The sequence below is a fragment of the Hordeum vulgare genome, chromosome 7H (genome assembly GCF_904849725.1).
Source record: "Hordeum vulgare subsp. vulgare chromosome 7H, MorexV3_pseudomolecules_assembly, whole genome shotgun sequence".
NCBI lineage: Eukaryota > Viridiplantae > Streptophyta > Magnoliopsida > Poales > Poaceae > Hordeum > Hordeum vulgare.
In genome coordinates this window covers 182989751-183061839 of record NC_058524.1, presented here as the reverse complement: position 1 = coordinate 183061839, position 72089 = coordinate 182989751, and the positions used below count along the sequence as shown (strand labels likewise).

The 72089-nt window shown below is 42.5% G+C and overlaps 3 protein-coding genes and 3 pseudogenes across 9 annotated transcripts; 1 reads left to right on the top strand and 5 right to left on the bottom strand.

Annotated features, from left to right (window-relative positions):
* Positions 1-5622: 5622 nt before the first annotated feature.
* Positions 5623-6477, bottom strand: LOC123408583 (annotated as a pseudogene).
* An 896-nt stretch (positions 6478-7373) lies between these two features.
* LOC123408582 lies at positions 7374-9078 on the bottom strand (annotated as a pseudogene).
* A 332-nt stretch (positions 9079-9410) lies between these two features.
* On the top strand, positions 9411-10788 carry LOC123408246. 6 transcript variants are annotated; one of them, XR_006612717.1, is made up of 3 exons: positions 9416-9725; positions 9823-10082; positions 10514-10788. XR_006612717.1 is itself a non-coding variant. In XM_045101398.1 (2 exons), the coding sequence occupies exons 1-2, from the start codon at positions 9443-9445 to the stop codon at positions 10567-10569; spliced, it is 339 nt and encodes a 112-aa protein (XP_044957333.1). In that variant the 5' UTR covers positions 9411-9442; the 3' UTR covers positions 10570-10788. The 6 variants fall into 6 exon arrangements, 1 of the variants encoding a protein (XP_044957333.1); XR_006612718.1 differs by having other exon boundaries at positions 9418-9713; XR_006612721.1 differs by having other exon boundaries at positions 9418-9725; positions 9823-10067; positions 10517-10788.
* A 21190-nt stretch (positions 10789-31978) lies between these two features.
* On the bottom strand, positions 31979-32680 carry LOC123408581 (annotated as a pseudogene).
* Positions 32681-46417: 13737 nt separating this feature from the next.
* Positions 46418-51812, bottom strand: LOC123409774 (squamosa promoter-binding-like protein 15). Its single transcript, XM_045102643.1, has 11 exons — positions 51549-51812; positions 50689-51449; positions 50101-50294; positions 49159-50012; positions 48972-49046; positions 48766-48873; positions 48562-48679; positions 48326-48461; positions 48095-48239; positions 47376-47996; positions 46418-47290 (listed from the first exon to the last, which is right to left on the bottom strand). Exons 2-11 carry the CDS (start codon positions 51396-51398, stop codon positions 46859-46861), a joined length of 3393 nt encoding a protein of 1130 aa, XP_044958578.1. The 5' UTR covers positions 51399-51449; positions 51549-51812; the 3' UTR covers positions 46418-46858.
* Positions 51813-51852: 40 nt separating this feature from the next.
* On the bottom strand, positions 51853-55814 carry LOC123409775. Of its 2 annotated transcripts, none has more exons than XM_045102644.1 (2): positions 55093-55814; positions 51853-52342 (listed from the first exon to the last, which is right to left on the bottom strand). In XM_045102644.1, exons 1-2 carry the CDS (start codon positions 55116-55118, stop codon positions 51853-51855), a joined length of 516 nt encoding a protein of 171 aa, XP_044958579.1. In that variant the 5' UTR covers positions 55119-55814. The 2 variants fall into 2 exon arrangements, with proteins under 2 accessions (XP_044958579.1, XP_044958580.1); XM_045102645.1 differs by having other exon boundaries at positions 55122-55814.
* Between the last annotated feature and the right edge of the window lie 16275 nt (positions 55815-72089).

Below are 72089 nucleotides of genomic sequence, written 5' to 3'. Positions count from 1 at the left end.
TAGGAAGAGGAATTTTGAAACCTCCAATGGTGACTTTAGTATTTGGCTCAATGGCACTAATATTATTAACCAAAGGTTGCTTCTACACAAAATGCACGGCATGTTGTTTTCCATTGACATGAAAAGTGACCTTGCTTTTGTTGCAATCAATAACAACACCTGCAGTACTTAAAAAGGGTCTATCAAGGATGCTCGACATGTTGTCGTCCTCGGGCATATCAAGAATAACAAAGTTTGTCAAGATAGTAACAACCGCAACCATCATAGGAACATCCTCGTAAATTCCAATAGGTAAAGCGGTGTATTTATCAGCCATTTGTAAAGATGTCTCAGTAGGTGTAAGCTTATTCAAATCAAGTATCTTATAAAGAGAGAAAGTCATAACACTAACACTAGCTCCTAAATCACATAAAGTAGTTTTAACATAATTTATTTTAATGGAGCAAGGTATTGTGGGTATACGCGGATCTCCCAACTTCTTAGGCACTCCACCATAAAAAGAATAATTAGCAAGCATAGTAGCAATTTCAGTTTACGATATTTTTCTTTTGTTGGCAATTATATCTTTCATATACTTAGCACATGGAGGCATTTCCAAAATATCAATCAACCGAGTGCGCAGAAAGACAGGCATAATCATTTCAACAAAGCGCTCAAAGTCTTCCTCGTCCTTAATCTTATAAGACTTACGAGGGAAAGTCACGGGTTTTTGAACCCATGGTTCTCTTTTTCCCATGCTCTAAACGGGACGATAGCTTGCTCGAGCATATGAATCGGGTTGGCCCATTTTCTTATACTCTCTTACCGCTCACTGAGATCGTTCGGATCATTATGGCGTCGCTCACCCATTTGGTCCATTTTCTTTATTTATATTTCATTTTATTTAGTTCTTCTTTATGGTTTTCTTCAGTATTCTATTTTCTTTATTTGTGCATCTCTTTTATTTTCATATTCTCACATGGTTCTTGTCAATTTTCTTTGTTTCTTCATGGTTTTGTTCGTCTTTTATAGAATTTCCCTTTATTTCTAGTTTTTCACAGTGTTTTTTTATCATTTTTATTTGTAATTTATTGTTTCTTTGTTTCTTTTTTTTCTCGATTGTGTTTTTGTGGGTTTGCTTTTTTTTTCTTGGTTTCTCTTCTCCACATGGAATTTTATGGTTTTCCTCTCGTTTTCGTGTTCTTCATTTCCATGGTGATTCTCTTGTTTATTACTAAAGTTTCTTCGGTTGTCACCGCTTTTTCTTTGATATTTTTATTTCTTTCTTGTTTCCATTGGATTTTTTGTTCTTGCAGTTTTTCTATTTGTATACAAAATTATCATATATACCTAATACATTTTCTAATGAAATTTTGAATGCATGGTTAACATTATCTTATACAACATTTTTTAGATGCTTAGTTAACATTATTAAAATAAAAGATCAATATTTGTATACATGGTCAACGTTTTTTCTATATATATTAAAATACTTAAATGCTTCCTTAGTAATTCATTCAAATACAACTTTAACATTTTATAATACATGGTCAGCATTTTTTCTATACATGTTCAAAAACATTCAAATGCTAGATTGATAAAATTCATGATCAAACATTATTTATACAATTTTTTCAAAAGATTGATTAAAAATACTGAATTAACATTTTTTAATTCATGGTCATCATTTTTTATACAAATTTTAACATTTTCAAATACAATATTAAGATTTTCTAAATACATGATCAACATGTTCTCTACAAACTTTTAGCATATTTCAAATGCTTGGTTAACATTTTTTAAATACTTTTTATACATTTTTATTAAATGCTTGATTAACATTTTTATTTACATGATGATATTTTTCCATCATTTTTTCAATATACGGTCAAAAAAATCTATACACAATTAGTATTTTTCAAATGTTTGATTAACATTTTTCAAATACATATTCAACATTTTTGTCAAATGATTGCTTAACATTTTAATATACATTACTTGATTAAATTGCTTTCATCATTTTTAATGTGACAATTGGTTTTATGTCCCTAGTTGGGTGACACTCGGCAGATTTACCCCTAATTTTTTAAAACACTCGTTTCCGCTCAAACCACCTGGCTCATCTTATGCTTTTGCCTTTAACCATCAATTTGAAAACTTGGTAAAAAATTCATACTAACTCCAAAAAATGCAAATAAGATATTTAAATGTTTAGAAAAGCATCACCTATATGTGCGTGTCATTTGCCTTCATGATAAAAGTGTTGGAAAGTCTCCATCTCAGTTTGAGATCATATGATTTCATTATAAACAATATAATCTAAAGAAAAAAATGAAAAATGTTTCTAAAAACTTTAGAAAAGTTGGTGGTAAACATTAATCAATGTTTTGAGAGCTTACCAAGTTTCATAAGGGAATGAAATTCGTGGAAGTTGTGGCAAAAAACAAAATTGATGCTCCAAAACAAAAGCATTTTAGAGTGCCAATTTTAGTTCTTTGCCATGAGTTGCACAAATGTCATTCCCTGATGAAACTTGACAAGCACCACAAAAAATTGTTTACCACAAAAATACTTTTAATTTCTTTTAATTTTGTTTCACTTGCTTCTGATTTTGTTGCTCGTGATGGGATCTTATGAGCTCAAACTAAGATGGGACTTTCCAACACTTCATTCATGAATGCAAATGACATGCACATACAGATGATGTTTTTCTAGACATTTTGATATTTTATTTGCATTTTTCAGAGTTAGTATGAGGTTTTCAAAGTAATAGTTAAATGGTCAAAGGGAAAAGGCATAATACGAGTAAAGTGGTTTGGGCGGGAACGAGTGTTTTTAGAAATTACGGTAAACCTCTCGAGTGTGACCCAAGTGGCATAAAACCAATTTTACCTTTTTTAATACATGGTCATCGTTTTGTATACATATTAAAAAATCAAATGCTAGGTTAACATTTTTTAAACACTTGTTCAGCCATTTCTCAATTGTTCTATTGGTATTTTTAAATACATGATCTATTTCATACACAATTTTATTTTTATATACATTTTCTGTATATGTGGTAACCATTTTCTCTATTCACATTTAATATTTTTCATTTGCTTGATCAACATTGTTCAAATGTTTTACGTAGAATGATTTTTGTAATATATTTATTTACAATATTTGGAAGTATAAGCAAAAGTAAAAAATAAAATAGAAAACAAAAACGAAAAATGTGATGAACTAAAACAGGCACTTGTTCCCGCAGCACGTGGACCGCCCCAATTAGCATGCTATTCAGCGATGGTACTGAACAAAGACATAGGACAAAATCATCAATTAAAGAGTATTCCTTCGAAGATCACTTCCATCTTTCGAGGTTACGACAAGTGTCATACTACATTTATGCCACTTGTCGCACCCTTTGAGTTTCCCTTTTTTCGTAGATTCGCATTTTAAAATGTTTTATCTTTTAAACCGTATGTTCAAATCTCGAATCATTTTCACCGATAGATTTAACGCACTGAGATATTCAAAACTAGATACTATGTTGATAGGTTTTGGCTAACTTTTTTCAAAAAAAAAGAACGAAAACAACGAGACGAAAAAAATTGTGCCTCTCGCAAAAGAAAAAAATGTTTTTTCGTTTCTAAGAGGCACATACATGCCTCTCGCGGAAGCAAATTTGTGACTCTTGCGTAGTCAAACCGTGCCTCTAACGAAAAAAAACTCTTTTTTTATTTGGAGAGGCACGGTCCTGCCTCTCGTGAAAGCAAATTTGTGCCTATCGCGGAAGCAAAACAGTGCCTCCCAAGAAAGAAAAAAACGTATTTTTTTTGTTTTCGAGAGGCAATGTCGTGCCTTCCACGAAAACAAATCCGTGCTTCTCGCGAAAACAAAACTATGCCTTCTCACAAAAAAAAATTAAAAATGTGTTTCTTTCGTTTTCAAGAGGTACGGCCATGCCTCTCGTGGAATCAAATCCGCGTCTCTCTTGCAAGAAAAAACGTGTTTTTTCGGAAAAGGAAAACAAAATGCGTTTTCTCATGCAATTTTTATTTTGAAAAAAAAATTGTCCAAAAGATAAGAAAGACCGGTGAAAAACCAGAACATCAAAAAACGAACAAAAAACTCACCTAAAAAGTTGTAAACGCGCGCAGAAAATATATAAAAATGATTGAAATGCTCAGAACATGATACATGGAGACGACTAAAAACGCGCCAAATAACGACGCATGAAAGTGATAATTGAGAGGCTTTCAAGAAAACGTTCGCCAACTAGTTGATCTCGACGTTACACCTTGTTAGGAGACTCATGATATCCAGTTACCGAAGGAACCTGACAGGGTGCATTGGAAGCTTACGAAAAGCGGAATTTTTACAGTCAAATCGATGTATCTCAATCTTATTGACACTATTAGTATCCCCAAGTTCAGGAATATTTGGAAAATCAAGGTACCCTTAAGGATCAAGGTCTTCATGTGGTTTGTGTACAAGAAGGTGATTCTAACTAAGGATAACTTGGCTAAACAAAATTGGGGGGGGGGGGTTAGTACTTGGCGTAGTTTCTGTGATAACGAGGAGAACATTTCACACCTCATTCTCCAATGCCCACTTGCGAGAGTTCTTTGGCACATGGTTCGTATAGCTTTTAATATTATACCTCCGGACAGTATTAACATGTTATTTGGAACGTGGCTAGATGGAGTTGATACGATTATTGCTAGACACATTCGTGTTGGAGTTTGTGCACTTTTGTGGGCTATATGGAACTGTAGGAATAATATGGTTTTTCACAGACATATGAACATACATTTTTTGCAGGTACTACACAGAGCTTCGGCATTGATCCGTATATGGTCATTACTCACTCCTATGGAAACCAGGGAGCCTTTGGTTACTGGGTCTACCCAATGGGAGACGGTAGCGCGGGATATCTTCAACCGGTTTGGATGGCATTCCAGTAATAGAACAGATGAGTAGACATCTAGGTCTATTTTGCCGGTTGTGGCACTTTTTATTTACCTTTGCTTTTACTTTGATTTGTCGGAGACTATGTTGAACCACACTTTGTTTGTTTGTTTATTAATACTAGTAAAAGGGCCCATGCGTTGCAAAGGTGTAAAAAATATGCCTAGACAGTTGGAAAAAACTACCACTAAAACAACATTGCAATCAGTCAAACAGCCATATAAAAATAAAGTCTTCAAATAATTTTGGTTTAATATAATTTTTCAGTTTCTAAATCCAATATCATTATCAGAAAACAAACTAATAAGTAAACATGGATATGCTCTTCCTTGATTTTCCACATGGCAAGTTGAAACACTTTTTGTTGTCAAAATCGAAGTACAGTATCAAAAGTATTGGGATAAGATTTCCAATCAAAGTTGACGAATGATTTTGGTTTAAATAGTCAACAAAACAATGTTATTAGATCTGATTGATGCATGTCTAAGGCTCAATGTTTCCACATTCCATGGTAATTAAAGTAGAATAATTAGAATTTCTATGACAGTTATGAGTACATCAAGGACTAAATGAAACATGTACAGGCCGACCATCATTTTCTTAAGTATTTCCCTTTGCTATTATTTCAAGCTGCATAGGATTACATTCAACATAACTTAGTATGTATTTCTACCAAGTTAATCTGGAGAATATATGGTGGTGGTATTAAAACCATTATTTCAAGTCAAGAGAAGTACTTGGTGTTGCACTCAAAGCTGAGATCGCAGGCCCGTAGTAGCCTTGAGTAGGAATGCAGCAAGTGCCCTTGCCAGCCCAGAAGAGATGAATCTCAAGAAAGTTCTTCGTGACGGGAACAATGTACTGCTTCCTAACAGCAGTGTGAGACTTCCTGCCTGCGGGCAAAATTATGTCAAAGCTCTGTTCTTTACGCACACCCTATGCCAACAAAACCAAGAATCAAAGAATATTGAGCAGGTTATAATCTAACGGTATTGGTTATCACTTATAAGGGGGGCAGGAGCCTACCTGAACATATATATCGAAAACCCTTCTCCCTGTTGCTCTTCCAAGTCTGACCATTTGGGAAGTCAAATTCTGCAAATTGTAGTGTAACTGCATAGTTTCCATTTTCAAGTCCAATACCAAAGTATCTTAAGGATGATGGTGACATCCTTGCATTTCGAAGCAGATCTGTATCAGATGTATTCAGAAACTGGTGTGAACTGTAGATTATATAATTGACATCCGGTGCATCCATGAACCTTCCAACATTGCTAACACCCCATGTTTGTGCTCCTGTAACATAAAATGACATAGCTCCAAGACTTGCATCATCAGATTCGTACACAGAATTATCTGAGCCTGATATGGACAGCCTACTACCAGAGTCCACAACAAATGAAGAAGCCGCGGGAAGATTAAATTGTTTAATACTGGTATTAGTTTAGTAGAGCTGCAGTAGCAGGTCTATAGTTCATCAAAGTAGGCATATGCTTAAATTTTTAAAAGGTAGTAGTCTTACAATGTGGCGAACCAACAGAACATGGTGTATTACGCTGAAGGCACCCCCGCCCCTTAGGCAAGAGACTGAAAACATAACAGTGACATTTTGAACCCAAAATGAAAGCCGAGAGAACCTACTAAATATACTTAAGATGTTGAGGAGATATTGAAATATGGACGAACCTTTTGCTGGAACTATGAACCACGAAATTATTTGTCACCAGATTCAGATTCCTAAGTAGAAGGAACAATAGGCAAAAACTCAGAAGGCATTGATCGTACTTCATACCATATTCAGGACTTCTTTGCGATATCTTAAATAAGAAAAGTTAATTTATGCATAAATTTTGAGCTAGTCTGTAAGATTAATGTCTCACTTCACTCACTATAGGAGCCATAGGCATCTTAAACAATTTTATAAATACTTGTAAGATAAATGCACCAAAACAGTGTTTCAGGTATATCAAAGATGGTTCTCGCTTATTTCATATGTACACTATAAGCCTAGCAAGTAAGCTCAGGGGCCTAACTTAGACCAAACGTGCCCTTAGTTGGGCTATACTTGATTGAGCAAAAAAGGAAAGTTTCAGGACTTGGAACTTACAATTGTGAATCTTTAGCCCAAGAAGGAACAGTTCCTGAGAGCTGGTTGTAAGAAAAATCTTTACTAAGTAAAAAAACATGAAAGCACCATCAGAGATTAAATAAACACCTTTGTTGAGTACTCTGAGAAATTCACTTTCTTATTCTTTACCTAATATTATGTCCTACTCAGCCCCGCGACCTGCAAATCGCGAGAGATTGGTGTCTATCATACATCGACGTCTAAATCTGGCAGACTCGATCGACATTGCCCACACTCCACTTTCCTCAACGTGTTAGCCGAAAACAGAAGAAGAGCGGCACAACGACTGAACTGAACTACGTACCACCGAAGAACAACTGAGTCTTCTCACCGGAGCCAATTGTTGTTTTACAGGCCACCACCAACTTGTTTGAACGATGTCGCTTCGTGTTCGAGAAAAAGAAAAGCGATGTTGCATCCTATCCGACTTCCGCGTGCTAGCACTTGGAACGAACCATGAACGAACGAGTTTCAAAGACATTTATATATGGCGCTGACAAAATCAGGCCCCCCACCCCCAGCCCGTGTCGTTGTTCTTGGTAGGGTACGAGGCGATCCTGTAGATGTCACAGACGCCCTCGGACCTCCCGGTGCCCCTCTTGATCCTGAAGTAGCCTTGCTCGCCACAGCCCCCGCCCCACGAGTTCTTCATGATGATGTAGTCCTCGCCATCCGACGGCCGTTAGCGCGTGGTCTAGCTGAGCGCCACACGTTCCTTCAAACACCCCCTGCAGCCAAGCAGATAACACAATTACCAGGGTGGTGAATGACAGTGTATCATTCTGCATAGTTTGATATAGTATGATAGTATCATGGATTAGATAAGATGAGACCTGTTCGTTTCTTTTACCCCTTTGTAGAACTGGAAGTCCCTGCTCCCCGCGGCGATGCCCACGCTGACGGGCTGGTGCGCCAGCGCCTTGAGCAGGCTCAGCTCACTGTTCTCCGGCACGTCCTCGTAGCCGCTTATGGTGACGACCTTGGAGTGGGGCTAACCATGCAGGGCACGAGATCAAAGCAATCAAAGGCAGTTCATGTCCAATGTCCAGAGCAACAAGATGCCTCTGCAAACTGAATATCATCAGCTTGTTGTGCCACCAACCTGCTTCTCCTTGCAGTCGCCCTCCTCCATGAGGTAGGGGTAGTCGCCGTCGGTGTGGATCCCCTGGTTCCCCACCATGTAGGCGTAGGCGAAGTCCATGAGGCCGCCTCCACAGCCGTGGTCGAAGGTGTTGTCGCAGTCCATCAGCTCCTGCTCTGATAGCGACTCCAGCCTGCCCGTCATGATCTGGTTTATCCCCTCCACCGCCGCCACCGTCGAGAAGGCCCAGCAGCTTCCTGCAACACAATTTCAGAACTCAGATAGATACATGGCGCGCAATGCGCTGACTGAAATCCTGAGATGGATCATGGATTGTTCAGAGATTGCCTTGTCTCCTTACCGCATTTCCCCTGGTTCTTGACCGGCGTCACCGCCCCCTTCTGACGGGCGCCCAGCCGCCAGTAAGCCTGGCGAGCGGGCAGGAGAAGATCTTCCACTGGCTGCGCCAGGGGGTGCCGACGTCACAGAGCGTGAAGACGGCGCGGGCGCCGGCGGCCAGGATGGGGCTCCGTGGCTTGGAGGGGAGCGAGAGGGGGTGCTTCATCCACTTGCCAGATCCCTCAGACGGGGAGTAGGAGAGCGCGGCGAGCTCGGTGAGGACGAGCACTACGCCGCCGGGCCCGCGAGGACGGTGCCGTGGCGCGCCCAAGCGGATCCGTGCGGGGGCAGCACGCGGTAGGTGCCCGCCAGCGGGTTGCAGACGGCGAGCGCCTTGGGCGGGTGGGCTGCGCTGGCTGTGGGCGACGACGTTGAGGAGGAGGAGGGAGGGAGGGGTGCGGGGGGTGGGCCGGTCTCGATCGAGAGGTAGAGGAGGGAGCCGAAGGAGGCGACGGGGGAGAAGGCCTAGTGGGGGAGGAAGGAGGTGAAGGGGAGGCGGAGCCAGCAGCGGCGGTCGGGGTCGAAGGCGTGGAGGCATCCCCACTAGGCGCGTTGTGCAGCGCGTTGGACGGCAGGCGGTGGATCGGCGCTGTCGCCTCGTCGTCGTCTTTTTATCCAGATCCACTTATATAGGGCCTGCGGGTTGAATATCCAGAAGCAGAGGGACTTTTATGCAAAAATGCCGGCGACGTACGGCAGAAGCGATACGCGCTTTATTATTAGGGGAGATAAAGGGACCGTATGCATCGTGCTGATGCAGAGGCCGGAGGTAATCCTTCTTTTTAAAAAAAACTAGATGATCTCGACATAACGCTCCCCGTAAAAAATATAATACCATATATTATAGCGGCTAAGCAAGCCCGGCTGGCGTCAATTCTCAGTTCATACGGTGATTCTTTCCCATGCTGACACATCTGTTTTCTGGAGGAGACCGGCCTTCTCGCATCGGTCGCCTCTGGATAGGGTTTGTCGCTGCCGGGCCGGGCCTCTGGTCGCCGTCGCAGCCACTGCGGCCACCGGCCGTGCACCCTCGCGTCACTACCCACGCCCTTCTTCCACCTCTGCTTGGGCAAGGGGATCATCTGTGCGCACTCCTCTTGCCGTTCGTGCAGCCCGCATCGTCGTCGGCATGGCGCCCCACAAGGTCGTCGGACTCCAAACGGTGCCGCAAGTGTGAGTCCATGGGTAGGTGTCCTCATCGTTGAGCGTTTGTTGTTTCTTAGTTTGACATGCTCTGAGCTCCGGTCTGGAAATGACATGGAATCATAATATGTACCGCCAGCCTCCCCCGTGCCAAGGCTGCTCTCCAAGCCTTGCATCTCCAACCAGGTCAGCCTGGTGTACGCGTTTGTGGGCACCTCGCCACCATCACATGTATGCACACTACACCTCGGAAGGCATGGATGGCAGCTCATTTCGAACTTTTTCACTCAATCCGTTCCAAGCTCTGGATATAGGTTCAGATGTGGTTTCAGAACAGGTGAACAATACCTGGCGAAGTGATTGTGTTTCAGATTTAAAAAAAAGGTGATTGGGTTTGAGGTATTGCTCTAATTTATACATGTCTCTCGTCCAGTTCATACACATGTCCTTCTTACTCTTCTTACTCGTCCAGTGATTGGGTTTGAGAAATTGGATCTTTTGCCCCACTTTACTTCCCAATTTGATAATTTGCCCTCCCCCTGAGACTGCCGGATGGGGCCGGGGCCACTGGTCATTGAGATAACACTGGGCAAATCATCTAACCCCTTGTGAAGTGGGGCAAATCATCCAACCCCCCCCCCCCCCCCTACGCGATTCGTATGACACAGTTGTTGCAGTATTTGCTATGAATTTTCATGAAAAAGTTTCTTTTCTGCTGCTTTTTTAAGTCTACAACAATGAAAAAAGATTCAGTAATTTATCCAACACTATTTCTTTTTCTTTGTAATATGATCCACTTTTTACTGATTTCTTTGAATATTTATTTTCAGTAGCAATTGTGGAGCTGGCGGCCCATATGAAGTGCTTCATGGACACTTTGGTGTAGATTTCAATTTGGGAATATGTATAATATTATGTGTACTCAACTAGACTGCTATTCAACAATTATTTCTTTTTCTTTGCAATATGATTCACTTTTTACTGATCTCTCTAAACATTTATGTTCAGTAGCAATTGTGGAGCTAGCAGTTCAGATTAAGTGCTTCATGAAGACGTTGTTCTAGTTTTCAGTTTGGGAATGTGTATAAATATCCTGTGTACCGAAGTGAACTACTTTTGATGTGCTTTATTTTTCCACTTTTATAAACTATGAAGCCATCTAAATTATATCATGATACAGACATACAGGTTCAGATGTAGTTTCAGGACAAGTGAACAATACTTGACCAGTTCCATGGATGACAGATAGTTCGATAAGGCCACAACACCGACGATGTGGTCGACGAGCTCAACTACTACAACCTCGACTACTAGAAGGTTCAGCAGGGACTACAACCAGATGATTTTGGTACCACATTTAGATCCTGGGGCATGAATACGCTAATTTGTATGCAAACAACATACACAGATTGGTCTGAAACAAATATCACTGTTGCACACTTAAACAAATGAATATTGCCCTCTTTGCCTTATCATCTACAGTCAAGATATATCTCCAAAATAAATAAGTTAAAAATATTAGTACGAATGAGTTCCAAAATAAATGAATTACAAATACTGCTCTCTTTGCTTTAACTGTTAAATTTGGGATCATCTAGTGAGACATAATAGCAGTCAATTGTCACATCTTATGGAAATCTGAACATTTCTGCAAGTTTGAAACAACATCGAGGTTTCTCTCTGCATATTAAATGGAGATAGAACTGATACTCTATGTTTCCATCCTAAATTTTATACAACATTTATAAGGAAGAATGCATCACATTACCTCTTAATCCTTTTATCAATACTATATAATTTACTCCACTTTGAGCCAAGTAGCATTAGTTATAAAACACTTCTTTTGAAAGTATGGTGTCTCGTATTTACTAGAATTTTATCTATTTTGGGTCAGCCTAATAATAATTTTAGAAATTCCTAATAAATCCTAGAGGCCCATGCAGCCCATTTGTGCAAGGCAAGAGGTGGAAAAGTTTAATTCCACATTGCTAATTTAGTGGAAGTTGGACCTCTTTATAAGGAAGGATGTTTCCATACATGTATGAGCTTGAGAACAAGAGAAACATACTCGCGCGCTCCTGCTCCGCCGCCCGCCTCGTCACGACGCGTCGTGCCACGGGTTGGAGGAATGAGCCAAGCCGAACTAAATTTTCGTAGCGCACGACTGGTATACGAAAGGTTACTCGGAAGACAAACGTTTTTGCTATAGTGGAAATTGAACACGAACGTTGCACCTTTCGTTGTTGTCTGTTTATTTCATCTCCCTCGTTCTCTTCAGCTCCCGTCGCTGGTCTCTCGTCTCCTTCTCTTGCGCCTATAAAAGGGAGGTCGCTCTTCTCGAGAGATACGCATCAGAACTTCCTCTCATCACTGGTTCCATTCTCTGTGTTGCTGATACGTTCTTCCCCATCCCGGCTTGCGGCGTGGACCGTAGGTTGGGACAGTAGGCCTCCGAAACTCCGTCTCTTCGAGTCCTATACGGGAGAAGGGCGATAAGGTTTTTGGGGAGCGCTCGGTGCGACTACTGGTTTTCATCACGGACACCGACGACCACTTCCCGGACGACGACTTCTTCCCCGACGTCGACCACCTCTTCGGTAACATGGCCAACGGTAACGCCAACACCAACCCTATTGTTGCTGCTGCAACTCACTACGTGCTCATGTTCCTTTCGTTTGAGTTCCTGCTACAATTTCTTGTTCTAGTTTCTCTTCTAGATATGATATGTTTATGCTCATCTTTTTAGATGCCTTCTTGCATAGATAGAACGACTCTATATATGTTCTCTTCTAGATCATATGTGCACATGCCTTTTGTTGTCTCATCTTTATATTACCTACTTTGTTTCATCTCTATTATGATAGTCATGTTTTATCTACCTTTTCTTTTAATAAAATCCTATGGTAAATTTAAATTGCTCATATTTCCAACAATCCAAAAACCTTATGATAGGCAATTTACCCCGAGTGGTTTTACTACTTCCATGAGACATCCTATGTTTGAGGGTATCCACTATAAGAGGTGGCGCATGAGAGCCGTTCTATAGTTTCAAACCATGAGCTGCTATGACGCCACTCTTGGCAAACCTGAAGGAGATTATGATGCTCAACAGGAACAAGCTTTTCAGAAAATGGATGCCCTGTTTAAGGCTGCTCTCTTGAGTGTTCTTGGTGAGAACATAGCTGATGCTTATGCGTCAATTGATAATAGAAAATATATGTGGGATGCACTCAAGGCCAAGTTTGGGGTCTCGGATGCTGGCACTTAGTTGTACATCCTGGAACAATTCTTTGACTACAGGATGACTGAAGAGCGCTCCATGGTTGAGCAAGCTCGCGAGATACAGTCATTTGCTAGAGAACTTTAGCACTTCAATTGTATGCTACCGGACAAGTTTGTTGCCGGAGGGATCATCACTAATGAAAGGATCGATATGGTTGACTAGAGGGGGATGAATAGGCAACTACCATTTTTTAGCTTGTCTTAACAAATTAACGTTAGCAACAAAAAGTTCTCTATATGAACGACTAGGTGAGCAAACTATATGATGCTAACTTCAACGATAACAAGTGCAAGCAACGAATACACCATAACAACAAGTATAAAGTAAAGGTAAGAGATAACCGCAAGTGGAACCGGTGGAGACGAGGATGCGTTACCCAAGTTCGTTCCCTTTGACAGGAAGTATGTCTCTGTTGGAGCAGTGTGGAGGCCCAATGCTCCCTAAGAAGCCACTAGGGCCACTGTATTCTCCTCACGCCCTCACACAATGCGAGGTGTCGTGATTCCACTATTGGTGCCCTTGAAGGCGGCGACCGAACCTTTACAGACAAGGTTGGGGCTATCTTCACCCAAAGCTTGGAGGCTCCCAACTAGACCACGAAGCTTCACCACAATGGCATGGCTCCGAGGTGACCTCAACCGTCTAGGGTGCTCAAACACCCAAGAATAACAAGATCTGCAAGGGATTAGTGGGGGAATCAAATATCTCTCGGTGGAAGTGTAGATCAAGGCCCTCTCAAGCAATCCCTAGAAAATCAACAAGTTTGATTGGATAGGGAGAGAGATCGGGCAAGAATAAGCTTATGGAGCAACAATGGAGCTTGGAGAGGTTAAATGTAAGCTCCTCGAAGAAGAAGATACCTTTATATAGTGGGGGGCTCAGATCCAACCGTTACCCACCCGCCACAGCAATAGACAAGCGGTACTACCGCTCCTAAGAGCGGTACTACCGCTCTGCATCTCACCAACCACGGTAGTACTAAATTACTACCGTGCCTACTACTGCGGGGGGAAAAGTATGCGAAAAAGTCCGTCGGAGCGGTAGTAAAAAATTACTACCGCACTGAGGGCGGTAGTACCGCTCTTGGAGCGGTAGTAAAAAATTACTACCGCTCTGAGAGCGGTACTACCGCTGTGCCAGCGGTACTACTGCTGGCCTTTTTGCATAGACAATAAAGATGGGTATGGAGTTCCATTGTAGACAAAATAAAGGTGGTGCACTAAGTGTGTACGTGATGATTCCACCCAAACCTTTCCGACGCGGACCCCCTCTTAATAGTATGACTTTCCTACGACTCAAAACCACCAAAGAGAAACGTAGAAAGCAACTGTCTTCGAGACATTCCGAGGGGCATCGAATCGTCTTATGCCAAGATATGAATTATCTGAAATGCTCAATACACATGATTAGTCCGCACAGGTATTGTCATCAATCACTAAAACCACTTAAGAGAAATATGCCCTAACAACTCAGCTTCCTCCATCGTGGAGGAACTTTGCTACCTTACTGAAGCATAAGAGGCACGAGTTTTCCGTTTCGGATCTCACTGGTACTCTTGATGTGGAAGAAAAGGCGAGAGCAAAAGACACACATGCTCGAGGTATTGAGGGAGGATCTAGTGCCAATCTGGTATAGAAGAAAAACTTCCAGCGCCACAATTTCAAGAACAAGGGCAAGTTTGATGGTAAGGGAAAGTTTGATGGGAAGAATAAGGCTTCGCAGCACACCAACTTCAAGAAGAAGACTCACAGGAAGAAATGTGTTTGTCATGTCTACGGAGATGCTGATCATTGGGCACCCAGCTACCCTAACTGTTTTGACCAGCGTCAACATGGGAAAGGCGGCAAGACCGCTAATGTTGTCATTGGTGACAATGATGTTAAGGATGTTGGGTATGGTATATTTCCCACTATTCTTTCACTATGTCATTTCCCTGATTGGTTGATTGAAACGGGTGCTAATGTGCATGTATGCGGTGATATTTCCATGTTTTCGTCTTATCAGACCACAGGGACTTCCACCGTGCTAATGGGCAATGGTTCAAGTGCTTCTATTTGTGGTGTTGGCACGGTCGATCTGAAGTTTACTTCAGGAAAGATCGTGCGGCTGAAGAACGTGCATTATGTCCCCTCCGGCAATAAAAATCTTGTTAGCGGATCTCTTCTGTGTAGAGATGCCTACAAGCTTGTCTTTGAGTCAAATAAATTTGTAATATCCAAGTATGGAACTTTTGTTGGTAAAGGCTATGAGTCCGGAGGCCTATTCCGTTTATCCTTGGCAGATGTTTGCAATAAAGTTGTCAATCATGTTTGCAACTATAGTGAATCAAATGTGTGGCATTCGCGTCTCTATCATGTTAACTTTGGTTGCATGTCACGACTAGCCAAATTGAACTTAATCCCTACTTTCACCACTGTCAAGGGATCTAAGTGTCAAGTTTGTGTGCAAGCCAAACAACCTCGTAAGTCTCACACGAATGCCAAAACGAGAAACCTTGCACCACTAGAGCTCATACATTCAGATCTATGTGAAATGAATGGCATTTTGACAAAAGGTGGAAAGAAATATTTCATGACGTTAATTGATGACTCCACTAGATACTGCCAAGTGTATCTTCTGAAATCTAAGGATGAGGCTTTTGAACTATTTCAAGATCTATAAAGCTGAAGCGGAAAACCAACTTGATCGAAATATCAAAAGGCTTAGGTCCGATAGTGGTGGAGAGTATTTCTCAAATGAATTTGACTCTTTCTATGCGAAACATGGTATAATCCATGAGAGGACGCCTCCCTATTCACCTCAGTCAAATGGGGTAGTCGAAAGAAAGAACCGTACTCTAACTGATTTGGTTAAAGCCATGTTAGACACATCGGGTCTCTCCAAGGCATGATGGGGGAGGTGATATTGACTGCATGTCATGTCCTAAAACGAGTTCCCACAAAGAACAAAAAGATAACTCCATTCGAGGAATGGGAGAAGAAAAGGTTAAAACTCTCTTATCTACGAATCTAGGGTTGTTTGGTGAAAGTCAATGTGCCAATTCCGAAGAAGCGCAAGCTAGGACCAAAAACGGTGGATTGTGTTTTCCTGGGATATACTTTTCATAGCATTGGATATAGATTCTTGGTTGTAAAATCTGAGGTATCTCACATGCATGTCGGTACAATCATGGAGTTGAATGATGAGACTTCTTTTGAAGATATCTTTCCCATAAAGGATATGGCTACCTCATCTAATCAGGAGATGCCTAATTCATCGAATCATGAATTAGTTACAATTACTGAACCTACCATTTCGATGGAACACTTTGAAAATTCTATGGAGGAGAACAATGAAGTTCCTACCAGGAGCAAGACACAGAGGACTGCAAAGTATTTTGGTGATGATTTTGTTGTGTATCTCAAAGATGACACTCCGAGTTCTATTTCAGAGGCCTATGCATCTGAAGATGCTCACTACTAGAAAGAAGCGGTCCATAGTGAGATGGAATCCATCTTGGCAAATGAAACTTGAGAGATCACTAATCGTCCTTATGGGTGCAAACATATAGGATGCAAATGGGTATTCAAGAAGAAGCTTAGCCCTAATGGTACTATCGAGAAGTACAAGGCACAGCTCGTGGCTAAGGGTTATACCCAACAAGAAGGTGAAGACTTCTTTGATACTTACTCACCTATGGCTCGACTGACCACTATTCGAGTACTACTTTCACTAGGCATCACAGATGGTCTTCTCGTTCATCAAATGGATGTTAAGACTGCTTTCCTAAATGGAGAGTTGGATGAGGAAATTTACATGGAACAACCAGATGGGTTTGTACTATATGGTCGGGAAGGAAAAGTGTGCAAGTTGTTGAAGTCCTTATATGGACTTAAGTAAGCACCCAAGCAATGGCATGAGAAGTTTGAAAGAACTTTAACAGCTACGGGCTTTGTTGTAAATGAAGCTAATAAATGTGTGTACTATCGCCATGGTTGGTGAAAGGACGTGGATATCGCCTAGAGGGAGGGTGAATAGGCGCTTTAAAATAATTACGATTTAGGCTTGAACAAATGCAGAATAAAACTAACGTTTAATTTGTCAAGCACAAAACCTACAACAACTAGGCTCACCTATGTGCACCAACAACTTATGCTAAGCAAGATAAACAACTAAGTGATAGCAAGATATATGACAATAAACAATATGGCTATCACAAAGTAAAGTGCATAAGTAAAGGGTCCGGGTAAGAGATAACCGAGGCACGCGGAGACGATGATGTATCCCGAAGTTCACACCCTTGCGGATGCTAATCTCCGTTGGAGCGGTTTGGGGGCACAATGCTCCCCAAGATGCCACTAAGACCACCGTAATCTCCTCACGCTCTCGCACAATGCAAGATGTCGTGATTCCACTAAGGGACCCTTGAGGGCGGTCACCGAACCCGTACAAATGGCAAACCTTGGGGGCGGTCACCGATACCCGTACAAATTGCTCGGGGCAATCTCCACAACCTAATTGGAGACCCCGACGCTTCCCCGGAGCTTTACACCACAATAATTGAGCTTCGAGACACCACCAAGCTTCTAGGACGCCAAAGCATCCACGAAGAACAATATGTAGGGTACTAAGTACCAAAGGTAATAAGCTTCTCAAACTTCACTTCCACGTATCACCATGGAGAACTCAAACCGATGCAACTAATGCAATGGCAAGGGCACATGGAGTGCCCAAGTCCTTCTCTCCCAAATCCCACCAAAGCAACTAATGCTAGGGAAGAAAATGAGAGGAAGAACGAAGAAGAACATGAAGAACTCCAAGATCCAGACCCATGGGGTTCCCCTCACTTAGAGGAGAAAGTGATTGGTGGAAATGTGGATCTAGATCTCCTCTCTCTTTTCCCTCAAGAACTAGCAAGAATCATTGGAGGGATTGAGAGTTAGCAAGCTCGAAGAAGGTCAACAATGGGGGAAGAACACGAGCTAAAGAGATAAGGTTCAATGGGGAAGAAGACCCCCTTTTATAGATGGGGAAAAATCCAACCGTTAAGCCTCACAGCCCGCACACAGCGGTACTACCGCTCATGGAGCGGTACTACCGCTCGGTAGGTTCACGAACCATGCTGAGGCCAAAGAGTATGCAGAAAACAGTACATCGGAGCGGTACTACTGCTCTTGGGGCAGTACTACCTCTCCGGGGGCAGTACTACCTCTCCGGGGGCGGTACTACCGCTACAAGAGCGGTACTACCCGTGGCACGAGGAGAGGTACTACTGCTGGATACTGAAACTGCTGTAACTTTCGCATACGGACTCCGAATTCAACGAAACCAAGTTTGTTGGAAAGCTAACGATATGGGCTAACACAATCTTGAAAGAAATATCAATAAGAAGCAAGTGAGAAAAGTATCATAAGAAAATGGTGAGAACCCTTCTTCGAGTAAGACCGGTAAAAACTCCCAACATCGAAAACATCATAGAAGATGCATATGGACTCCGTTTTCGATGAACTCGAGCTTGTAATGAAGATGAAAATAAGCTCTAAAACTCACAAAGAGAAACACCAAACAAGAACCAAGAAGTATGATGCAAGGATGCAAATGGTTTGAGCTCTCAACGAACGATACGATCAAGCTACTCACTTGAGAGCCCCCTTTGACAGTACGACAATCTATCCTAAAACAGAAAACCTATCAAGGGCAAACCTATACCTTGCACCTCGTCCTCTTGAGCTAGATGATGATGATCTTGGCTTCCTCAAGATGGACCACCTTTCTTGATTGCGTTGGCTTGATGAAGACTAGTTGATTGCTCCCCCATACACGCTATGGGTGAGTCGCTCTTCAGCATATCTTCACAAGTCCATTGCCACCACAATGGACGGCAAGCATCAAGCATGATATATTCGTGCTGATCCACTTGAACTTGCACACCGCAATCTTGATGACGATCACCACTTGACGTCATCCTTCATGGGTTGTATGAGATCTTCCTTTTGACGCAAGCCCATGGAAGCACACCTAACACCCACATAGAACTATCACAAAGATCATGGGTTAGTACACAAACACGTAATGGACAATGCTTACCATACCATGGGATCACTTGATCCCTCTCGGTACATCTTGTACGCTTTGTGTGTTGATCATCTTGATTTACTCTTTGTCTGAGATCTTGATTAACCTTGTGTCTCTATGACCATTCTTTGGATAATACCTTGAATACCATCTTGGTCATCACATAAACTCCTTGAACCCAACAGATGGACTTCAAGAAGTGCATATGGAAAAATCTTATAAATATAACTTAAGGCAACCATTAGTCCATAGGAATTGTCACCAATTACCAAAACCACATATGGAGATATATTCTCTATCAATCTTCCCCATTTTGGTAATTGATGACAACCACTTCAAGAGAGTTTATATAAGGAAATAAGCATAACCAAGCGCACACATACAAAGCAATAATGCATGCGTGCAAGATGTAAATGCTTACGCAATAAAAGCAAAACCCTCTAAACATATCCAAAGTAAACTCTCTAAACTTCTCCCCCATTGGCATCGATTGCCAGAATGGACGAAAAGTTTAGAAAGCCAATATAGTAGGTGGTCCTCCAAAAAGTGTGTACTTCTCAGCAAATGAGTGCAAAGAAATACACAAATACAATGATAAGTAGTTGGAGGAAAACAAACTATATTGAGGACCCCAAAGATTGCAAATAAAAGGATCGTATGGCACAAAGACATACAATAAAATAGAGGCAAGCAATCAAAAGATACCAGATGGAACAAACAATTATATGGTCCTTCGAACCACATGAGTAAAAGATATTATGATAAAGGCAACAGAGTGTTTTATCAAAACTAGAGAAGCTCCCCATGATTTGTGCACTAATACGAGATTTTTGTATTTGATACAAGTGCACAAAATAGGATCGTTGCTCCCCCAAAATTAATAAAACACACAACGAGTGCAAGAAGATAGATGAGACAATAAGCATATCACTTTCACAAAACAAATGGTTGAGCAACATGTAAAAGAAGCAACTTAAGAATAGGCTCAACCAAAATAATGTGTGTGAGTCATGGCAAAGCACTTGAGAAGACTAAGATAAGGATGAGCATTACTCATCAACATAGTCTTGATAAAATGAGACACAAAGTGCAAGACATATCATTCCCACACACACATACTAGAAAATGGTTTCACAAGCTTACTAATAAACAAAATAAGAACGAACGCTTGTGACAACCCATGGTGAAGATAGGAAATAAGAACCTTGTCAAGAAGAGGGATACCGATCAAAATGGCAAAACCCTCATCAAGAAAATCATGAGGAAAAATAATCTTCACAACCAAAGAGTGCATCAAGATGTAGGAAAATAAGATACGCACTCAAGACAAATCCTTTCACGAAGCCACCAAAAACTGAAAAAGGAGATGCAACGGTGGACGTAAAATATAAGAGGATATTAATTAGAGATGTAACTTCTCTCATGTGTAAAAGATTCTAAGTAGAAGACAGTCATGATGATATATATCCACAAAGAAGGATGTACAACCAAAAATGGTTACAAGAAGGAACAAACTAGATATCCAAAAGGAAGTCATAAATATATCAATAAGATCTTTGCTTGGAAGCATATCACATGGCCTAATATTTTCTTATTGTACAATATGAATTTCCAACATACGAACATCAAAGACATCCCAACTAGTAATAAGACATCATCGTTTGGATGCTTTGAGAAAGGAAACAAGTACTACAAGAACGAATCAAGAGATTCATGCCATGATGCAACCTGGAAAAGAAAAGACAGGTTTGGGCCTTTGCAAGAAAAGAATGCATGAAGTAGATACTTGTTACCGAGACAACATTGGATTGATGTAGTAGATAGTTGTTCATTGATCATCCTAACTTGGATCGAATAATCACATGGTCTCAACACCTTCCTTATAGGTGAGTTGAGCATCCAATGCATCTCCAATTGTTCCTGGAACAACAAAGACAAGCAAAATGGTGCCCAAGCTCATTGGGACCAAAGGGTTAGAAAACCAACAATACATAGGACAAACTCCACATACATATGTGCACATAGATATGAATTTGAATTTCATGCATACTTTAGCCAATTTATGACAAGGTGGAGTTTCTCCTATATATTGGGTCAAAGAAAGAAAGCAAGCAAAAGAAGTTGTATATAGTAGATATGCATGCTCAAGACTCTCAAGAATCAACTCAACACAAAGTTGATAAGTCACCAAAAGACAAGGTATCAAGTGATAATAAGATCCCAAACAAAAAACTATCACTTGAAGGATATCAATTAAAAGATACCTCAAGGAATGAGATATCCATTGACACATGCCAAATAAAAGGAAACAAGATACCAATTGAAGGAAAACAAACACGAGGTATCTAATTTCCAAAAGAGAGCTAGGTTCCAACAAACCAAACCCTCGACAAATTTTCATGATGGCACAAAGCATCATAAAGAGCAAGACTTGCCTCCCATCAACACACACTTGATGGGGATCAAAAGATTTTATGATGGGTGAATAAAGAGAGTGTTCTAAAGAAAATAGGATAGCTCCCCCAAGGGACGTGCATTATATAGAATTTGCATTTAAATAAAAAATGCACAAGATGGGATCATCACTTTCTCTATGTCTATAAAAACACTAGACATGTTAAAATAGATCCACAAGAGGCAAGGAAGACAAACGAAACACAAAATCCAATGTAAAGACGGTTAGCAATTCCTACCACATGATGGGAATATCAATTGTCAAGGACAAGAAGTATTTTGGAAGTGATACTCATTGGTAGATCGCAAATATATCCAAGATCATCTTTACCCATAAAACGAAAGCAAATGACACTTGTAGAGCTAACATGCCACCTAGGAACAAGATGATTTACAATATCAACACTAAGTGGCAACACCTCAAATGTACACATTTTCTAGGTTTGTAATATGCACATAGCATATTACTCCCCCATAATGTGATAAACCAACAATATTAACAAGTGGCAAATTAAAACCAACAAGAGATAATTAATGGACCATATAGAATTTGAATTTCTCATGAGTAAGACATACCACGTAGAAACTAGATAATCTTGAAATATCAATACTAAGTGGTATTCCCCATGTATATACATTTATAGGATTGTGAGGTGTGCAAATCACATCACTCCCCCACAATGGGATAATCCATTAATCTCTCACAAGAGCCAACAAAGATACAAACAAGATGCAAAAAGGCTCAATACAAGACTCACATGTACATGATATGCAAACCAACATACACATACTCGATTACTCAAGATAAGCAAGTTGGAAGCACAACATATACAAATGCATGCAAGGTACAAAACCACAACATGCAAAGGGGCAAGCAACTAACAATGTAAATAGTTTAAGTACAAGTTACCGTAAGGAGGCACATTGGATATAAGATAGAAACTCGATAATCCAAATGACTTGGCTTGAGAAAATATGAATGATGAAGACCCTTTAATTCTTCATTATGTATCAAAGTCTCTAATGTCCTCCACAAACACCTATTGATCAAGTTTGAGCTTGTTGGTCCCCAACCACGTTGGGTCCTAAGAGGTTAGTCACAATAGGCTTGGCAACCCAAATGGTACTTTTCTTGACACCACTTTGAGTACCAACAAACTTGACAAACACATTGCCAACCTTATCCTTCCCAAGTGAATAGATATCATCAATAATGATTGGGTCGGATAAATTACCTCTCGTGCAAGAAGAAGCGAAGTGACCCTTCTGATGACATAAGTAGCAACATCTACTCTTTAATTTCTTCCCTATTGATTTCTCAACATGAGGAGTGTTGGCTTGGGTCTTCTTGGGAAGGGGCCTTTCTTCAACTTGTAGTTGAGTATGTGAGTGCACTTGTGTCCTCTTCCCTTGTTGCTTGTGACTTTGGGGCTTCTTCTTTAGTGGGCAAGATCTAACATGGTGCCCTTCAATTTTGCACTTGAAGCAAATAATCTTGGCCGAATTCTTGACTTGTTCTTGGCCCTTCTTCTTGAAGCTTTTGTACTTATTCTTCTTGTTGGAGTTGAATCCAAGTCCATATTTGTCATTTGGGGATTTTTGCCCACACAAGACATTGTCGAGTGTGGACATTCCTTCACGACTCTTTTCCAAGTCTTTCTTCAAGGAAGTGACTTGGGTCTTGAGCTCTTTGATTTCCTCTACATGGTTAGTATCAACACAAGTACTAGAGGAAGTATAAGCTTCATTGTTAAAGCAACAAGGCATGGAAAGTAATTCATCACAAGATGTAGCAACATTGTGAGTAGATGAATTACAAGGACTAGCACATGGCAACATAGCTTTTTGACTAGAAGTAGTGCTAATGTCCACATGAGGTTCACTCGATGTTACCTTGGTAGTAATAGCCTCATGAGCTAATTTTAGCACATTATGGGATACTAGAAGATCATCATGAGAGCTTGTGAGCATTACATGACTTTATTCCAATTTCCCATAATTGCTAGATAGCAACTCGAGTTGAGCCCTTAGCTCAACATTCTCCTTTAAAATGGATGCTTCACAAGAAGTAGAATTAGTAGCACAAGCATCATTATTAAAAAATAAGAGGAGAAGGCAACTTGGCAAGCTCTTTAGCATATGAAGCTTCAAGTTGAGCATGAGACTCGGTGAGTTCGATGAGCAAACTCTTAATAGCCTTTGAGCCATTTTCGAGGTGCTCATAGTCCTCAACGAGTTTAGCATGTGCAACTTCAAGCTTATCGTTTTTAGTTCTAAAATCATTAGCCACCTCGAGAACTCTATCATGGGATTCCTTTAATCTAGATAATTCTATAGCAAAGGTTTCCTCAAGAGATTCCTTGGTGGTTTGTTCATTTTCAAGAGCTTGAGATAGCTCCGCGATCTCGTTAGCATATTCACGCTCATGACCTTCCATTGTCTCAATGGTGGCCTCATGCTCCTCGAGATGAGCTTCCAACTCATCAATGTATTTATTGCCCTCAGTGGCAATAGACATGATTTCCAAGAAGTTAGAACAAGCAAGTTTATTCTTATAAAGAGATTTAAAAATCATTTCACCCTTAATTTTTAAGGATGCAATATTATCACTCTCTTCATCATTATTCTCATCCCCATTATCATCAACATCATCATCATGAGATATATTGGGATTCAAAGTAGGAGATACCTTTGAAGACTTAGCCATAAGGCAAAAGTGAGTCACAATAGATGATGATGTAGGATCCCTTGAAGCATCATTCAAGGCCACATCTTGTTCCATGGAGTGATGAATTTTCTCTACATTGTTAGCACAACAACTCGAGGAAATATATACATTTTTATCATGGCAACAAGATATAGGAAGCATATCATCATGAGATTTAGTCAAGCAGTTTTTACATGATATGCAAGGACTATCAACACAAGCATGTAAAACATTTAGAGTGCTCGAAGTGTTAATGCCCAAAGATGAAGCATTGCAATAATATAGTAATGAAGGATCATCAACAATAAACCCACTATCATCGTTGCAATGATCACCACTACTCACCATATCATTACCTTGTGGCAGTCCACATGTAGGTGAAGTAGATGAACTTGAGAAGACCACACGACCGGAGGTGGAGGGAGAACAATCATTCCCACAAATCTTGGACATACCATATTTATCTTGAAGCTTTGTCCACAACTCATGAGCATCCCGGAATGGCATGAGTTGAAATATAACTACATTGCTCAAAGCATCAAAAAGCACATTAGAAGCTTGAGCATTGAGATAAGAGTTTTTCTCATCCTCTAAAGATATATTTTGAGAATCCTTGGGAGGAGAAAAACCCATATCTACAATTCTCTCTAAATTTGGGTCCAAGACCCGAAAGTGATTAAGCATGCGAATTACCCAAACATCAAAATTTGTGCCATCGAAACTAAGAGTGTCAGTGAATCCTAAACCCCTAGTCGACATCCTTACTCTCTAGGTGGTTAAACCTAATAAAGAGAGACCTAGCTCTGATACCAATTGAAAGGACGTGGATGTCGCCTAGAGGGGGGTGAATAGGCGCTTTAAAATAATTACGATTTAGGCTTGAACAAATGCGGAATAAAACTAACGTTTAATTTGTCAAGCACAAAACCTACAACAACTAGGCTCACCTATGTGCACCAACAACTTATGCTAAGCAAGATAAACAACTAAGTGATAGCAAGATATATGACAATAAACAATATGGGTATCACAAAGTAAAGTGCATAAGTAAAGGGTTCGGGTAAGAGATAACCGAGGCACGCGGAGACGATGATGTATCCCGAAGTTCACACCCTTGCGGATGCTAATCTCCATTGGAGCAGTGTGGAGGCACAATGCTCCCCAAGATGCCACTAAGGCCATCGTAATCTCCCCAAGATGCCACTAACTCCCAACATCGAAAACATCATAGAAGATGCATATGGACTCCGTTTTCGATGAACTCGAGCTTGTCATGAAGATGAACATAAGCTCTAAAACTCACAAAGAGAAACACCAAACAAGAACCAAGAAGTATGATGCAAGGATGCAAATGGTTTGAGCTCTCAACGAACGATACGATCAAGCTACTCACTTGAGAGACCCCCTTGACAGTACGACAATCTATCCTAAAACAGAAACCTATCAAGGGCAAACCTATACCTTGCACCTCGTCCTCTTGAGCTAGATGACGATGATCTTGGCTTCCTCAAGATGGGCCACCTTTCTTGATTGCGTTGGCTTGATGAAGACTAGTTGATTGGTCCCCCATACACAATATGGGTGAGCCGCTCTTCAACATATCTTCACAAGTCCATTGCCACCACAATGGACGGCAAGCATCAAGCATGATATATTCGTGCTGATCCACTTGAACTTGCACACCGCAATCTTGATGACGATCACCACTTGGCGTCATCCTTCATGGGTTGTATGAGATCTTCCTTTTGACGCAAGCCCATGGAAGCACACCTAACCCCCACATAGAACTCTCACAAAGATCATGGGTTAGTACACAAACACGTAATGGACAATGCTTACCATACCATGGGATCACTTGATCCCTCTCGGTACATCTTGTACGCTTTGTATGTTGATCATCTTGATTTACTCTTTGTCTGAGATCTTGATCAACCTTGTGTCTCTATGACCATTCTTTGGATAATACCTTGAATACCATCTTGGTCATCACATAAACTCCTTGAACCCAACAGATGGACTTCGAGAAGTGCCTATGGACAAATCCTATAAATATAACTTAAGGCAACCATTCGTCCATAGGAATTATCACCAATTACCAAAACCACATATGGAGATATATGCCCTAACAGTTGGGGTGGGGGAGTTATCATTTGTTTTTATGTTGATGACATACTGATTTTTGGAACAAGTCTGAATGTTATTAAGGAGGTCAAGGATTTCCTATCTCACTGTTTTGAGATGAAGAATTTAGGAGTGGCTGATGTCATTCTGAACATCAAGTTGTTGAGAGACGATGATGGTGGGATTACATTGCTTCAATATCACTATGTGGAAAATATCTTGAGTCGCTTTGGATATAGTGACTACAAGCCCTCTCCAACACCATATGATGTCAGCGTGCTACTTCAAAAGAATTGCTAGAGATCAATTGAAATACTCTTATATTATTGGTTCGCTTATGTACTTAGCGAGTGCTACAAGACCCAACATCTCTTTTGTTGTTAGCAAACTGAGTCGGATTGTCTCAAAACTAGGAGATGTGCATTGGAAAGCTCTAGAGAGAGTTTTGTGTTATTTGAAAGGCACTGGAAATTATGGAATTCACTATACTCGACACCCAAAGGTGGTTGAAGGGTATAGTGATTCAAACTGGATCTCTGATGCTGATGAGATAAAGGCCACGAGCGGATATGTATTCACTCATGGAGGTGGCGCTGTTTCTTGGAAGTCTTGCAAGAAAACAATCTTAACAAGGTCAACAATGGAAGCAGAACTCACAGTACTAGATATAGCTATGGTCAAAGCAGATTGGCTTTGTCGGCTCTTGAATGACTTGCCCGTTGTTGAGAAACATGTACCATGTATCCTTATGAACTGCGATAATCAAATTGTGATCACGAAAGTGAGCAGATCAAAGGATAACATGAAGTCATCAAGACACATTCAGAGAAGGTTAAAATCTGTCAGGAAAATAAGAAACTCCAGAGTTATTGCATTGGATTATATCCGAACATCTAAAAATCTGGCAGATCCTTTTACTAAGGGTCTATCACGTAATGTAATAGATAATGCATCGAAGGAGATGGATATGAGACCCACAATATGAGTTGTTCATAGTGGTAACCTATTCTTTGTGATCGGAGATCCCGTGAATTAGATGTGGAAGATAAGTTGTTGCTCAACTAAGAGAAAAGTATCATTATCATTGATAATACCACTCCATGAAGATGCAATACTTTCCTAAACTGCATGGCAGGTTGATATACATCTTAATATGTTCTAAGTGGCTTATTGAAGCAGGGATGTTGTCCCGCAGAACATCTTTTGAAGAACATACCTATATGAGTCTGATTGTTAACTTCGCAATCTATGAGAGTAGGGTGCTCTCTAGTAAACTCATGAAAGGTCTAAGAGTATGAAGCATAAGCTCCACCCACGGGGAAGTCCCACGGTAGCCTAGTATCGGTCAAGGCTCTGTATGAAGCTAGATTCGTAGAAAACTTGCAGTACAAGGCCTAGTCCACTGTTCAAGTTGCTTACTAGTGTAGCATAGAGTTCTAGGTGGAAGTTCAACTTAACAGTCTCCACTATAGTATCGGTATATAAAACAGTGTTTTGAAACCAAAGGCAAATCTTGTGTGCCTCTCGGATCTGGTGGGGGATTGCTGGAATTTTATCTATTTTGGGCCAGCCCAATAATAATTTCAGAAATTCCTAATAAATCCTAGAGGCCCACGCAGACCATTCGTGCAAGGCAAGAGGTGGAAAAGTTTTGTCCCACGTTGCTAGTTTAGTGGGAGTTGGACCTCCTTATAAGGGAGGATGTTTCCACACATATATAAGCTTGAGAACAAGAGAGACTTACACGCGCGCTCCTCCTCCGCCGCCCGCCTCGTGACGACGCGTCGCGGGTTACGGGAATGAGACAAACTAAATTTTTACCGCGCACAACTGGTATACGAAAGGTTACTCGGAAGCCGAACGTTTTTGCTGTAGTGGAAATTGAACACGAAGGCTACACCTTTTGGCCGATGTCTGTTCGTTTCATCTCCCTCGTTCTCTTCGGCTCCCATCGCTGGCCTATTGTCTCCTTCTCTTGTGCCTATAAAAGGGAGGTCGCTCCTCTCCAGAGATACGCATCAGAACTTCCTCTCGCCACCGGCTTCATTCTCTGTGTTGCTGCTATGTCCTTCCCCATCCCGGCTTGCGGTGTGCACCGTAGGTTGGGACAGTAGGCCTCCAAAACTCCGTCTCTTCGAGTCTTGTACGGGAGAAGGACGATAAGGTTTTTGGAGAGCGCTCAGTGCGACTACTGGCTTTCATCACGGACACCGACGACCACTTCCCAGACGACGACTTCTTCCCCGACGTCGACCACCTTTTCGGTAACATGGCCAATGACAACGCCGACACCAACCCTACTGCCGCTGTTGCATCTCGGTACGTGCTCATGTTCCTTTCGTTTGAGTTCCTGTCGTAATTTCTTGTTATAGTTTCTCTTCTAGATATGATCCGTTTATGCTCATCTTTTGAGATGTCTTCTTCCATAGATAGAACGGTTTTATATATGTTCTCTTCTAGACCAAATGTGACATGTCTTTTGCTGTCTCATCTTTATATTACCTGCTTTGTTTCATCTCTATTATGATAGTCATGTTTTATGTACCTTTTCTGTTAATAAAATCATATGGTAAATTGCTCATATTTCGAACAGTATTTATTCTAGATACCAACAATAGTTACTTAAATCTGAAATATTCGTCTCTCCGGTGCAGGTGATGACATTTTCAGTTCATGTTCTCTCTATTTACCTTGTGTGTATGCCGTTTCCCCATTGCTTCTTCAATATACAAGATGGAGCACAGGAACAAGTAAAAATATGAAGGTTTGAGATGTACTGAAATAATCAATTGTTCCTCCCAATGTTCAATTCTATTCGGTCTAAGTGAAATTCAGAGAACACAAGAATTTTTGTCATGTTTTAGGGTGATTTATTGTAGTTGCCTAGACCAGGTGAATATAAGTGATTCACTCTGATAGTTTATACCACATCGTTGTGTTAGTTACTTAGTTTACACCACATGGACATTAGTAATTCACTCTCTTAATTCATGCCTAGCTACAACAAATTACTTGGTACGTGACTTTGTGTATTCTCATCTTATGTCCTCATCTTTCGTTTGATATTTTTTCTAACAGATACAAGGAGGAACATCAAAGATGAAACAAAGTGAGAAGGCACAAGTAACAGACTGACAGTCTTTCCTTTTAGGCGTCGTCCTTCTTTTCTTAGTCACCTGTTGGTATCATTTTAGTTATTTCTTTATGTATTAAACTCAAATAGAATTTCTAGAATATTTTTTACACTATTTACATTGTATTGGATATATGGAGAGAAAGTTCATGTGCTCAAGAACTATTGATATTCTTTGCCGAACATGTTCTTAGTAGTACAAATGCCCGTGCATTGCACCGGGCTAGAAAAAAGTGCAAAACCTAATTGTTTCGCCATTATGCGCATTAATTTTAATAAATATCAATTATAATGTTAAATGTAAGACATTTATTTTTGGACGGAAGAAGTTTCTTTTAAAGTTTTAAAATATAGACGGAAGAAGTTTCTTTTAAAGTTTTAAAATATAATGTAATGCTTACATAAAAATTGTTTTAGAAACTGAAACAATGTTACTGGAAGTTTAATACAACAATGTTTGACCTTTGAATTGCTAAGCTTAAAAAAGTGCTGCTCTAGAGAGGAAACCACGTCTATAGAAAGCCATTAAACAGTATCAGTAGGGGAAAAACTATTTCTACCCCAAGTTAAGCGCTATTAAACAAATGCACCATATTCTTGATTTAAAACAGTTGTAATATTCATCTAGTTCCTTTTCAGTTTCATAGATTAAAAAAATCCCAGGCCTGAAAGTAAGTTTTTTCTAGTTCAACACAACTTAAAATAATGGTCATGCAGTTAAAACATTAAAGCATTCTTACCAGTAATTGTTTGCAGGTTTCAGGAGGCAATTGATGGTTCTCAACTGGAGTTATGATGACATGAAGATCAACAATCGTTGCCCCCTGTAAATTAGCAATCCATGATTATAAGCCAAATCCCCAGAGAGCAGTGAGATGAAATATCACCAAGTAAAAAGTTTCAAGAGCTCGAACGTACTAAGAGAGGCACAGTAGTATCTGCTCCTTGTGAGTCCTTGAATGTGGCGTACGTAAGTTGTGACCAATCAGTTTCACTGATGAAAACACGAACAAATATTTAAGAAACACTCTTTTGCTCCAATGAAAACAGACGCTGCAATAAGTAATTAACACACGCAGCGCCTATGAACGTGGCCTGGGAAGCTACGATGTAGATCAATGATACTTAAAAATAGAGAGAATCATCAATCCGTTGAATATGTGCTACCTAATCGATTTAGCCTGTTTCATATCAATTAATTGATGTTGCTGGACGATATGGAGAATTAAGCATAGTCGATCTGAACAGAATCAATCAGATGCGAGTTAATCTAGCGAGCTTCATATCAGTTGATGACTGTTGCATGACATCCGTACTGGGAGCCAAATCTAATAAATCTGGACAGGGTCGATCTAGCGTACCGTACATTGAGATCGTGTGTCTAAGCACTAGTATACAAAGCTTACCCACAAATTTTTGGACGTGTGCATCATGAAAATAAATTTGGGCCACCGTGGTGCAGGCTCGCAAGAAAGGCCCGCGTGCAATCAGGCGCTTTATTTAGGAGATCTATGCGAGGTGAATCAGGCACTGCTGCAAAAGCGCAGGGAACCCATGATCAATTGCTTGCCATCACGTGTATCCCGACCTCTCCATCTCCTTCTATCGAACACCAGCACTACTCCTTGAACCCGCGTCCTCCTCATCCTCTACCCTCTACACTCCAATCTTAGAACCTGAGCACCCATGGCCCTCCCGTCCTTCGCACTTGTGCATCGCACTCTAAGCACTGGGCTTGAGATGGACTCAATAACCTGGAAAAGGAGCGATTTTTGCAGCTGTAGAACATGGCGAATGAGGACCAGATTGAAGGGAGGTAGGAAAAGAGGGGAGATGAATGGATTACCTGGTGGTCAAGGCCTCATTCGTACTCGCCGGAGTGGATGCGCCACCCGTGTTGCGCCACCCTTGGCCTGGTTGGTTTCACCAGAACGACCGACAGCATTGCCGCCTTCCTCTTCTCCTTCCTGTAGATGAACAACACCTGCACGATGAAAACAAGAACATGATGAGTCTGAATATTCAAGGACTCCAAGCCGCCACACTGGATCCCTCCGTCTCCCGCGCCCGTCCACCGTCGCCCCGCTCCTGTGAGTTCGTGGCTAGGCCACCGCACTGCCCATCATTTCTCCCTTCTCTCCCTCACCTTCCTATCTCTTTTTGCCCAGAAGTCATAGATGCCATGCGGATCTGCCCGAAAAGCCGCGCTCCAGCCTTCCTTGTCATCACCGGCAACCCATGCCTCGCGCCGACCTGCCCAGCCCCTAGTGCGTACGAATTCATCCCCTGCAAACTCCAGCCGCCGTCGCAGCTCCGCCCCCAGCCGTTGAGTTGACCCGATTAGAGGCAGAGTCGATCTAGGGAAGACCGGCGGGTTAGCGGAAAGGAGAGGTCGTGGGAAGGGTGAGAGGATGCGTCGAGGCGAGGCCGTGGGGAGGGGGAGAGGATGCGCCGGGGTGAGGCCGTGGGGAGTGGAAGAGGATGCGTCGGGAGAGACCCACCTCGACACCGGTGACCCCCGTCGGTGAGGATCTCCTCCATCGTCACTCCCAGCTAACGAGGGCGGGGCCGTAGGAGACGGCGGGGTTCATGAACGCGCCGGAGAAGGCGCCGCCGACCAGGATGTTGGCGTCGTCGATGAAGCCGATGGCGATGGGCGTGATGGTGACCAGGCTGCCCTTCTTCGGGTCCACGGCGGTGGCGTACACCGTGTACACCAGCCCGAAGGTCATGACGATCTCGAGGACCACCGCCTTCTACACGCCGATGCCGGTCATCCCGAAGGTGCCGGTGGGGAGCCCGCCGATGGAGAAGCGGCGAGAAGGCCCCTTCGACGGGAATGGATAAGCCAAGGAGGGGGGTTATGTAAATCCGAAACATTTTTAACCTAGAACGAAACAAAATTATTGGCCAACGGCTAGGAAAATTGATCCAGATTTCCAAGGACACAGAGAGAGAGAGAAGCGTAGGTCTTTGCATACAGAAAAAATAAATCATACAAAGGTCACATGTAGCTCATAATCTTTGCCTGGATGCGGCCCAAATCGAACTGTACGAGGCTACAATGCTCGCTTGTTTCCTCGGATTATCCCGAATGAATCTGCAGATACCAAATGCTGATGCAAGTAAAACCGCTGGTACGTGCTCTGCTCACCTGGTATGAACGACATGGTCTTGAAGCCACCCTGCTGCTTCCTCCTCTTCCGGTTCCCATCTTCGTCCCTGCCCACCGGTGCGGTCGCCATGGCACTACGGCAGGCGGAGACGGCTGAGAAGAAGTCCTAGCCGGTGAACGCTCTAGAGCTATAGCAGGCAGATGCGGGTGTGCGACAGTGGCCTTGCCTCGAGGTCCTCCTCCTTTGGCCGCAGACTCTGCAAGGAAGGTGGTGGCGGCGGCGGCAGTGCGCTCGTGCATGCGTGAGGAAGAGGAAGTGGATCTGGCGTGATGTGTTTGTTTAATGGACTGCGGGTTGAATTCCGAAAACTACAGGGGAGTTTCTACAAAAACGAAACGTTTTTGTGTTTGTATCACTTTAAAACGTACCGCGGGTTGATTACCGGAAAATCGAGAGATATTTTTGCAAAAATGCGCGACGGACGACAGAAGCACTGGACGCTTTATTATTAGGGGAGATTAGAAGAGGGAGGAGAGGAACTATGCTTAAATGTTGATTAGGCATCATGAATCCTATTTAAATTGATGCCTTGAAATGTCGTTCGTCTTTCTTCTTCAGCTTTTCTTTTACTCTCGTTTTTAATTCTCCACAAAAGTGTATCTACCCTTATATACTCCTAGACCGGTATTTTTGAATAAATTAGGATTTTTAGATCGGTTCGCAACTATGCTTAATACTTCTTAGAATGCCAATTTTGAACTTGTATTACTAATTTTCATGTATCAAATTTTCGAAACCATAGCATGACTTATCTTATTTTTAATAGACTGCTTAGATCTAAATAATACACGATTTGTATATGAAGGTCGTAAGACAAAAGAATATGTTCCCTTTTCCCTATATTTTCTACTATAAGCAGAATCCTTTTGCATTACGTGCATAATATGAAAATATGACACTTGAGAAAGAAGATCATAACTTCTTGATTCAGTGGAAGTTATCAGCATGCCAAGAGATTAAATAGTGACTACATGTACACGACTTGGGAGTTACTAATATTCTTCTTCAATGCATAACTGCCTATTCCTTTGTGCATCTTTATCATCCAATGTTTAGCCAATGTATATCTCCCATTTGCTTAAATATGCGCGCGCGCGCGCGCGCACACACACATATATATATATGTATATATATATATGTATATATATATATATATATGTATATATATATATATATGTATATATATATATATATATATATATATGTGTGTGTGTGTATCCGTCGCTTTAGTACGTATGTGTTTTCTTTCAAGACATCTTTCAGTCAGCTTCAGTAGGTTTAGTTTTGTAATGACATATTTAGTTCTTTTTTCTTTCTTTATTTCAAGACAATAAATTTCATGGCATTTTCGATTTGCTAGCATGATCTTTTGTTGCTTTATTGAACATTCTAGACATAGAAAGGATATACTTGACTTATATATTTTATTCTCCAAAGACATTTTCTTCATCTCTTGACATCCACAACACATTGTAGATGGTTCAAATATTTATCATTCCATATATGTTTTCTATAAGTTATATCTTCGTTTGCGTTAATTTGTAACACAATCAGTGAACTTAGTGTTGTCATTGCTTCCTGACAATAAACCCTGCCATGTTAATTTACGCGTACCCTTTATCTTTTTTCAGAGTGACATGGATGAAGTGAGGCATGAAAGTAAAAGCAAACCGCCCTGAAAATCCATAACCCATGATTCACTTCACTAGACGTTTACTATTTTCAACTGTATACCATATAATCTTTCAATGCAACTTCTATTGTCTAGCAATGCAATGTAATCCCAAAAATCAATGTTTATACTTCTTCATCTCCATGTATATCTGTTCATCACATCTTTCAACCGGAAATAACAAATGAATGGTCAACAAATAATTCAGTAATGAGCACTTAAATAGGCGTGCTGCCGTGCTTCTGCCCTGCTAATTCCCAAAAACGACGTGGAAGAGAGAACATGGGCTGAAGGCCCACGTAGGTGCTAGCGAGAATGCATTAGGCGTCCTATATTGGTTTATCTGTATGTGGCCCCTTAAGCGCTAAAAAGGAAAAAAAATGTATTCGTCGCATTCTGTGGCAAAGTGTTGACCTCTAGCACACCAATCGATCATTCGAGGGCCGGCCCATAACAAATGCTTCCTGCAGAGAAAATACCTCAAGAAACGAAGAGACCGAGGAACCAAACCTCAAACCTCCCACTCGTGGAGGTGCGTTCCTAGCCACTCGGGCTTAACAACGCTAGTGTCTTATACGTGCAAGAGGTCGACTATCATCTCTTTTTTTTTTAGCATTTTTTCGCTTTCATTTTTAGGTTTCTTTCGTTCTTTTATTTTTGTTTTAGGCAAATTGCAATTTCAAAAAAAGTTAAATATATTCAATACATTGTTCATCTTTTTAAAAAATGTTTGGTTTTTTCAGGTTACAAAAAATATTTCGTTCTTCCAACAAATATACAAATTGTGTTTGTGTTATCAAAATTTGTCCCGTGTTTCAAAATTTGTTTGTGATTTTCAAAAAATATTCGTGTTTTCAAATTTGTTCAAGTTTTCTAAAAAGTTTTGGCGTTTCATATTTGTTCCCATTTTTTCAAATTGTTCTTGATTTTCAAAAAATGTTCACGTTTTGAAATTTGTTCACATTTTCAAAAAAATTGAAATTTCACATTTGCTCCCATTTTCAAACATGTTTTCCAAAACATTGTTCGCATTTTCAGAAATGTTCATGCTTTCAACTTTTGTTCAAAAAATTCAAAAAATGTTCCTATTTTTATTTTATTTTACGTATTCAAAAAAATGTTTGGATTTTCGAAATTTGTTCGCGTTGTTTGACAAATGCTTGAACTTTGAAACATTACTTACCTTTTAGAAAATTGTTTGTAATTTCCAAGATTTGTTTGAATCAAATTGAAAAGTGTTAGAGTTCTAGCAAGGTTGTTAGTTCTTAGATATTAGGGCTGCAAATCGGTCGCTTGGAATCATCAGCACGCATGGCAATCAACAAGACATCGTTACTATGAGGTCTGCACTTCAATTCCTGTGGAGCTCGCTTCGTTTTTCCTTATTTTTGCCTGTTGCGCTACAGTACCGATGGTGTCTGCCATGGGCAGCCCAATCGGTCCGTCCTCCTTTTGCCGCAAATTATGACATATAGGAGCTCAAAAAAGGGAGGGGAACTCCTGTTCCGCGCCTTAAGCGCCTGAACAGCTACCTGGCGCCCGCGCGATCCACCTGATGGGCCGGCCCAGGAACCAGCATCAAAGGGACCTATAATAGGTCGAAACCAACATAAAAACCTAGGCTATTGCCAGGATTCAAACTCAGGTCTTTAGGTACAAAAGAAGTAAAACTAACCATTACACCAACTAGAGTATTGGGATCGCTAGTAGCGATAACCTTATAAGAACAATGGGGTAGTGCTATTTCGTCTCCTCTATCACTTACTCCCTCCGTCTCGACGTATAGGTCATCTTAGGTTGCGCACCGTGACCAAGATGAAGAGGAAAACAAGAAAATTAATGTAATTTTACTAATTAATACCATTGCATGCGATGAACTGAGCATTGCATGTCGTGCTAATTAATTTCAAGTCACTAAAAACATACACGCCCCATGTCTCTTATTCGATGATTTCTTTATTCATGTCAAAAATAAAAAAACAAGATGAAAGTTAATGCACCGTGCCTAAGTGTTTTGTGACTATTTGGTTTTCGTAATATGACTTATAAACCGAAACGGAGGGAGTAGATTTTTTACGTATTTGAATAAAAAATGTAAATTTGAAAATATTCATAATTTTTGAAGAAAAAATCACAAACTTGAAAAAAGTTCATCAATTTCCAAAAAAAACATCAAATTTGAGAAAAGTTCATGAATTTTTAAAAACTTTCATCAAATTTGAAAAAAAGTTCATCAAACTTGAAAATTGTTCATCCAATTTGAAAAAGTTCAGCGGATTTCAAAAAAATCATTGATTTTAAAAAAAGTTCATCGAATCTGAAAAAAGTTCATCCATTTGAAAAAAGTTCAGCGAATTTCAAAAAAAAGTTCATCGATTTTTGAAAAATGTTCATCAAATCTGAAAAAAGTTCATCAATTTGAAAAAAGTTCAGTAGATTTTTAAAAAAGTTCATCAACTTTTCAAAAAAATAAAAGTTCATTGGATTTGAAAAACGTTCACTGAATTTTGAAAAAGTTCATCAAGATTGAAAACAGTTCACCATTTCGAAAAAAGTTCCCACATTTAAAGGAAAAAATCATCAACCTTGCAAAAAGTTCATCATTTTTTAAAGTTCATTGGATTTGAAAATGTTCATCAAATTTGAAAACAAAGTTTATGAAATTTTTAAAAAGTTCACTGAATTAAGAAAAAGTTCGTCAATTTTTAAAAACAGAAAAAAAAAGTAAAATGAAAAAACAAGAAAACAGAAGAAATGATGATAAGGGAAAAAATGACGTATCTAAGCACATCACTTGTCCATGGCGTGGTTACCACTCTTGGCAGTGGACCACGAGCTCCTTGGCGGGGGCATGCAGCGCTCAATAGGAAATGCCGCTCCTATCTACTGCTCTGTGCTACACATTGTCGCTTGTTCCTCCAGGAGCTCCTTGGTACGAACCCTACTACTTTCTAATTTTTGAATGGACACGCGAAAGTAAATGGGCCGAGCCCAGTTAGCATGGCTGCACGCGCCGGTTAGCTGAATACCAAATAAACCGGCGCCTGCAGTGCTGAATAGGAAATCCTACTCCTATCTGCTGCTCTCTGCTACACGTTGTCGCTTGTTCACACACAGATGGACGAACTGGAGATCGAAATGGGCCGCTCCAATTACAAGAGAATGCCCAAGCTACAGTGTCCAGTTTTGGGACCCTTCTATAAGGTTCTCGGCCAGTTTTGGGTAGCTTCTGGAAGGATCTTAGACTAGTATTTACAGGATTTTCCTACTTTATATGTTTTTTGTTTCATTTTTTAGTGTACTTCATTTTATTTTTCTCTGATTATTTTTTCTCTTTTTCTTTTTCTGTTTTTCTGTTATTTATTTTACTTTCTATTTATTTTTATTTACTATCTTGTTCTTCAAAATTTCAAGAAAAAACAAAACTTCGAAAATTTGCACTCAAAAAATTTATTTTTTTAGAATGAGACTATTTTGTTCAAGAAATCTACCATTCTTTTGGAAAATCTTCCTCTTTTCAAAAAATGTTCCTTTTTCAAATGGGAATTTTTTTTAGAGAAATTGTGCAGGTTTTTGAATACTAGAAAAAAATTGAAACAACGTTTCGAAAATTTGTGAGCAATTTTTGAAGAATGAACATTTTTTAAACTTATGTAGACTTTTTGAAAAGGGAAACATTTTTCACAAAACGAAGAACATTTTCTAAAATTCCTGAACATATTCAAATCAAGAACATTTTTAGATTGATGAACAAAATATGAACGAGTTTTCAATTTGTGAACAAATTTTTTAAAAAAGAAAAGCATTTTTTCACTAATTTACGAAAATATTTATTCATCAATTCTTAAATCCTAGTTATTTTTTTAGACACGAACATTTAAATATAAATGGTGAACAAAATTTTAAACAAAGTTATATTTTTTTAAATTCAAAACAAAATTTAGGCAATGTCAAACAAAAATAAAAAGATGAAAAAATAAAAAAGGAAAAAGGAAACAATAACATTTTGTGAAAAAAGAACATTTTTTTATAAATCCTGAACATTTTCCAAAAATAACAACATTTTTTGAAGTTATAATTTTTGTGAATATCCAGAATATTTTTTGAATATATGAACATATTTGAAAAATGTTTTTTTTCGAAATTTGTAACATTTTTTAAAAGATAGAACGTTTTTCTGAAAATACCGGACATTTTCTTTAAAAATTGGACATTTTGTGAAAATACTGAACATATTTTAAAATTATGAATGTTTTTGAAAAACAACAACTATTTAAAATTAGAACATTAAAAAAAACAAAAACATTTTTTGAAAATCCAAAACATTTTTTGAAACAAAAACTGAAAACAAAAAATAAAAATAAGAAACAGTTTAGAAAACTTGTAGAAGGTTTCCAAAACCAGCAAAAATGACTGAAGATGTTCCGCTTGAATGAGCCGGCCCAGTTAGAAAGATCGCTCGATCTCCGTGTACGAAGCCTCAACTCCGTGCCGTGGAATGCGGCAAATAGAAAATTCCATATAGGACCTCCCCTAAAAAGAATTTATCACAACCCACAAAGATAGTAAAGGCTGACGTGATTACTCGGGTGGGACATTATAGACAGCCCACAAAAAATATATCACTACTCCCTCCGTCAGAGTTTATAAGGCATGCACGTGTACCTAGATCATCAATTTAACTTATATACAATATATTGGTTAACATAAAAATTATATCATTGAAAAATAGAACATCTAAAGTTTATAATGATATATTTTTTGTAATATATGTCTTTCATTAAGTTGGTCAAATTGACGATCTAGATACACGAGTCGGACCTATAAACTGAAATAGAGGGAGTACTGCCCCTAGTGTGTAGAGCTCAAACGTAATTTTAGATCAGTAATTTGACTAGACAAATTAGTTGTATATGAATCCCGATGATATATTTGGTGACATGTTACACATATTTGATTAGTGAAATCAACTACTCAGACCCACAGTAAGCCCTGGCAGCGGGACAGAGGGAGTATAAAAAAAACTTGTGTATGTGACAAGTGGCAAAACGTATGTGTGCATTAGAGCAACTCTAGCAGATCCCGTATAATCGTCGAAATTGTAAATTCCGACGACTATATGGGTTTGGGCTGTTGTTAGAGCATATATCTCCATATGTGGTTTTGGTAATTGATGACAACTACTATGGACTAATGGTTGCTTTAAGTTATATTTATAGGATTTGTCCATAGGCACTTCTTGAAGTCCATCTGTTGGGTTCAAGGAGTTTATATGATAACCAAGATGTTATTCAAGGTATTATCCAAAGAATGGTCATAGAAACACTAGGTTGATCAAGATCTCAGACAAAGAGTAAATTAAGATGAACAACACACAAAGCGTACAAGATGTACCGAGAGCGATCAAGTGATCCCGTGGTATGGTAAGCATTGTCAAGATCTCAGACAAAGAGTAAATCAAGATGATCAACACACAAAGCGTACAAGAAGTACCGAGGGCGATCAAGTGATCCCATGGTATGGTAAGCATTGTCCATTACGTGTTTGTGTACTAACCCATGGTCTTTGTGAGACTCCTGTGTGGGGGTTAGGTGTCCTTCCATTGGGCTTGCGTCAAAAGGAAGATCTCATACAACCCATGAAGGATGACGTCAAGTGGTGATCGTCATCAAGATTGTGGTGTGCAAGTTCAAAGCGGATCAGCACGAATATATCATTGAAACTATTGTCAATGATCATGTGCTAACAAGGACAAGATCAAGATAAGCATTCCTGAGCACTACATGCTTGATTCGTGTGGGTGTTCACATGGTGGACAGGACAAGATCAAGATAAGCATTCTTGAGAACTTCATGCTTGATTCTTGTGGATGTTCACATGGTGGACAAATGATGATGAATACATAAGCTAGGCTTTCCACATTGTGTATGGAAAAACTACTTGAAGACTTCATCATGTCTTGCTTTCAACTTGAGCCAAGAAGGAACAACAACATCAAGCTCGGGTGAAAGGGCTAACTCAAAGGTATCAGTTCCTTTGACGTTAGTTGTGCGGAGTGATGATCAGCGAATAAAAGTATACACTCAAGTATGGATCATCAATACTCTTTTATGATTCTTGAGTCCTTAGGGATCCCACACTATTAAGAGGGGATCACAGGTTTTGCGATGAACTTGCTCAAACTACATCTTCACTTTCTGTTCAGACCACATCTCCACTGCTCTGCTGTTATCTGAAAACAGAACCAGTGCCTCGGACATCCGGCCTCCTCCGGACGTCCGAGGGCCGGACGACCGACAGCTTCGGAAATCCGGAATCCTATACCAGAGAAATCAGAGCCATATAACACGGACTTCCGGTTCCCTCCGGACGTCCGAGGCCCGGATAGCCGACCAGCTTCGGAATTCCGGAACTATGCACCAGAGAAACTTGAGCCATATAACTCAGACTTCCGGCTCCCTCCGGACGTCCGAGGGCCGGTCAAGGCTCGGACGACCGACAGGCTTCGGAAATCCGGTGCCCTGCACCAGAAGAACATGAGCTCTATAACTCGGATTTCCGGCTCCCTCCGGACGTCCGAGCGCCGGACGTCCGACACCCGTCGGAAATCCGGAACCTACCACCAGTAGAAGTTGAGCTGTATAACTCGGATTTCCGGTCCTCTTCGGACGTCCGGTGGCTGATAAATTCAACATAGGTTCAGTCGTATCTACAGGCCTCGGACGACCGACCCCTGTCGGACGTCCGGTAGCTGTTCAATTCAGAAGAGTTCCAGTCATGCCTATAGGTCTCGGACGACCGACCCCTGTCGGACATCCGGACCCTCGCGGACGCCCGGACTTCCGACAAGTGTCGGACGCCCGGACTTCCGACAAGTGTCGGACGCCCGGACTTCCAACAAGTGTCGGACGTCCGGACCCTGTGTGACTTATTGCACCTCCAACGGCTCTTTTTCTCTCCCCACTATAAATACCCCCCTCCCACTTCGTGAGAGGGTTGCCCAACACAGCCTTATCCTCATAAGAACACATTTCCACCTCACACACATTTGCTCACTCCAAATCTTAGATCCCAAGAGCATTTGTGAGCCCCTTTGAGAGTTGTTCCAATCAAAAGATAGATCTTCTCCCTCTCCTTCTCTCAACCCAAGCTATTTGTGATTTGAGCAAGTTTTGAGCATTCCCCGTGATCTTGTTACTCTTGGAGGTTGGAGACTCCTAGGCGGTAGGAGTTCTTCGGAGAGGAATCAATCCGTGTGATTTCCCCTGGAAAAGTTTGTGAGGGTTTGGAAGCCACCTCAAAGGCTTACCACTAGTGGTTGAGAAACGCCTTCGTGGTGTTATCTCAAAGGGAGAATAGGGTTAGCCTTCGTGGCGTTGGTGTGCCTTCGTGGTAACATCCACCTCTCTAACGGTGACTAGCTTCCCTCCAAGGAAGTGAACATCGGGATACATCTTCGTCTCAGTGACCTTGGTTATCCTTAACCCTAACTCCTTACTTGTGGTTTACTTGTGTTATTTGAGCATACATACATTGCATATTGCTCGTGCTCATTATATTGTGTCGGCCATTTCTTGCACAAGATTAATCATTCAAGCATACCCTCTATATCCACACGTTCATACTTGCATCCCTTGATACATCGTGTTGATATAGTGTGATCTAGTATCTTGTGTTGTTCACCTACTTGTCGTGTGATATAGCTCAAGTAAGTTTGTGTAACTTACTTGTGCTTGTTAGTAACTGTATTGTGTCCATCTTGGTAGATCGTGTTGTTGATACACGTTGCAGTGCCTAGTGCATTTAGGATTTGTGCTTGACAAGTACCCTCTTAATTTATTTCCGCATTAGGTTCAAGCCAAATCTGAAGAAGTTTTTAAATAGCCTATTCACCCCCCCCCCTCTAGGCGTCATCGAGGTCTTTTTAGCTGTTTTTCCTGCCAGATCAGAAACTGTAAACGCGGCCTGATCCGTAAATCTTTTACGGTGGCCCGTAAACGCGAGCGCTCGACCGGTATATATGCGGGTTCGGCCGCTGGATGCGGGTCGAAACCCTATCCCTCCGCCGTCGCGAAAAGTCCCCCCACCTCATCGTCGGCGTCTCCAATCCGCCGCGTAGCCGCTCCATTCCATCGCCCTTGATGGCCAACTCCTGTAGCCGTAGGAACGACGACCCCGAGAGGGCTCGTTGCGTCAGATCCGACGCAGCCCGTAAGCGCGCCGCCCGCCGGTACACGCGGTGGGGCCAGACACCGCCGCCGTCGCTCCTCCGTCGCGAGACAGAGGAGTACGACCGCCGCGCGGCCGCCTCTTCTCCGGCAGCTCCGTCGAGGCGTCGGATCTCCCGTGCTCCTCCCTCCCCCCGGTGAAGAGGGAGCTCGAAGAGCTCCCGTCGGTGAAGATGGAGCCGGAGGCCGAGGCGTTGCCGGAGCGACGTACCGGGGCCGTCGTCGGACCGGAGGATTTGCTCACTCCGGCGGAGGCGGATAGCATTTTGCCCGTGCTGTTGGCGCGGAGTGCACGAGAGGCGGAAGAGGACCAACAGCGCCACCGGAGGAAGGAGGAGATCGACACCATGCTCTACGAGCAGGGTGTCACGTCGGCCCTCGCCTTCGGCCACAAGGTGGAGGAGTGGCGCTGCGAAGCGACTGCGCAGGAGCGCATCTACATCGAGCTCTCCTCCTCCGACGACGACGACTGAGCGCACTGCGCATCTACTACCGCATGAGCTCGACTCCGGTGAGCTCAATTTTGCGTAGTGCGGTAGGATAGCTAGTAGCTCTCGTGAGCTCCGATGAGCTCCAGTAGGTGTGCTTTACCTCTGCCCCCTCTAGTAAGTGATGCAGTCTGAATGTAGTTTGTATGATCATGTTTTATGTAGCTCTCAATGACTGTGGTTCTAATTTCGCCCGCGAATGTTTTTATTTCAAATTATGCAGATTGATTATACGGGTTCTGGTCTGCAGCGCAACATTTCGACCCGTAAAACCCCACTTCGTCAAACTGTAGAACACGTTTGCAGGTCGTAATTATACAGGGTCTGCTAGAGATGCTCTTACGGCCACCACAAGCTTTGGCTCGGGTTTTCTCGTAGGAATGCAAAGTGTGGAGGTTGCTTACGTGTTTTTCTATGATGTCCAAATTTTTAAATCAAAATACCCCATGAACCGAGCAAATAGATTATCGACGTTTTTACTATGGAGACCGCTAGGCATCCATCGGTGAATTTATAGTAATCATCCATCACCTTTTTAGCCGTTCGATGTATACGCGCGTACCGTTCGATCACCAGCTCGATCGTCTTCGTCCACCACCTAAAATTCCGAAACAACGCTCCAGTTGCAGAAACAAGCACGCTGCTACGCGTCCGGCTGACGGGTTAAAAAGTGACTGACAGGTCTTTGCAACATAGATTATGTTACAATTTTCTTTTTGCAACAAAGAGCATGTTGCGAAAATGTCTGTATATTTTTTTTACGATAGAATTTGTTATAGAATATTTTCTGCAATAAGGATCGTGTTGCAGAAACTTTTGTAACAAATGTCATGTTGCAAAAAACTTTTGCAACGTAGGTCAGGCTGTAGAAAACTTTTGTAACAAAAGATATTTGTTTTAATTTTTTGAAACATAGACCAAGTTGCGGAAACTCGTCATTGCGCCTATTTGCACTAGCTACGTCGCTGTTAATCACAACAACGCCGTTGTTGCAGAAACTCTGCGGATTTGCTCGAGGGATGGGGCTCGAGCTCGGGGCCAAACCAAGGAGGAGACGTAGGGCGTCGGAGTCTAGGACATTTGCATCGGCATCACCGAAGTTGGTCCGTCGGAGTCTAGGACGTTTGCATCGGCATCACCGAAGTTGGTTTTGTCCAACACAGGACACACGCGTCTGGTGGAAGAGATGGTGGATGCGGTTGTAGAAATCCACCGGTTGATAGGAAGAGTTTTTCTTTTACTATTGCGTCTCTGAGATCTTCAAAACAATTTCTTTGAAATTTATTTTTCCTTTCACAAGTTGTCTTAATAGTCTTCCGATGTGACGCAGTTGGGTGTTCGCCCGTCAGTCAATCGGCGCGCACTGCTCATGCAAGCCGCCCAGCCATCCATCCAACGAAACGTGTGCGAAGGTGTAGGATGCATGGATCTGTCGGCGCTCACGGCCACGGACACCAAGCGAAACGCGCACTCATCACCCTCACGCACGGTCTCGTCCATCATCAAGCACAAGCAGGCAGGTCACGTCCCCGCTCGCGATCGGCCGGCCGGCAGCTGTCGCAACGTTTCCTTCCGTCCAGGCTTTCCGGCTCCCCCGGGTGGATAGATGGATTTGCATGCTGATGTACGTGCACGTCTTCATCGTCCGTCCGCCCTGCCGCCGCGGGCGAGGGCCGGTCACCCGTGTCCCTGATCGCCACGCCCAGTGACCCACACCCAGGCTATCTTGTCCGGATCGAACATGCTACGTCCGTCCGTCCGTCTGTCCAGGCTAGCCGCTACTGTGGGTAGCAGCGGCGAGGACCGTACGTACTGTACGTGGCTTGGTTCTCCTAGGGCCACCTGATCGATCGTGCAATCATTTAGGGCGATCGTATCACATTCACATGCAATCAGCCGAAGAATCCATCACATGTAACGGAGTTGAAACCATCTGTACGCACTGCCGCCGTCAATGGGGGGCGGGGGCCTCAATGGTGTTGGTGGTGGTAGGGGTCATGTCATGGCGTAGAAAATTCGCTAACGGATGGAGTGGCTGACGCTACAGTTGACGTGCTAGCGGCCTAGTGCGAGTCACTAAGATTGGCGCTTTTACGCTACACCATAGAAAATCATAGTTGACCCTGCAAACTATTTGTGATACCCTGTAGTAGTACTACTCCTAGTATTTAGTGGAACTTGTGTCGTGCTCATCCTCTCAGTCGGCGGGCCGCGGACGTGAACGTTCGCTCCACCCGCCGTGACGGGGTGCTTCCGTCGCGTGCGGCCGAACGTTGGCTTCCGTCGCACATTACCGGCTCCCGGAACGGGACAGAGAAGCCGGCCGCTTTTGCTCCGAAAAGCAACACGCCACAAGCCCCTGACCCCTACCCGTGACGCGCTGCTCGCAGCTCGCGACCGATCGCCAGTGTGCGGGCTCATGGCCACACGCAACAACAGCGTGGTCCATCTTTGTTAGGCGCGCGCCGCCTGCCGATCGACACAGGCGCAGCGAACGGTGAGCGTGGGCGAGAGAGGCTGGAAAGAGGGGCGCTCACATGCTGATGCTGTGCCAGTAGCAGCTAGGCCGCCACTAGACGTCGTGCGTAAAGCGGCCGATCAAGGCTGGCGGAGCGAATCGATGAGGACGGACGGACGGACGGACGGCGGCACTGCGTGCCATCGCTGTAGGCGAGAGATGCGATCGTGGCTGCATGTGTGAGTGGCTGGGAAGCAAGCGTACAATCCGAGACCGAGAGGCATGTGGGATGGACAAAGGGGAGGAGGGACGAAAGCCATAGGCCGCGCGACTCCGGCCGTGGAACGCACACATGCGCCCCCGGGCCAGGGAAAGGCATCGTTTCCTACCGCGCGTGCTGTGCAGATCACGCGTCTGGGTCCGGCTTCTGCCCGCCCGGGGCGTGCCAGCTTCGCCGGAATCTGGCCGGCGTGTCCGCCCGGCGATCCGCACACGGCGCGATCCGGAAAAGCGCCGGCCGGCATCTCATTCGCATCACGAGCCCCCCGCGCCCGCAAGGATAACACAGCACAACGCCTAGGCTACAGCCTTTTTACGCCCAGATGCAGATGCCCCACCACAGGCATGGCATAGTTGCAACACTGTTTTCACGTAGCTTTCAATCAAAACAGGGAAGCGAATCAGCATAACTGGCATTGCATATTTAACAAGAAGATGCACGCAGAGAAAGAAAGAAAGATAGACACCCAGGCTTTCTATCAAAACGGGAACTGGAGAGTTGTTGATGGTAATCCAATAAACCAAATAGATCCGGATACACATGTAAGTCTGCCTCATTCCTATTTAGCTACTGACACTATCGACCATTTATACCCCTGCTACCGTCTAAACACAAGACAAAACAGTAAGCACTGTATTTGGTAAACAAAAAAAAGATTTAGTAACAACAAAAGACCAAGATAAATAAATACCATCTTATGATACATGAAACAGCAGATTCACACTTACACCAGCAAAAAGAAATCAAAGGGTTACTTACTGATTAACCACAGAACTATTGTTGCCTCTGTCTTATTGCTCCTGACATTGACAAAGCTCTGGTAGCTTCCTCCCTCATCACAAAACTATGTGCCAACTCTGCCCAAGTTTTTCTTTTGGCAGGCCCCCCTTTTCTTGATTCTCAACTCTCCCCTTAGAAGCTGATGACTATCCCCACATACCAACACTTTCTTCCGGCAAGGTTTTATCCATGCAACTATTACATTTCACCATCCATAACCATGGACAGAATTCCATGGAAAGTGGAGCAGTTAAAAGCAATCTGGTTCCACACCCTCTGGTTCTTGTAAGGTAGTTCCTTAATAACATCACACAGCTAAGTAATACGGCATTCTCCAATGTCTAGGTGGGACCAAAATCCAACCTCTCCCACTTGAAGGTCCTACCAGAATTAAACCGCAGCAAAGCTCGCATGAATACACAGACACAGACACACACTGCTGCTATGGCAAGCATTGAATGGATATAGGGGCGAGCAAGCAATCCTCGAGAACGCATAGGGCGTCTTAGCAAGCCAGACTCCAAAATGGCGCACTGGCTGCAGGATCTTATTTCCAATGCTTGGATCCCAGATGAATTATTCGCACCAGCATTCTCTGGTTGATCCATATGAATTTCCCCTTTGTTGAGCACAATGGTAACCTGGCTATTCTTCCTGTCCACAAGCTTTCGCGCAACAAGTTCATTGTATGAGCCGTTGTTCCTGAACTTCGCATACACTTCAGGAGATATCCCTTCATCATCTAGCACCGAATGCCAGCAGCTCAAACCAATCTGCAGTAATTTAAGCAGAAAAATCAGAAGAGTTATCAATGTGAAATAACTATGATAAAGAAAGGTTAAACTATACGGGGCTTACCTGTTGAGGATCATCTGTCAAGGCATCAACTATATCCTCTGCATCATCAATGGATGCAGCTAGATGTAATGGAGTCAAACCACCTGGGCCGGGATAATTTGGAAGGAAAGGGTACAGTTTGGAGTTGTCAGGGCAAATTACGACAAACTGCACAAGCAAATGCACCATGTGGCTACTCTTCCTTTTCACTGCCCTGTTCAGAAGATGAATCTCAGAGAGCATCTCCAGAGTCTCTTGTGATAGCTCCTCACTGACCAAACTTCTCTTGGAAAGAACTTCGAGTAGTGTTTTAGTGAGAGAGCACCAGTCCCGCTCATTTGAAAACAACAGAAGGTGTCTGAACCGTGCAGTAGAGAACTGAATCAACTCTGAATCAGAAACATCTGATTCGATGGAAGGTGTGCATGCAGCGGCCTTCTGAAAGAGCCAGCCAAGTTCATTAAGAAAATGCAGAACTTGATCCCTTGGCTTTAGCCGCCTAGCATCATGGACCTGATCATCTGAAGAGACATCAGGAAACCGCGAATCTTCAAGTTCAGCTTCAAGGTTTCTTAACTCGTGACAGATGCTTTTACTCGCAAAAATAACAGGGAAGCTGTTTCCCCTGAACCTGTTCTCAACCTGCACGTATGAACATTCATAGTTGTAATCACCTTCCTAGTGCTAACTATAGTAATCTTTACATATCTAGAGCAACCGCATAGGTACAAAGTACAAACCTCAATAAAGCAACGCCCAAGAGTAAGATTTGGTTCTCCCGGCAAGTCAAAGGTCTCAACTCCTGAATCATCATATATAGTACCCGGATACGCTGAACATAATACCTCTTTTGATATATACTTCCCTCCACTGGTACAGTGGATCCTGCATAGATTCAGAGTCAGTGGTCAAGCACAAAACATTCACAATAATCCTCCCGGTCAGAAACTATTTCACAGCAGGGAACTTACTGGGTGCCCGGGATCGTTAGATTACGGCCCTTAAGAACGAGGGAGGTCTTTCTCCCACCAACAACAGCAATTGGTGTCACAAGGGTCAACTCGGGAGTATTCCATGTTCTCCATGATTTTGACAGGCGGGTCATTCCTGAAATACAAATTTGATATCAACCAAAACGAATTCATAGTCAACCCACCAAAGAGTGAGCAGGAATAGAGAAGAACACAGAGATGGTAGTTATGTATACCATCTTTGTACGACACCAACTGGTTGTCACTTCGAACTAAAAACCTCCCTTTTCTCCAGAAATCCAAATCAGAAGCCTGAACTAACGAGTTTACTCGCTGGAGAAAATTCTCTTCAAGCTGCATTAAAAATCATACAACGTTAGATAAATTTGCAAGAATTTCATTGCATGCAATCGGTTTTGTTAGTGTAGCAGCAGACTTACTTCATCCCATGCAATAGTTGGCATTGACAGATACATGGATAGTACAAGGCAACCAGGGCGAATGTAGCCCTCCATTTCAGTGGGGCTGTGTTTCAGCCAATTTACAACCTGAGCAAGGAAGGAGAAACATTTATATTATATGGTGAATGAAATACGCTGGAAGAGTGCCTTCCAGTTACCATGTTGGCACAGTTTCGTGGTCATACCTCGTCACGAAGGTTCCCAGGGATTGAGCCAGGTTCCTTGCCAAAGAGCTTGAATATAATCTTTCCAGTACGGTCCTATGAAATAGAAAATCATGTGCGGATCAGATTGAAAGCGTGGCTAAAATAATAAATGACACCTTGGCTTGTGACATAATCAACTGAAATGGCAAGCTTTGATATAAATTACCTGTCCATCTGAATTTGATGTTGACGGAGAATGGTCTGAACCAGATGTTGAGGCATAACATGACTGATATGTGGGGTTTGGTGGTGACCCATTTTCCGTTGGCCGTTCTGAATCCTTGAAAAGCTCAAGCTGTGGTGCACACCATGCCCGAGTGGTACTGATCTCAGCTGTTGCAGCGTCTTCTCCATAGTCAGCAATACGAGGATGTCTGATGCCTTCATTTACTGAGCGGGTGGGGAAAAATGTGCGCGTTACAGGTGGAGAGGATGAAGGAGATCTCTCGTCCATAGGATTACTGCTCTCCGAAGACAAGTACTTATTTGCAGTGTCCATTTTAACAGGAATGTCCACCTCGGCATTACCAAACAACTGCAGTGACAAGTATGGATGGGTATCTCGGTCTGGCTGCTTATATATTTCAGGTGGACTTCCATGGGTGCTATTGCTCCTTATCACACCAGCTGCCGGAAAAGGTCGAATTGATTTCTCATGGGAATTTACAACACAAGCTGGCTCTGTTGAATGACTCTTGCTCTTGTTATTACCACTGCTATCACTGCTCCCTTGGGACTGAGATGTATTGGTTTCAGGGGTTGATGTCCCAAGAGCACCGGATAGAACTGTTAACAAATCCATGGTTGATGGCACAGTCTGCTTGTCGACCACCTTTGTTGCATTTTGAACAGGGGAATCTTGTTGTTGCCCATGGGAGGCATTCAAATCAATGGCTTCTGATGGAGGAGACTTCCCCAGGGAGTTTGCATTATTGATAGAGTTTATTTTGCTTATGATTTGGACCAGATTATCTTTATCCGGTATCGGAGGGATGCTGGGTAGTTTACCAACATTACCACCTGTCGATGCAGAGACAGGAAAAATAGTACTCAGGTTAAAATCAACAAGTAGTGAAAGAGTGTACCAAGTTCAGTAGGAGTCAAGTACCTTGCAAGCGTGCAATAACAGTGATCAGATTGACAATATCCTGTGTCCTATTTGCTGTGTTTTCTTGGTTTTCAGGAAGCAGCAACTGTGAAGCAACATCTGTTGGCTGGGTTTTCCTCCGTCGTCGGTTGTGTCCGGCAAGCCTTCGCCTGCAACTCCTCTTACCCTCATCGAACTCCGAGAGTGGATGAAATCTAAATGATTGACCATAAGAATGGACTTTTAGTAACTACTCCCTCCGTTCCTAAATACTCTATTAAGTGTTTTTTTTTTAGGGATTTCACTACAGACTACATACGGATGCATATAGACATACTTTAGAGTGTAGATTCACTCATTTTGCTCCGTATGGAGTCTTTAGTGAAATCTCTAAAATGACTTGTATTTTGGAACGGACGTGGTAAATGATACAGTATGAAACTAGATAAACACTGCCATCATTGGATAGAGAAACCATTTCTATGGCCCAATACACAAACTAAGAAACCATTCAAATCATGAGGAGACATAAATCCCTAAAGGTGGCATCATAACAAAGAATCATGCCACTGAAATTTTTGAGGAGGTGTTTGCAGGCACGATCATTACCTACTACACTGCTGGCAGAAGCGCTGCATCTGGTTGGCAACTACCGCCTTGGTTGTCTTGCTGTGGATCTCACACACCTTGTGCCTCCGGTGATAATCCTTGGCGCTGGTGAGATCCGCGCGGCAGTCATCCACCTGGCACATGGGATAGCTCCCGCCTCCGCTTGCGCTCCCTCCGGCACCGCCGCCGCCACCTCCTCCAGAAGCAGTTCCGGGCGATCCAGACCGAACCCTCTTGCTAGGCCTAGCAGCCTGCTCCTGCGACGTCCGTGCAGGCGGAGAAGGCGAAGAAGACATGGTAGTTGTCGGGCTCACATCCATCGCCATCGATGCCTCCTCCCGCAGGTTCAGCTGAAGGCTCAGGTCACCGGCACCTCCGCGCCCCTGCCGCTGCGCCTCGGCAGCCGTCGCCGGCGGCGGCGGCGGCGGCGGCTGCTGGTGGTGGTGTTGGTGGTGGTTCAGGCCGCCGCCGAGGCGGAGCGCGTCGGAGGACGGCCTGGCGGTGAAGGCGCGGCTGTCCCAGTCCCACATGCTGGGGTTCCAGTTCCCTCCGGCGGCGGCGCCGGCCCCCATCGCGGCGTTCTCCGGCGGGTCCGCGGCGGGCCACGGGGTCCCGCGCTTCCTGGCCGCCGCCGCCGCATGGGGAGGCAGCGGCTGGATCTGGTGCAGGTACAGCGGGGAGGCCACCTGCGGCCCCACCTCCCTCTGCATCACCCGCGGTCCTGCGCTTCCTAGCACACCCGGCTGGCTGTCCCTTCGGATCTGCGCCAGCCCAGCACCGCGGCACGGATCAAAACCGACGATCGCCGACGAGCGGGAGCGGGGGATTCGATCGGAGCAGTTGGTTTGTTAGTCAGTTACCTTTGCGCGCACGGAAGCTCGGCGAAGTCCCGGAAGAAAACCGCCTCACCTCATCTCGCCCCCGCGGGGAGAAAACGGACGCGGGGCGTGGGCAGCAGCCCGGAGAAATGGCGGAAACGGCGGGCGGGACGCGAGAGCGCGGCGCTGGCGAGAGGCGTGAGGGGTGAGGGAGGGGGTCGGGGGAGACGAAGACCGAGTGTGGGTGGGAGGGGGGAGGAATCGGGGCGAGGCGAAGAGACGGGACGGGTGGGAGGGAGGGCGAGCGCAGCTGCGCACGGGGTTCGGGTTGGGATTAGCTGCTCAACTAGCGTAGCGTGTAGCGGGCGAGGGAGGGTTCGCGTGGCGTGGCGTGGCGTGGCGTGGCAATGGGCGCGTAATTGGGGAGGCGGGGCAGGGGCGAGAGGGAAAGAACGCGCGGGGGTGGGTGGTGGCGCCCCGCCGTCCCACGCCGCGGGCCGTACGGGCGGGTCTGGCTGGCTGGGGGCGAGCGAGGCCGCATCGCGGGAGTTGGCGATAGGCACGGGTGCAGTGGCGCTGGTAGTACGACTGATGCTGCTGGCCCTCTGCTCTCGGGGGCGGGGCCTGTCAAACCGCACCACCACTCGTACTCGTACCGCGGCGTCCGTGCCGCGGTGCGGGTGCGTCCCCCCTTGCCCCCTGCCCGCTCCTCTCGGGTCGCTTTGCCTGCTGGTGCCGGTACGTCGCAGTGGCTGGCTGCCTGGCCTGCCTCGTATCCTCTGCGCGAACGGGCCTCCCCGGACGGTACTACGTCCTGCTTCATCATTGTACTTGGCCTGACACGTGTAGTACGAGTACGCAAATATATATTTTTATAAATACCAAAAAATGTAGCTGTACTATTTAGTTGGAACAAGAACACCCTATGCAGGAAGTCATTCAACTTTACTTTATTTTATTTAAAAAATAGTATGACTTTTGAACCGAGCCTTACAACAACTATCCGTTTTTACGGTTGTGTTTCTTACGACGAGCTCTTCAAAACTAGATCACATATGGATAAATTTTAATATTTTTTTAAACAACTATGGGATGATATTTAGGCAACTTTAGTGCTAAAGAAAAGCAACTTCTTATTAGTGTGCGTAGTATGATCGCTTATCAACGAAAAATCCTTCAAAATTATATATCATGACTAGAAGGTTAAAAAATAACTTCACCCTTTAGCAACCACATGGCAAATGTGGTCAGCTATCAAATTGAAATGGTTAAATTATGCGTTGGATATGCATTCTCGGCTCCGCATGCGTTGGATGTCCATTAATTTTTGTATGAAAAAATTCAACTATAACTATCAAACCGCGTGTCGAAATTATGATATACTTTCATCATTGGGTTCCTCGCGACGAACTCTTTAAAAATAGATCCCATATGAATATGTTTTGAAGAATTTTTTCAGAAGCAACTTCGATGCTATATGAGGCAACTTTAGTATTAAACAGAAGCAACTTTGATGCTAGATGAATTGCATCGTGTGTATACACATGAGTTGCTTGTTGAAATGCACTCGAGTTGCGCAAAAAACACGCTAAAAGTTGCTAACTTTTTTGTGATACTAGTGTGCAATTATGGCAACTATTCACAAATAGCACGCAAGTGAGCATTAATGGCAGGCAACTGAACATCAGTCGTAGGCAATTGACCATCAATAATAGGCAACTGAGCATCAAAATTGAGCAATTTCATAGTATTTATAGGCAACTGAGCATCAAAATTAAGCAATCTCATAGTATTTTGTAGGTAACTAAGCATCAAAATTGAGCAATTTCACAGTTTTTGTAGGCACTAAACATCAATCATAGACAACTGGTCATCATTGTTTTATTATGTAAAGCTTTTAGAGATGAATCTAGTCAATTGTTACTCGTGGTAACCAACTTAGGGCATCTCCAATGGTTGTATGATCATCGTTGGTAAAATTGCCACATAGATGATTTTGATGACATGACGCATAATAAAAGAAGAGAGAGAATGAAATCGTATGAACTTGAAGCAACGGTTCACGCACAAGCTTCGAAGCAAGCATGGTTATTTCTTCAATGTTTAGTGGACCCGCTTAGTTATTTTACATACGATTAACATACACTCCATTGAAGAGCTTGTATGTTGTGTTGTTGGTTGTTGATGTGGACACTTATACCAACGATTGAACATACGGACTGTTGAAGATGCTCTGAGAAGAATTCTTCGCTGATAGATAGTCATACCAAGGGGGGAAAGGAGTTGCTTGCCTATAGCACTAAAATTGCCTCATCTAGCACATAAAATTGCTCAAAAAAGTTCGTCGAAACATATCCATGTGGGATATAGTTTTGAAGAGCTCGTTGTATGATACACAAACAAGAAAACGGATAGTCATTTTGACGCTCGGTTCAAAAATTATGATTTTTTGAATTTTTTGAAACGTTAATAAATGCACGTGGTTGGTTGTTCTCAGGTGCGCCCGCTACCGCTAGCGGACGCTCGTGCACTCGGTAGCCACGTACATATCTTTTTTTAGGGAGTACTCAAAAATCTATGAGGAAAATGATGGCCCTGTTTGGATCCATGGCTTAGAGTTAGAGTTGGTTAGATTGGACCAAACTAACCTTAAAATATCCAAACAGGAGGGTTAGAGTTGGTTAGATGCATCTAACCCATCCAAGAGGTGCTTATTTGGGTTAGAGTTAGGTGGAGCCCAGAAAAAGTTACTTTTCCCTCTACCTCCACCACACCAAATCCTAGTTAAAGGAGCCAAATGATTGAAAAAATGCTTTTATTGACAATCTAACCCTATCATCCTCTTTGGTTAGAGTTAGTTCAAAGTTACTCCAGGGTTAGAATCTAACTCTAATTAACCTTCAACCGAGTTAGAGTATCCAAAAACGGCCGATGTTTTACGTTGGATACAAATGGACTTTTGAATTCAAGCCTCGCGTCCTTCGCGAGGTGCCAAGGAAAAAAAACTAATAATAACATGCTTGCTAAATGTTATAGAAAAGAAGAAGAAAACGTGTGGACATGCATTGACGTTTGCTATGAAGCTTCAAGGAATTTTGCAAGAATTCAAAAAGATAGCCTTGGCTGAGTGGTTGGGCATGCGGTTGTGCAGCCCAACTATCCGAGTTCAATTCCTAGAATTGACAGGTAATGCACACGGAGTTTTCTCTGAATTATTAAGGATCAAGTTTGACGTGTGGTGAAACCACTCATCAAAAAAATCTTGATACTCATTTAAAAAATTATGAGGACCATGTTTATCTTGATATTAATACTAAAATGGTTGTGTGCATCCCTAGTTGGTGCAGAGGTCGGGAAGTGAAAATCTCTCCTATTTTTAGGATTATCGAAAAAAAGGAATTCAAAAAGATAAATACATGCGGAAAAAATGTGTTGCGAGGTTTAACCTCATTCTAGGATTCCTCCATAACTTTCATGTTTGTTGTGCCATTATTATGTGAGTAACTCATGGGGATTTTATGGAGAATAAAAATATATTTAGAAAAAAATTGGAGGGAACATATTTAGAAACTTGATTGTCCCTAACCTGGATAAGCGGTTCGTTCCTATCATTACCTTCTATCTCTCCTCAGCTCCGTTGGGAGTCTCCCATGGCTCCCTAGCCGATCACACGTCTCGTCTCATGTCGTTGCCGGCTGAAGATGGTTAGGAGAGGTGCTCGGGATACTTTTTGTATATAACAGTGGTTTCTTAAGACTTGCCTTAAAATGGTTTTGGCATTATACCTGATGGGGTTCTGTCGCTCGAGCTTATGGGTCGTGGATGAGGTCAACATGCTCTTCGGCGCTCCGGTGGCTGGAGTCGGATATAGGAAGGCTTCATTATCCCCATTGGCTATCCAACTCCACACATGGTGAGTTTGCCCCCCATCTACTCTCTCCAGGCCGCCGTGGTGGAGGGAGGAGATGCATATGAGGCAAACTTCCTCCCCTGTTGGGATGCGAACGCAATTACTTACGAGCATCAACAACAGTGTCCATAGAGATGCCTTTGTGCCCATCGGTGCCCCCTCGGCTGTGGATGTGGTGTTGGGAGTCATGTCTGTCATAGTCGTCGCTCCCGTGCTTCTTCTAGTCGAAAGGCGACCCGCTAGAGCCTCGTCATCAACTTCGTCCATTGCTCCTAGCATGAACCAAGTGTTTCCTTCTTCCTTCGTCGGTGATAAGACTGGTGGAGATGGGGCTGCGAGGTCACCACCCTAAATGGTTTAGCCCCGATGGCAGTGCCTTTGGCTCTCGACTAATCCTATTAATAATGTCTGAATTGCAATTTTACTTTCTGACCTTAGATCATATATGTAAAATGCAAGGACTAGCTTGTATTTTCTCTTTTTTGTTGGGTCCTAATATATTTTGTACCGTCATGCTTATCCAATGGAAGCCTGGGTTCTTCAAGATCCTTCGCTCTTGTCATTTTATTGTACCTTCCTAACAAATGACGACCCTTGGTGCCTTTGGGATCACCCAAAAGGTTGGATAAAGTTGAACGCCAAGAGCTCCTTTCGATCGGTACATGGGCAATAATGATGAAACTTCCAAAACTAAGGCAAAAAGGATAGTTTCTTGTGGTAATGAAGACGGAATATAAATAACATTTCTTGATGGAACACCGGCAAGAAAGGAGATTTCATCTGAGATACGTTATTGTGGAAGTGTCCAGCTTTTGGGTGTGTTTGTATATTACACTCCAAAGAAGAAGAAAACTCCCAAGTTTCGTGATTTGACTTATCGTGTCGATAATTTTGGAAACTTCTACATAATAGTAGTCATATTAGCGATTGAATTTCTTGGTTTCATTATGTTTTACATTTTGAATTAGGAGCTTTTGAGATACTATGGACTTTCCTCTGCAAACACCATATTTTCTTTATATTTATCTTCAACGGTATAAACTCCCTTATTAATTTCCGGGTTCCCTTATCCGTTCTCATTTCTGTTCAAAATACAAAAAAAATAGTAGCAATTGGACCCCTCGGTTTCTACCCGGGTTTCAACCTACTAGTAGAGTTGATTGTATATTGAACTTTTTTAGTGACCAACACCAAGACATGCATCACTATAGTTAGAGAGATTTCCGCAAGTAAGATTGCTAGAGATCAAAACAAAGTTTTTCACAAGCAAGTTTGTGATGAGATAGTATGAAATCAAATTCTCTCCCCATCTCATATTAACCGCCGCTCAAACGGGTGTAATTAGAAATAAAATATGTATAGATACATTTGTTTGAGTGGCAATTAATCAAATGGTGAAAGTAGTTTTTTGGTGGTGGTTTGTCTAGGTGAAAGATCATTTGTTTTATGTGGTAAAAAACAAAATCTCTAAAAACCAAACTTCATGTGAAGTTTGTACAACAGTAAATTTACCAAGTGAATGATTTGTAAATTAGTAATTGGGTTGCATGGAGAGAACATCCATTTGACAAAAAAAATCTCTTTGATTCATATGATTTTTATAATGCGAGAAAAGCACATGATTGAAATAATATGTACACTTGAATCGTGTAGAATTAGGAAACAAAATGAGGATTTTCCTATGAAAGTTACACCCACATCCCTGTTGCTACACATGCTTAAATTATAGGAAAGAAGTACTAGTCACTAAAACTCATGCACATCGTTTAAATTATTAGCACGTTTGTTTGTCAGAACTGCTTCTATTTTTTATAAAAATATGATGGTGTCTAAATTAAATGAGTTTTTTTGCTTAGGAATAAAGGATGTTGCATGGTCAAGAGGGACACGCGTTGTAGCATGATCAAATATGAAGATGAAGACGTGTGTGCAAGCAATGACGAGTAGTTTCAATTGGAGATTCATAACTTTGAACTACAAATTAATGCATGGAGATATGGGTACAATATACAATACATCGCTTCATATTTTTGTCCATAACCTTGTACATGTCATGTGCCACCTCATCTTTGGGGCATGCCCGTATTTTCTGGAAACATGGGATAATAAACAGTTTCTGTAATTCATATTAGATAATTTCTCCGTGTGTTGCAACCAGTGTATATATTATAATACATGTTTATAATACATTAACATGTGATTTACATGTTGAAAGTGTGTTATATCGACTAGAGGGGTGAATAGGAGATTTTTAGAATTCTATCACTGGGGAAATTCCTTTTGAGGAAATTCCTCACTGATGACTAACTTATAGCGGAAACAGTACATGATCAGGAGTGCAAAGTTTCACTACAACAGTTTTTCAAGATGAAGAATATGAAAACAGTTTGCACAGTATGCAGGCACGCAGAAAACAGATGAGGATTAACTTGCGTGAAGAATTTGGGGTTGAGGAATTTCAGAGAAAGTCTTCAGCAAATTGTTCAAACAGTGACAGTGAAAATCATCAACACACAATCTGAGGAATATAAATAGTTGAGGAAATAGAACCCGTTTCAGAGTGAAGACAGTGGTTGATGACCCAGTTCCAACTATTGTGACAGTCGTACATCTGGTTTGGAGCGGCTTGGTATTGAAACCAAAAGACACACAACCCTGGGACACACAGTCCCTACCGTATTCTCCTTGGGCTAAGAACACACAGTCCTCGCCCAACACTCGTGGTAAATCTTGAGGGCAGACTTCCAAACCTTCACACACTTGGTCACCTGGCGATCCACAATTGACTGCTGGATTGCTCTAGACCATGAAGCCTAACCGTCTGGAGGATGCACAGTCCTCAAAGGTAAAAGGCTTCAGTCCCACACAGGAACAACTTCTTTAGTGATGCTCAATCACTTGGTTTTCGGTTTGTGGTTTGGTGTTTGGGGTATTTCCTCACTGATGAATTACTCTTGAGGACTCTGAGGAATTTGGGCTGCTCTTATGACAAGTGTCAGTTTCTAACGGAGCAGCCAACCAGCTAATGGTTGTGGGGGCGGCTATTTATAGCCTCGGAGCATCCCGACATGATTTGACATTAATGCCCTTAAGTAATATGACTGTTGGTGTGGATAAGACCAATGATGTGGCGTGGATATCGATAACGGTCGGGACCCTCAACTGTGAGAGTCCTCATGTCTCTCATATTCCTCACCTGAGGCTTTTGGTAGGATTAGGCTTGGGTTGAGCATCATGAGGAAATCCATTCCAATGTGTTACCTCGACCCCCTTTAACAGTACGGTGTTCCTATTACTCAAGTGTGAAGAAAACGAAACAGAAAAAATAAATCTTCATGCTTCAAAGTCTTCAGATTGATTTTATTCAGGACACACCGAATTCCTCAATTTCAATATCTTCATGAGGAATATCAATTTCATCGCAAATTCTTCGCGATTCAAATCTTCAACTTCAGACCAATTTCTTCAACCGAAGATATACATTTTTAGGGGTCGATATTCATCGAATATTTCAAACTCCTCAGCGACTTATAGATCGTGTGTACACTCAAGAACACATTAGATACTTAACCTATAAGTCTTCAAACCACCAAAATCACTAAGGGGCACTAGATGCACTTACAATCTCCCCCTTTTTGGTGGTTGATGACAATTAGGTTAAGTCTTCAACGGGAATAAACATATGAAGTGTAAATACTCATTTGAGGAATTTGAAATCAAGATTCAGAGAGACTCCCCGTGAAGATGTGCATATCTTGAGGATTTTGCTTTTCACAGCAAATGCACATTGATGATTTATATCATGGAGATCTCCCCCTGAGTCTTGTAAATCATGCATACATACGACATATAGTATGAAGAAATTGAGGATGCATGATGACAAATGGTATCTAACGAATTCCAGCATGCGTGCATTAAAATTTTGAGGAATAAGCATGCGAAGAAAAACGTTCAAAAGCGTCAGTGTACCATCGGGCTTAAGTTACAACTCATTACATAAACACTTCAGAAGAGCCAAGAGTTTGTAACTTAAATATAGTTCATAAGCCCCCAAAATATCCCGCGTGAAGACTAACTCTCAAGTTTCTCCCCCTTTGTCATCAAGTGACAAAAAGAGACAAACTGAGGACTAACACCCGTGAAGACTTTCGCTCCTTGGCAGTTGATGAAGACGCGTGAGGATTCTTGGGAGCAGTCTTCCTTCTTGGACCGGTGGCAGTGTCTTGTTGTTCTTCATCAGATCCGACAGTGCGGAATGAAGAAAAAGAACTGTCCTCAAGGTCTGGAACTGGAATTGGCCTGAATTTCTTCTTTGGTGGCCACGACCAGTCGAAGTCCCGCACAAACTCCAATTCTTCAAGTTCTGCCGGAGTCTTCAGATGAGCTAGTGTAGCCTAGGTGCGATCAAAAACCTCATGAAGATAATGATGGTTAAGCTTCACAACATTCTGCGTTTCATTGAGGGTTTTCACAATGGCGCCGAACTGGCGTTTGACCCACTTGTGATTCCGATCCACCTTCTGGTGAAGACTGAGAAGAAGCTCTCTGGTATTCATCACCCGAGGAGCAACAGGACTTGGAGGATGGGTTTCAGTGTCATCCCATGAAGAATAAGCTTCGGGCTCTTTGAACTGGCCACCAAGGGGCCGACTACCTTCATCAATGACGGACTTGCCTTTTCCTTCAACAGGCTCGAAAGTCTTCTTGTTGACCCTTATAGGAGGCATATAACCAATATGGTTGTTGAAATCAGCGTGATAATTGATGCCTGACCTTGTTCTGATGAATCTCATGATCCATGGAGCATATATATCTTGTGGTCAAAAGGAGACATTGCATTCTCGGCCAAAGTCCTCAAGAAGAAATCATGAATGTTGATGGGAATACCATGTATGATGTTGAAGAGGATATTATTCATGATGCGTACGACATCTTCTTCATCATCATGGCCCTTGATTGGCGCAAGAACGTTGCAGAGGATTCTATAAACCGTCCTGGGTTCATATTTGAGCTCATGGATCAGGAAGGTTGTTCTTGGTGGTTGCCCCTTAGCCAAAGGCTTCATGAGGACATCCATCACCTGTTAGGCAGCTCACGTTCATCATAAAGCTTCACGGCCTGCTCTGAGGGAATTGATACTGGTAGTTCACGCAGTAGCTCATTGGCAGGAGCCTTGAAGTGTGTGGTTTGCGTCATCCAGTCTAGCACCCATGTGTTGATGTCAGTTGGATCTCCTGATATGTGAAGAGTTGCATAAAATTGAAGAATAAGCTCACTGTTCCAATCACAGATATCCGAGCACATTGGGAGGAGTCCAGCTTCAAAAAGGACGTTGAGGACTGGAGCAAAGCATGGTATTTCTTCAAGCTCAACATGAGGAATATGCTTGTGTTGGAAAATCTTATTTCTTCCACACAACACAGAGGCATAGTAGTTGAGTTGTGTCCTCGTCTAAAACTTCAAATGCGTGATGCGAGGCTTGTCATAGGGATTTTCTCCGATGAAGAACATGCATTCTTCAAAGAAGGACTCCTTTTGAAACTTGGGCCGCTTGGAGAACGGCTGACACTGCATTGGCTGAAGGTTTTGCGGCTGGAATTGAGGGGAGACAACTATTACAGACTCTGGGTTAAGGACGACAAAGGCATTGTCTGGGTCTGGTGCATTTTCCTCAACATGGTCCTCAGGGTGAGGAATTTCATCAGCTTGAGCTTCAGGCTGAGGAACATGCTCTGGTTGAGCTTCTGGTTGAGGAACGTGGTCTGGTTGAGCTTAATGCTGAGGAATGTCGTCAACTGGATCATCCTGTTAGGGGTTTTGCTCTGGAGGAGGAATAGGTTCATCCTGAGCCTTAGCTTGAGGGTTTTGCTCACGAGGAGGAGGAGTTGGGTCAGCCTGATCCTCAGGTTGAGGATTTTGCTCAGGACTATGACTTTCATCAGGCTGAGGATTTTCACTTTGTTCTTCCTCAGCTTGCTTGGTGACGGAGCCAGATTCATCAGCTGGTGCAGCTGATCCTTGTGTAGTTTCTTCATGAGGAATGGAAGGTTGAGGACTGTCGTCAATGTGAATTTCCTTATCAGTATGTTCCTTAGATTCAGCATCCTTCATTTCCTCATCTGGCCCTTGCTCCTGGTCTTCGCTTGAGAAGGGAATTATCTCGTAAGAAGGAGCGCTGTTAAGGGGCACAGGATCCAGAGGAGCATTTTCTTCAAGTGCTTTGAGGCGCTTGGCCTCAGTGTGTTCTTCTGCTGATGAAGCTTTTCTCTTCTTGGCTTCCTTTTCAGCAGCCCTGGTCTTTTTCACGTCTGATGCAGACGGAGTCATTTTCTTCACCTTTGAAGCTTTTGGTGAAGGTGTTTTCTCAGCAGAGACATTTTCATCAGTTGGCTTTGAGGCACCAGCTGGAGCAGAGTCATCAGCTCGCTTTGAAGCATCAGCTGGAGCAGGGTCAGTCTCACCAGCTGTAGCAGAGTCATCAGCTAGATTTTCCTTGGTGATTTCCTCAATCACCGGTTCATCCACACGACTTCCTTGAGGGATTTCCTCAGCATGAGCAGTTTCATCAGCTGGTTCTTCAATCAGAGGCCGAGGAGTTGGTACAGGAGGGGCAGCCTTCTTGTTGTAGTCTTCAACAGCTTTAGTGGCAAATTTGATGAAGTTGCTTTTGGGACTTTGACGGTCAGAGAGTTTAGAGTACTTATCTGTCAAAGTCTTCAACTCAGCCTATGTTGACACAAGTGCATCAGGCGTCAGGTTGAGGAGATTCTGCCTGAGGAATTTCTCCTTTTTGAGCTTGCCAACCTTGACCTGTTTGGCTTGCTGCTCCTTCCACTTGGCCTCGTTGATGAATGTGGCCACCATGTGGCTGATGCCTGGGGGAAGTTTCAAATCATCAAGTGGAGTGTTGGGGTCCTCATACCAGATGTAGATGTAGTCGAGGAGGACTTTTGGGTCCATGGCCACAGGAATGGAGCTGCCAGAAGCTTGAGCTACCCTCTCTTGTTTGTTTCTGATGATGGCCTGCAGAGTGTCATCATCAAATTCATCACTACCTTCTGATGCAGAAGGGACCTTGATGATTTTGCTTGGGCCTGGTCTTGTTCCTCTCCCAGCAGTCACTTTAGTCTTCAGAGGAGTTGGTGAGGATTTTGTCTCTGAGCTTGTTGCAGATGGGACTGAGGAGCTGGAGACAGCGGGCAATGGCTTCACTATTGGCTTCTGTTCAGGCTTTGAAGCCTTTGGAGCTGAGGGTTTTGGTGCTGAAGGTTTTGGTGCTGATGCTGGTTCAGTTTTCTCTTGAAGCTTTGAAGCCTTTGGTTTTGGTGGCACAGACTTCAGTTGAGGAATTGCCGTACCAGAAGTCTCAGCTGCAGAGGAAGTAGCGGCAGTTGCAGCAGCAACAGATTCTTCATTAAACTTCCTCACAGCAGCCTCTGCTTGCTTTTGAAGCTTTGACAAGTGTTTTGACTTTTCCTCAGGATAGTCATCAATTGTTTTGAGGCTTGAGGGGTGTGCTTCTTGATAATCCTCAAGTGGAGCCCGTTTGCCAGGAGGCTTCAGAGCGATTTTTTCGCGTATTTGGGAGTGACGAATCTGTACTCCTTCCACTCCTTAGCCCATCGACGTTCTATCTTTTGAAGCCGGATCTTTCTCTTGGGCATAGTTTCATGTTCATCAGGAGTGCAGTAATCCAGGTATATATCCTCAGGGATATCTGCGGCAGTGTTCTGCTCAAGTTTCTTGCCTCCTTTATGCTTTCTTTCATCCTCCATTTTCTTCAGTTGAGGCTTTTGCTGATGAGATTGAACTCTTGAGGATTCTGATGAGACTTGCAGATTTTCTTCAAGAAACACTGCATATGAGTTAATTTGATCAGAACCGAGAGATTCATCAGCTGACATGTGTGTACCTGTGAACAGAGTATAGTTGCAAGGAATTTGGAGAGGTCGTATGCGTTCTCAGATTTGATGAAATGAAAAAAATTGACAGTTGAGGAATTTGACCAGTGGTTGAGGAATTCGTCTAAGCATAATGTTCTTGGGTTCCAGAGTTGTACAGATCCGAAAATTCGCACAACTGAGGAATCTCATGAAAAATCTTAGATGCTTACTGAAGTTCATCAATAGTTTGGTGATAGGCAGTGTTTGAGGAAAAGAAACTGAAGGATTCTTGAGGAAAAACAGATTTCACATCTCAAAGGTAAAATAGTAGATCAAACTGGCTGTAAAAATAGGATTTTTCTTTACCCTAGATGGCGTGCACGAAGGGCAGAGAAGTAGTAGCAGTAGATGCTCTTTCAGTGCGAGTCCAATGCGCCCTAACTCGGCAGCAGAGGACGGCTACGGCGGCGGCGGACGAAGATGGTCCAGTTCCGGCGTGGTTTCGGCGACGGAAAAGTCGAGGTAGTCAAGCTCTTCTTCGCCGAAGTCGAGACTTCTAGCGGTGGCGCTAGGGCTTGGAGCTTTGCTGTAGCAGGAGGCTAATGGAACGAAGAAGGTTTTACCGAGGGAGATTGGGACATATTTATAGCCAGGCGGTAACTGTTGGCGCAAAAATATCGAACCAAATAGCCCCTGTCTCTACGTCTCCGCAGGACACGTGTAGCTCACGAGAGAAGCGGTGGAGATCGTGGTTATCCGAACGAGGAAAGTGGGGTTCAGTTATAGTGTATTAAAAAACATTTTTGAAGATTTGAGGATTTTGTTACAAAATCATCAGATGACAAGGACGCAGTGAGGATTTCGAACAAAGTTTCAAGTAGAACGCATATGAAGAATTGAATAGACTGGGTGAGAGTAGCATAGAGGGAAAGTAGGGTCCAATCACATTCACTTAGATGAAATATCAAATTGAAGAAATAGCTATAAGTGAATGTTGTTGAGGACTTGAAATCACAGTCTATCTAGGTAAACGAAAATCATCAAGTGTTTTTGAAGATTTTGAATAACTTGAGGATTTTTGTGACAAAGCGTCATCATGATGAATTTCAGTTTTGAAGAAAAACAATTTTGAAGAACAACTGTTTTGAAGAAAATCAAATTTTGAAGAAATTCAGCTTTGAAGAAATTCAACTTGAGAAATTTCACGTTGGGGTGGTGGCGTGACCCACCATATAAGAATGTTGATTACACACGCCGCGTACAATTGTCTTACGGCCCTGAGAATCAATTTGTTCGTTGATTTCCTCACACTAAGAGTTATATTCTTCATTGGTTGAAGAAAATCGATTCATCGTGTGTTGCACATCTAAGTCATCAATTTTGCATAAGTGTTAGGATGTGTGCATGTTTTTACAAAACATTTGAAGATTCTAAGATATTTAGCTCACACCGCAACTTACAAAACCTTTTATCATCCAAGGGCTTAGTGAAGATATCTGCCAGTTGATCATCAGTCTTCACATGGTAGATGAGGATATTGCCCTTGATGACATGGTCCCGAAGAAAATGATGATGAATCTGGATGTGCTTGGTCTTCGAGTGTTGTACTGGGTTGTATGCAATCTTGATTGCGCTCTCATTGTCGCAATAGAGAGGCACATTCTTCATGTTGATGTCGTAGTCCTTGAGGGTTTGCTTCATCCATAGCAATTGAGCACAACATGAACCAGCAGCAATGTACTCAGCTTCGGCAGTGGAGAGTGATACGCAGTTCTGCTTCTTTGAGGACCAGCAAACTAGTGATCTTTCGAGGAAATGACATGTGCTAGAGGTTGACTTGCGATCCACATGGTCACCAGCATAGTCAGAATCGGAATATCCCACAAGATGAAGATTTGAGCCCTTGGGGTACCATAATCCTAGTGTTGGTGTGTGAGCTAAGTATCGAAGAATATGCTTCACAGCCTTATGGTGTGATTCCTTTGGTTTTGCTTGAAAACGTGCACACATGCAAACACTAAGCATTATATCTGACCTAGATGCACATAAATACAGTAAAGAGCCAATCATAGAGCGATATACCTGCCGATCGAATTCTTTACCATTTTCGTCAGTGCGGAGGTGGCCGTTGGTAGGCATTGGAGTCTTGGCACCTTTGCATTCATGCATGTCGAATTTCCTGAGAACATCCTTGAGGTATTTCTCCTATGAGATGAAGATTACATTGCATTGTTGACGAATTTGAAGACCTAAGAAGAATTTCAGCTCCCCCATCATAGGCATCTGATATTCTTCACTCATCATGTAAGCAAATTCATCACTGTATCGTTTGTCAGTACAGCCAAATATGATGTCATCGACATATATCTCGCAAACAAATAGTTCATTATCATAGGATTTAGTGAAAAGAGTTGGATCGAGTGAACGAGGTTTGAAGCCTTTCTTCATGAGGAATTCCTTTAAGGTATCATACCATGCCCGAGGGGCTTGCTTGAGACCATAGAGTGCCTTTTTGAGTCTGAAGACTTTGTCTGGATTCTTTGGATTCTCAAAACCTGGGGGCTGAGCAACATATACTTCTTCCTCAAGCTTACAAATTGAGGAATGCACCGTTCACATCAATTTGATATAAGATGATGTTATGATGATTAGCATAAGCAAGTAGTATTCGAATAGCTTCAAGTCTAGCAACAAGTGCAAAAGTTCCATCGAAATCTATTCCTTCAACCTGTGTGTAGCCTTGGGCTACAAGTCGTGCCTTATTCCTCACCACTTAACCATCCTCATCTTGCTTGTTTTGGAAAATCCACTTGGTTCCGATGATATTGTGCTTGCGAGGATCTGGTCGTTTGACGAGCTCACATACGTCATTTAGCTCGAATTGAAGAAGTTTGTCTTGCATTGCTTGGATCCACTCCGGTTCCAGGAAAGCCTCAACAACTTTTGAAGGTTCTGTGATAGATACAAAGGAGAAATGCCCACAAAAGTTAACTAAGTGTGAAGCTTTTGAGCGAGTGAGAGGACCTGGCGCGTTGATGTCATTGAGGATTTTGTCAAGTTCCACTTCATTTGCAATCCTCGGATGTGCTGGTTGAGGATTTTGTCTGGGCTGAGGAATTGGTTCTGGAGCAATTTCCTCAGGAGCAACTTCTTGATTTTCATCAGTGATGGGAATGATTTCTTCATCAATTTCCTCAGTGGGAACAATGTCTTCAGTAGCTTTGAGCTTTATTGCTTCCTGAGGAGACAGCTTATCTGGATCAGGAGGCAATTGCTCTCTTTGCGAGCCATTAGTTTCATCGAACCACACATCTACAGTCTCAACAACTTTGTTCTAATAGTTGTTGAAGACTCTGTAGGTGTGCGAGTCCTTTCCATAACCGAGCATAAACCCTCATGTGCCTTAGGTGCAAACTTTGAGCTATGGTGAGGATCTCTAATCCAACATTTTGCACCGAAGACTTTGAAATAACTTACATTGGGTTTCTTGTCGGTGAGGAGTTCATATGAGGTTTTCTTGAGGAATTTGTGAAGATATACCCTGTTGATGATATGGCACGCAGTGTTGATTGCTTCAGGCCAAAAGCAACGAGGAGTCTGATATTCTTCAAGCATGGTTCTTGCCATCTCTACCAGAGTCCTGTTCTTCCTTTCAACGACACCATTCTGTTGAGGAGTATAAGGAGCAGACAATTCGTGAGTAATACCAAGTTCATCAAGATAATTATCAAGACCAGTGTTTTTGAACTCTGTTCCATTATCACTCCTGATGTGTTTGATCTTGATGCCGAAGTTCGTCGAGGCCCTTGAAGAAAATCGTTTGAAGACTTCCTGCACTTCAGTTTTATATAAAATGATATGCACCCATGTATATCTGGAATAATCATCAACTATGACGAAGCCATATAAAGATGCTGCATTTGTTAGTGTGTCATAATGAGTAGGTCCAAATAGATCCATGTGAAGCAATTCAAATGGACGAGTAGTGGTCATGATAGTCTTCGAGGGATGCTTGGATCTCGTTATTTTTCCCAGATTCACAGGCACCGCAGAGGTGATCCTTGAGGAATTTGACTGATTCGATGCCGATGACATGCTTCTTCTTCGCGAGAGTGTGCAAATTCCTCATGCCTGCATGACCGAGTCTCCGATGCCACAACCACCCTTCTGAGGTTTTTGCTAGTAAGCAAATGGCTGGTTGAGGACCTGTAGAGAAATCAACAATGTACAAATCCCCTCTTCTGACACCTTCGAAGACTTTGGATCTGTCAGATTCCATGATGACAACACATCTATATCTACCAAATATAACAATCATATCAAGATCACAAAGCATCGAGACTGACATGAGGTTAAATCCAAGGGATTCAACAAGCATCACTTTGTCCATGTGCCTATCCTTGGAAATAGCCACTTTGCCAAGTCTCAATACCTTGCTTTTACCTTTGTCACCATATGTGATTTGCTTGAGAGGTGATGGAGTTAGTGGCATATTCATCAGCAAACTTTTATCACCAGTCATGTGATGTGTGCAACCACTATCAAGAACCCACTCAGTACTCTTGGGTTTGTCATCCTGCAGATGAATTAGTACAACTTACCATCTCATATGCTTCAGACTTGAAGAATATGATATCAATTTCATCACATAGGAATTTCATCATAACAGAATTATAAGGACGTGTGAAATATTTCTATTTCATCAATATTAGCTTGCATCCTATCAAGCATTTTCCTCAGGTCTCCAGCAAATTCTTCAGATGATGATTTTCATCTGGAGACCTGACCTGCATAACTGATTAGTTTGATTTCTTCACCACCCACATCTGAAGGGGTGGTAAAGCATTCATCATCCTACGAGCACCATATGAGAAAGGGGGCATTGAAGCTAATGCACTTCTCTTAACAGTAGGGGGGTTAAAGCACTCATATGAATATGCAGAGAACTGGTTTGAGGATTTATGAACATAATGATTTGAAGAATACCGCTCATATTCATATTCGTTGTAGTTTCCCTGCATGTTAGAAGCATTAGCATGGGTACGAGCATAGTTTTGACCAGTTGAGGATTTTGATCCTCTTGAAGACTTTGGTCCTCCTGAGGAATTTGATCTGGGGTTCAAATTCTTCATCGGTGGTGTCATGAAGACATTCACCTGAAGATTTTCAAGGGAACTTTTGGGAACCCAGATTTTCCTCAAGGGAGGGCCATTCCTGCAGTTAGTTCCAATATATCGAGCAAATACTTCACCGGATTGATTTTTGAACAGTTTATAGTTGGAGTCAAATGACTCATCTGAGGAATAGGATAATTCACATGAAAAGCCAGTTAGATTGGATGGATCAAAAGGAGGCCCAGTAGCAGCAACCCATGAGGTTTTGGGATACTGCTCAGGTTTCCAATAAGATCCATCAGCATTCAATTTCCTCTCAAATGCAATTCCTTCTTTCCTCGGGTTCCTGTTCAAGATCTTCTTTTTGAGCACATCACAAAGGGTTTGATGTCCTTTGAGACTTTTGTATATGCCTGTCACATACAATTCCTTCAGCCCTGCATTTTCATCAGTGACATTTGTGTTTTCCTCAAGTGAGGAATTTGACACTACAGGAGCAGTTGAAGAATTTGTAGCAATTGAAGCATTTGATGATTTTGGTGAAAGATTAGCAGTTTCACGTTCAATGCATTTAAGACATGGATGAATGAATTCATCTTGAGCAGCGCTGATCTGTTGAGCTAGTAATGAATCATTTTCCATTCGAAGATCATCATGAGAAATCCTCAACTTCTCTAGATCAAGCTTCCTTTGAAGAAATTCATAGGAAAGTTTCTCATGATCAGCGAGGAGTGTAACATGACGATCTTGAAGATTATCAAATCTATACTGAAGACTTTTCATATCATAAGTGAGGATTTGGGTAAGATTCATTTCATCATTCAACAGATCATCGCTTCTATCTAGCAGTTTCTGAAGCTTTTCCACGGCAGTTTGTTGTTTAGTGGAAATGATAGCAAGTTTACTGTAACTGGGTTTTTTATAATCATCAGGTTCACAGTCACTTGAATCAGAGGAGAAAGCATCATTCGGTACCTTTGAACCTTTTGCCATGAAGCAATAGGTTGTTGCGAAGTCATCAGCATAGTCATCAGTGTGGATGGTGTTATCATTTTCTTCAAGGTTGAAGATTGACTTGCTGACGAATGTGGTTGCAAGTGCAAGACTAGCCTGTCCGGATTCTGAGTCTTCATGAGAACCTCATCTTCATCACATTCCTCGGATTCTGCCTCGGAATCCATTTCCTTGCCAATAAGTGCCCGAGCCTTTCTGAAACTAGTCTTCTTATGCGATGAGGACTTTGAAGATGAGGATTTTGAAGATTTCTTCTTTTTCTTCGAGTCATCAGAACTGTCATCCTTGTATTTCTTTTTCTTTGATTCCTTTCCCCAACGAGGACAATCAGCAATGTAGTGACCTGATTTCTTGCATTTGTGGCAGGTTCTTTTCTTGTAGTCCTCAAACGAAGATTCTGATTTCCTCATATCTCTTCTTGAAGATTTACCGAACTGGCCACGTCGTGTAAACCTCTAGAATTTCCTCCGAGCATTGCAAGCTCCTGTCCAAATTCTTCAGGATCACCAATGCTACCATCCGAGTCTTCTTCTTCAGATGAGGAAATTGCTTTAGTCTTCAGTGCACGTGGTCTAGAATAGCTTGGTCCATATAGATCTCTCTATTCTTCTTGTTGGAATTCATGAGTATTGAGTCTTTCGAGTATATCAGCTGGATCAAGCATCTTGTAGTCTGGTCTTTCTTGAATCATCAGAACTAAAGTATCAAATGAAGAATCCAAAGATCTTAGCAGTTTCTTCACAACTTCGTGATTAGTAATGTCTCGAGCTCCCAGTGCTTGCAGTTCATTTGATATGTCAGTGAGGCGGTCAAAGGTATCTTGGCAGCTTTCATTGTCAAACCTCTTGAAGCGATTGAAGAGATTGCGAAGAACATCAACATGAGAATCACGCCGGGTTGATACTCCTTCATTAACTTTGGACAGTCTTTGCCAGATAAGTTTCGCTGAGCCCAAAGCACTTACTCTTCCATACCGGCCTTTGCTCAGATGGCCATAGATGATATTCTTCGCTTGAGAATTGAGTTGCTTGAATTTCTTCACATCAGCAGCAGAGATACTAACAGAGATGATGGGGACGCCAATGTTCCACAATATACCAGAGATCATTGTCAATAGCTTGTAGATGCATCTGCATCTTGGTCTTCAAGAAGGGAAATTCCTTTCCTTCGAAAGTAGGACATGCTGCAGTAACCTTAATCATGCCTGCAGTCGACATAACTAAAACTCCAGGTGGTTAAACCAAAATCACACAGAACAAGGGAGTACCTTGCTCTGATACCAATTGAAAGTGCGTTATATCGACTAGAGGGGGTGAATAGGAGATTTTTAGAGTTTCATCACTGAGGAAATTCCTTTTGAGGAAATTCCTCACTGATGACTAACTTACAGCGAAAACAATACATGATCAGGACTGCAAAGTTTCACTACAACAGTTTTTCAGGATGAAGAATACGAAAACAATTTGCACAGTATGCATGCATGCAGAAAACAGATGAGGATTAACTTGCGTGAAGAATTTGGGGTTGAGGAATTTCAGAGAAAGTCTTCAGCAAATTGTTCAAACAGTGACAGTGAAAATCATCAACACAAAATGTGAGGAATATAAAGAGTTGAGGAAATAGAACCCGTTTCACAGTGAAGACAGTGGTTGATGACCCAGTTCCAACTGCTGTGGCAGTTGTACATCTGGTTCGGAGCGGCTTGGTATTGAAACCAATAGACACACAGTCCCTACCGTATTCTCCTTGGGCTAAGAACACACAGTCCTCGCCCAACACTCGTGGTAAGTCTTTAGAGCAGACTTCCAAACCCTCACAAACTTGGTCACCTGGCGATCCACAATTGACTGCTGGATTGCTCTAGACCATGACGCCTAACCGTCTGGAGGATGCACAATCCTGAAAGGTAAAAGGCTTTAGTCCCACATAGGAACAACTTCTTCAGTGATGCTCAATCACTTGGTTTTCGGTTTGTGGTTTGGTGTTTGGGGTATTTCCTCACTGATGAATTACTCTTGAAGACTCTGAGGAATTTGGGTTGCTCTTATGACAAGTGTCAGTTTCTAACGGAGCAGCCAACCAGCTAATGGTTTTGGGGGCGGCTATTTATAGCCTGGGAGCATCCCGACATGATTTGACATTAATGCCCTTAAGTAATATGACCGTTGGTGTGGATAAGACCAATGATGTGGCGTGGTTATCGATAACGGTCGGGACCCTCAACTGTGAGAGTCCTCATGTCTCTCATATTCCCCACTTGAGGCTTTTGGTAGGATTAGGCTTGGGTTGAGCATCATTAGAAAATTCATTCCAATGTGTTACCTCGACCCCCTTTAACAGTATGGTGTTCCTATTACTCAAGTGTGAAGAAAACAAAACAAAAATAATAAATCTTCATGCTTCAAAGTCTTCATATTGATTTTCTTGAGGACACACCAAATTCCTCAATTTCAATATCTTCATGAGGAATATCAATTTCATCGCAAATTCTTTGCGATTCAAATCTTCAACTTCAGACCAATTTCTTCAACCGAAGATATACATTTTTAGGGGTTGATATTCATCGAATATTTCAAACTCCTCAACGACTTATAGATCCTGTGTACACTCAAGAACACATTAGATACTTAACCTATAAGTCTTCAAACCACCAAAATCACTA

Excerpts from the sequence above, each read along its gene's own strand:
- LOC123408246 (XM_045101398.1), top strand. The coding sequence starts at position 9,443 with ATGCTGACACATCTGTTTTCTGGAGGAGACCGGCCTTCTCGCATCGGT. Across the intron at positions 9,726-10,513 it reads CCGCAAGTGTGAGTCCATGG|TAGCAATTGTGGAGCTGGCG; the intron begins GTAGGTGTCCTC and ends ATTTATTTTCAG.
- LOC123409774 (XM_045102643.1), bottom strand. The coding sequence starts at position 51,398 with ATGCAGAGGGAGGTGGGGCCGCAGGTGGCCTCCCCGCTGTACCTGCAC. Across the intron at positions 49,047-49,158 it reads CATCAAATTCAGATGGACAG|GACCGTACTGGAAAGATTAT; the intron begins GTAATTTATATC and ends TCTATTTCATAG. Across the intron at positions 48,240-48,325 it reads CTAACGATCCCGGGCACCCA|GATCCACTGTACCAGTGGAG; the intron begins GTAAGTTCCCTG and ends GAATCTATGCAG.
- LOC123409775 (XM_045102644.1), bottom strand. The coding sequence starts at position 55,118 with ATGATAGGAACGAACCGCTTATCCAG. Across the intron at positions 52,343-55,092 it reads GGAACGAACCGCTTATCCAG|GCCAAGTACAATGATGAAGC; the intron begins GTTAGGGACAAT and ends TACACGTGTCAG.